The sequence below is a fragment of the Grus americana genome, chromosome Z, assembly GCF_028858705.1.
Source record: "Grus americana isolate bGruAme1 chromosome Z, bGruAme1.mat, whole genome shotgun sequence".
In the NCBI taxonomy this organism is placed as follows: Eukaryota; Metazoa; Chordata; class Aves; order Gruiformes; family Gruidae; genus Grus; species Grus americana.
In genome coordinates this window covers 56,921,959-56,982,906 of record NC_072891.1, presented here as the reverse complement: position 1 = coordinate 56,982,906, position 60,948 = coordinate 56,921,959, and the positions used below count along the sequence as shown (strand labels likewise).

The following is a 60,948-nucleotide window of genomic DNA, read 5'->3' as shown; positions in this document are numbered from 1 at the left end:
TAGGAGAAGATCAGGTTCGAGAATATCTAAAGACCCTGAAGGCACACAAGTCCATGGGACCTGATGAGACGCATACGCAGGTCTTGAGGGAACTGGCAGATGAAGTGGCCAGGCCACTCTCCATATTTGAGAAGTCCTGGCAATCTGACGCAGTTCCCGCTGACTGGAAGAGGGGGAACACAACCCCCATTTTTAAGAAGGGAAAAAAGGAAGACCTGGGGAACTACAGGCCGTTCAGTCTCACCTCTGTGCCTGGCAAGATTATGGAGCAGACCCTCCTGGAGACTATGCTCAGGCACATGGAAATAAGGAGGTGATTGGTGACAGCCAACATGGCTTCACTAAGGGCAAATCGTGCCTGACAAATTAGGTGGCCTTCTATGATGGGGTTACAGGGTTGGTGGACAAGGGAAGAGCAACTGACATCATCTACTTGGACTTGTGCAAAGCATTTGACACTGTCCCACATGACATCCTTCTCTCTAAATTGGAGAGACACAGATTCAATGGATGGACCACTCGGTGGATAAGGAATTGGCTGGATGGTCGCACTCAGAGTTGTGGTCAACGGCTCACTGTCCAAGTGGAGAACAGTGACGAGTGGTGTTCCTCAGTGGCTGGTATTGGGACTGGCACTGCTCAACATCTTTGTCAGCGACATGGACAGTGGGATTGAGCGCACCCTCAGCAAGTTTGCCGACGACACCAAGCTGCGTGGTGTGGTTGACACGCTGGAGGGAAGGGATGCCATCCAGAGGGACCTTGACAGGCTGGAGAGATGGGCCTGGGCAAACCGCATGAAGTTCAACAAGGCCAAGTGCAAGGTCCTGCATGTGGGTCGGCACAATCCCAAGCATGACTACAGGCTGGGCAAGGAATGGATTGAAAGCAGCCCTGAGGAGAAGGACTTGGGGGTATTGATTGATGAGAAACTCACCATGACCTGGTAATGTGTGCTTGCAGCCCAGAAAGCCAACCATGTCCTGGGCTGCATCAAAAGACGTGTGACCAGCAGGTCAAGGGAGGTGATCCTGCCCCTCTACTCTGCTCCTGTGAGACCCCACCTGGAGTACTGCGTCCAGCTCTGGGGGCCCCAGTACAGGAGAGACATGGAGCTGTGGGAGAGTCCAGAGGAGGGCCACGAAGCTGCTCAGAGGGCTGGAGCACCTCTCCTATGAGGACTGGCTGAGAGAGTTGGGGTTGTTCAGCCTGGAGAAAAGAAGGCTCCGGGGAGATCTAATTGCGGCCTTCCAGTATCTGAAGGGGGCCTACAGGAAAGCTGGTGAGCGACTGTTTATCAGGGAGTGTAGTGACAGGACAAGGGGAAATGGGTTTAAGCTGAAGGAGGGTCAATTTAGATGAGATGTTAGAAAGACATTGTTTACTGTTAGAGTGGTGAGGTACTGGAACAGGTTGCCCAGAGAGGTTGTGGCAGCCCCATCCCTGGACGTGTCTAAGACCAGGTCGGATGAGGCTTTGGGCAATGTGGTCTAGTGGAGGGTGTCCCTGCCCACAGCAGGGGGGTTGGAACTCAATGATCTTTAAGGTCCCTTCCCACCCAAACCATTCTATGATTCTATATGGTGGTGTTGGGTCAACGGTTGGACTTAAGCTTAGAGGTCTTTTCCAACCTTAAAGATTCTATGATTCTATGAATTAACAGATGAGGAAAGACAATGCAGAAACAGTTATGCAACAGAGTTTGGAAAAAAGCTCTAAAGAATTACTTTTCCGAATGTCAATTTGTTACCCATCATTTAGAAGAAATCTTTACAAGTCATTTGCCACTGTTCCATTTACATTGATAAGCTCTGAAGCTGGTGAAACATCCGTTTCAAGCATTCAACACTCATTCAACTTTTAGCTTTTCTAGGAAGAAAGAAATCCCAAAGGCTTTACTTTACATTTTAAACAGAGATATTTTATTCAAAGCTTTTCAGACATCAGATTAATGCAGAAAGAGACAGAAAAACTTTCCAGATTGACAAAATCACAATTGTTTTCCATACAAATGTAGACTAGACTCCCAAAAGACTTGGTTTTGTTCCTACAAGTTGTAAACACGCAAAACAATCCACATTAAAACAGCTATTTGTTAAAAAATTATGTAAGAAAATTTAATCTTAACACCACAACTAACACATTTAACACAAATCCTCCTGCTAATTAAGAAATCTAAATAAAGGGAAAGAGTACCCAATAAGGAGTTTTACTGCATCCTTCATCCTCTGAGTTCTTACATGATTTGCTGGGCTACGTTCTTTTTGTGTGTAGGTTTTTTTTTTATTTCATTTGGTTTTGTTGGTTGTATTTTAACAAAGCTGTTCTTTTCTATAAAAAAGTTTTATAGCCTTGATTGCTCTGCAGGAAGAAAAGTTTCCAGTACAAAAGAGTTCGTAGTATCGAAAACGCATTTCCCTTTCCCAAAAGCACCTAAATACAAAGAGGTCGACAGCAACTGGCTAGTCTAGAGTGGTGTTATCTAAGAAAACTAGATCCCCAAAACACACTGGAATATTTCTATTCCAGCAAGGTTTCAGTAAAAAAAGACTGGCATATAAATCTGGGGGGCAGTGACATCATTTTTCGATCAGTACACTGTTCAGAGTCAACAATTCACATCCTGCGAGAAAGTTACACATACTTCTTTTACAAAACTTCCTTTTCAGTAGCAAAGGAAATTAAGGCCATCAGACTCGCAGCTTAAAAATTCACATACAGAAAATACAAAAATAAGTTGTGCTTCTGAGAAGGGCCTGTTCTGTAGGCAAGGATTACCATGATTTGAAGAACCTGGCTGACTGGAAGTTTACATGGTCACACAGCTTCTGTTAGAGGTCTTTGGGACTGTCTGTTATGAATAGAAAGAAAGAGAGTCATCTTAAAACCAGGAGTAAAAGATTCAACAACTCAAAATAATATACTGTACATTTTTAATATATTAAATTATTAGCCTGGCATAGTCTAAGCAAGAGTCAGCATGCAAAGCGGTATAACCTGTTATCCCCTGTAAGTAAAGAATGCTAGATATCCTTACCTATGAGAGGTAATGGAGGACAGGTACCAGAAAAACACAACCTCAGTAATTACTGTATTTGAATCTCAGGTCAGAAAGCATCAAGTTTAGACAGGTAATGAATACTGCAGGAAGCATATACAAGTGCCTTGAGAGTTTTCGTCTAAAGAAATCTAATCTCTGTGTAACATTTTTGTAAGTAAAGCTACTGAGACACATACTTTAGCTGAACTACACGATCCCAGAAACCACAGGAGCAGCTGGATGCACTTCAGTGCTTTTGTGTAACTGCAATAAAAACCTCACTCTATTAAATGCCATAAAGCTATGATTCAGTTATAGGCCAAAAACCAAGGTTGTGAAAATCTACCATTTCCAACACAGCCAAATGTCTCCATTTTTTGTCGGTTTACATATGCATACTTAACTACTGTTCTATATTACCTCTTCTAACTGACTTTAAGATGTGTGGACAATCAAGTATGTTATATTTCAGTATTTTCCCTTGTATTTCAAAACATTTTATATTGCCACTGCAAGTTCACACTTTTCCACTGCCTTCAGAGTTGCATTTCTTCAGCATGCAAGAGATTCTCTCTGACAGTACATTTAAATCTCTCATTTCCTCTATCAGAGAAAATGAGAGATTTAAGTTCTCAAAACTTTAGGTGTACCTGCTTAAGACAAACTTTACCATAAACAATTGTCCTAGGGAAAATCTTATTATGAAGAGTTAAAAACAAATCCCCAAATCTTTAAGCTTTAAAACCGTGTTTTAAGCAAAAATCTACTTCTTTCCATCAAGGGAATACGTGAAGTAATTTTTTTTTATACTGGTTTTAGTAACACAGCTTCATGCTTTCATTAAATTACTGATTAAACGAAACAAAAAAAAAGAAAACATACCCAAACAGGTATGATATTTTTTAAAAAATTCATGACTTACACATCCATTTTTTCAATCTACATAACCTTGTTAACCTAAGATACCTGCTGGTGGTGAAGGTCTTCTTCCTCCACAACTTCAGCTGCTTCTTCCTCAACTTGCTCCCCTTCATGTACAGTTGTTTTAAAGACAGTGCTTCTCTGAGCAACCTCCTGCAACACAGTTTTATTTTTAAGACTTGACTCTTCTAAAGTTCTGGTGCTGATCTATTCAGATTTTGAGAAATGGAGTTCCAGCTGTTGGGAAAGGTACTCATTTTGTCCATGTACTTTTAATATACTACTGTGCCTATCTAGCATAACACCTTAGTTTTAAACATCTTAATGATTAAAAACAATCTTTCTAGCAAGACACTCAAGTTCTTCCAAAGTTTGCTTTTTTAATATATTTAAATATTTTCTTCCAATTCCAAGATGCCACAGCGACTGTCCTACCCAAAGTTTTAACTCCCACGTTAGAATCAATGCCTTACTGCTTAAAGTGAGTTTCACTGTAACATTCCCCCACCTCCATAAATTAGTTTTCTTTAAAACTCTGTGTTTAAAAGACAAATCACTGAAGATCTCTCTTTCTTTTCAAAGCATATTCTAAGGCATTGCCCAATTCCTGGCATGCGGGCAGTGTGTGAACAAGTTATCTTTCTACTACTAATACTCAATATAGGTGAAAAAATTCACATGCTTCAATAGATTACATTCATAAATTGCAGTTAAGACAGACAAGTACGGTATTCTTGGTTGCACAGCAAAAAGAGAAAAAACCCACATGCATTCACATGTAAATTCCTAACAATGACTTTACTTGCCTCTTTACAGGGGATGGTACCACAAAAGGACAAGTTCAAACATATCTGAGATACTTTACCTCTCCGTGAGAATTTTTCAGTACAACTTTCACATCTTCACCAGTGCCCCAAGAATTCTGGTTCTTCCAGATGAGGTCAGTGGGAGGGCTAGCAGTTACTCCAGCATTTGCAGCCCAGATCTGTTAAGGGTCACACACAAGCATTATTATTTACACATTACTTATTGAGTTAATGTGTTCCATTTAAGTGACACTGGTGAATCGCCTCCAGTTAAGAAAATACATGTCTCTGCCTACCTCCCTCCAAAATTTCTTATAATAAAATATTCCTACATTTTTTAATGCAGAGACTTTTGAATATGCAAATGTACCTGTTTACAGTCAAAATTATAGACTTTCCATACAGAAAGTAAGTTTCTGAAAGTGTGGCTCTGTATCAATTCCTTGGAAGAAGCTGGACAACTCATGCCCCAGTGCAAATAATAGGTGATTGTTTTCTGAACATTACATAGAAAGGACAAAACTAAAAACCTTGCATTTTACTGACACACACAAGTTAGCCTAAAGCCCCTTTCAACTGAACAGCTGAAGCTTGACAACTTACTGTAACAGTTTGGCCTGCCTTTAGTATATATCTTGAGGTATATCTGAAACTAGCAGAAGTGTTTCCTTTTTTCCGGATCATCTCCCAGCCTCCCATAGGTTGATCCTAATAAAAAAGGAGGGAAAAAAATTTCCAGCAATAGTAATTTTCTGTAACACATGTAAGATATTTTACATATAAGGCCGTGAGGCACATAACATTTTCAGTAAAATCATTTATTATCACTTAATCTTCAGCATGCAATTAAAATAATTTTAGTTACATTTGTCTCACCTCTCATTTCAGGTTAAAGCTTAATGCACCCTGCTCTTCAGTCCTCATATTATATTAACTAATGTTTAAAATTTGCATCAGTTTTGGTCCAGAAAAATACATAAATAAATATTAAAATCCCTTACAAATGTATAATACATTTTTGAAACACAGAAGGACAAGCAGGCTTCTTAGAAAAGAAGACATTCCTGTCAGTCTTCTTAAAATGTGTTTCTACATATGCACACTTCCCACTACGTACTCCTTTGCAAGACCTACATTATTTTTTCTTTCAATTTTTTGCCTACCAACTACTTGAAAAGCACTAGCAAATCTAACAGAAAAGCATACAGAAGTCATGATTACAGAATGACTATTTCAAAGCGAGAGCAGATCCTTAAATTCTTCCACCAACAGTTTCCAAACATTAAACACTTGCCACTGAAGTCTGAAAACAGACAGCTAAGATCATCTAAAATAAACGGTCTTATTTATCTTAATCATGCTGACATTCAGTTGGTCATTGCAACAAAACATACCATACTTAAAGAGGATTTTTTTATATATATATAACTTATCAGAACACTTGTGAAAATTCCTCAAGTACAGCTTATTACACTGCGCTACAGACAGTTGCTCAAATCTAGACCCCTGGCAAAGTGCTAGCACCATGAACCATCTGTGGCTACTGGTAACAGAACTCATGGTCCTTCCATGGAAAAATGAATGTGTACCTAAATTAAAGGAGGGGGGAAAACCCATGTGGTACACAACATGTAGGTGGGGGAAATTGAGTTTGAGTTTAAAAAAAAAAAACTCAAAAAGGAAAAAAATGACAGGTCCTGACTCACCAGAAGTAGTCTTTGATTTGTCTGAATTTAGTCATCTAAATCCTTAGCTGTCTAGACAAGGTTTTGTCCCTTCAGTAAATGAAGTAGGCACTCTCAGCCAACACCTCAGGCAAGTAATTAAGATACATATATATCACCACCTGGAGGAGTCTGTCAGTCTCTTGATTAGAGGTGACCGAGACGCTTGGAACCAGACCAATCTTTGTCATCTAAAACATCAAGATGAGCTGCCTTTTAGTGGATCTGATGACATCAGACAAAGCCTATGTGTCACTGAAAGCAAAGAATGCAGCTAACATTTCCACACACAGCTGATGCACAGAGCACAGAAGGAGGCAAGATTTACTTAGACTTTTCTGAAATCAAGGCTGCAAGAAATTAGGTCTTGTAATTCTGGTGTCCTAATGAGATAATGTCCAATTCTCTCTTCTCCCAGATAAAGGATTTAAGACATTATAGTTCCCACTCTCCAGCCCTTCCTGTGATGACTTGCAGAACTGCATATAGCATAGGATTTTTTTTCTTAAGCAGAAATTACAAGTAATGGAGGGGAGGGAGAGACAGGGGCAGGGGGGAAGTGTACTGAATATAACAGCATCATTCTGAGGGGAACATAAGGAAAAGTTTTGATTATTACTCAAATGGAGTACCCTTTGATAAACAGGTATGTGTGTTCCCCCAATACAAGTTCCAACCTATTCCCAGAATGAAATAATCTGAGTAGCCACAATAATGGTCGCTTTGGCATGGGAACTGAGGGCTCTTAAAAACTGTGGATGCAGCCAAGGAAGAAGGAAAACTGATTTAGAGAAGCTATACACAAATACAAAGGACGCAAGCAGTTAATTACATTTAGACATTTATTTTGCATCAGTATGTATTTCTTTTGGGGCTTTTTAAGGAAAGTTCTTAAAAGGCCTCTCAGCCTAATGTCTGCACTATTTCCTATCAGTGACAACGTTATCATTGCAGATCATTTTGCAAGGCAGAACTCTTAAGAGAGTGATGTAACACTTTGGTGGCCAGTGGGCAATTTAGCAATAAAATAATTGCTATGAAAAGCATTAAAAATCATTAGGAAGAAATAATCAATCCAGAATACTGTATTAAAGCTGATTTTCTGACACACTACTTTCTTAGTGCCATCTCTTATACAGTGAGCTTTAGCTCCAGGGTCAACATGAAGCCTGAGGGCAAAAAAAGTGCTGAGGATACCTCTTCCTCTACTTCTGCCTCTAATAAGTCCATTGTAAAGTCGTGACATGTGCCTTTTCAAACCTGGTCCGAGGTGTTCTTCAAGCGAATGAATTTTCCATCAACGTCTATCTCCTCAATAGAGACACTTCCAGTGGAAGAAGCTGAGTGGAAAATGCTAACACTACTGCTGGCTTCAGATTCCTCCACATCAATCCTCCTCCTCTTCCCTCTGGTTGTATGCACATTATGGCTTGATGAAGCCCGTGAAACTGTCACTCGGGAAGATGGGTTTGGAGAAAGTCTCAACCTACATTGAAGAAAGGAAGAAATATGCATACACCACACTTTAGTTTTACTTTTTCCACCTTTTTTTATAACTCTCTTCCTCCCCATAGAATTATACAGGAAAAAGGTACAGGAATATAGTAAACAAAGTATGTTACATGGAAAAAGTGAAGCCTTAGGCACTTTTTGAAGAATTGAATAAAATGTTGTCAAACAGCTGTTTAATGCTTTTGGAGCACAGAATACTGATAGACATTAAGATCATAAAGGCAGCTCTATGCATTTGTTAAAGACTGCAGTAGATGGAACAAGTAAAGAAACAACTCTTAGCAGGCCTTACGCCATTGTATTGTAGGAAGTTTATGCAAAAAACCCAGTGGCACAAGAGCTTTTGCTGTTTCATCCCTACACCTGAGAGGAATCAACCTGGACTAGTAGGATGTCATTCAGAAAACAATGAAGTAACAAGCTACTTTAAATGACAGCTGTCACTTATCAAGCAAAAATTCTCAGTACTGTTGAGCTTTGTGGTCAGATGTAGAAAATGCAGCTAGCTGATAAGCTGGGCAATCATAATAGCTATTACTTTATCAAAATTATTCAATACTTAAAGAAATCTGGCTAACCCTGTAATTAACTCTGTCCTGGTTTCGGCAGGGATAAAGTTATTTTTCTTCCTAGCAGCTGGTATGGTGCTGTGTTTCAGATTTAGGATGAGAATAATGTTGATAACACACTGATGGTTTTAGTTGTTGCCAAGCAGTCCAGAACTTTTTAGCTTCTCATACTGCCCTGCTAACAATAAGGGGGGTGCACAAGAAGCTGGGAGGGGACACAGCCAGGACAGCTCACCCAAACTGGCCAAAGGAATATTCCATACCATATGATGTCATGTTCCATGTTAACTGTGGGGTGGGCTGGGAGGCAGGTCAGCTTAGAGTCTTGTGGAGCATTGACTTCAGGTGGTGAGAAGTTGTTCTGTTCACCACTGGTTTTGTTTGTTTCATTATTTTCCCTTTTTTTGTCCTATTAAGTTGTCTTTATCTCAACCCATGAGTCTTTTTTCCTTTTCCTTTTTCAATTCTCTCCCCCATCCCACTGGGAGGGGGGAAGAGAGTGAACAGCTGTGTGGTTGTTTTAGCTGCCTGCCGGGTTAGACCACAACACTCTGAAAAATAGTAACCACGTACACCAAAGACCTACAAATGACAATTCATTACCTCCTCATTGCTGAATCCTAATAGAAGGATGGTGTTTGTTCCCTTGAGAGCTATTGGTCTGATACTCAAGCAGCTTGGTCTCATGGAGTCTAAGTGTCAGACAGGGGGGAGCAAAAACAGAGAGTGCCTTGGAAACTGTAGTAAAGCACCTAATGCATGCATTCCCAGTAAGAACTGCTTTTTAACACAGAATGAGAAAAGTCAGGGAAGCACACAGATACCAGCATTTGTTGCTACATTCTTTCATACCTCTTCTCTTCACCCTCCAGCAATTTCCGGTATGCATCGATTTCCATATCAAGTGCCAGTTTAACATCCAGAAGTTGTTCATAGTCATTCAGCTGCTCCTGCATCTGCTTTCTTATCTCTACCATTTCCTTCTCTTTCTCAGCCAGTATTTTGCGACAGTTTTCCCGTTCCTTGGCCAAGCTGTCCTCAAGCTCTTGCACTCTACCTTGCCATGTTCTAGTCTAGAAAGCATTGAAAATATCAGTGGTGCAAAGGAAAGCTCACCCAAACCTTCATGCACTCTGCTGTTCAGGCAACATCGAATTAAAAACATTAAGCATCCTACCCCCTTTCTGAATTCAAACTCCCCCACATACAACTTCCTGTTGTCCACCTCATCTACTACAAACACACCACCTTATGTTCCAATGAAACTCACAACATACTTTGAGACACAACTACCTGCTCCATTTTTCTGAGATCTGAAGATATGTTACTACACCTGAATTTATTCAGTCAGGAAAAATTGAGCTTAAGAGTCAAACTGTTTAAGATGTGTTGGACAGGACACAAAATCAATGTGCAGCTCACGGTACTTCAGATACTGCAGTAACTGCTCTTCAGCTTTCAGATGTCTACTTGCGGCTTCAGTTTACTGCTGCCAATTCTGAATTCTGGCAGGAAGTTCCTCTAAAGGAAGTAGGGGTTGTTGTCAGTGAAAGCCTGTCTGCCAGTTATCAAAGCCTTCAAGGTTTGCTGGAAGTACATTTGTAAGTGTTCCATGAAGAAAGCTAATTTGTGACATACTTTAAAAACCACATCAAGCCAGTAGAACTTAATATTGTACACACAGAATGGAATGTTTATCAAAGAAAGGCCAAATGATGACAGCTTTAAGGTTTACTTTCCATGACCACGCTTTCTTCTGTTTGATACTCTTGAGATTTATTTTTTTTTTAATTAAAGGACAGACAGAGGAACTAATGCCCCACAATCACCTTGTCTGGTTAAGTCACTAAGTTTGCTATGCAGGCCCTCTACTTAGACATCATCATAGTCTAGAGACAATGAAAACAGGCAGTCTAAAAGGGTGGTGCAGAAGACCAGTGTAACTGGTTGTCAATGTTAAGAGCCAGAAAAGGAATTTAATAAAAGAAATTGAGTGTCACATGGAAGATCCCAGTAGAAACTACTACAGAGGTCAGTGTTGGTAACTCAAACCAGACCAGCATCAGTGATAAGACAGGTGTCTTCTTACAAGAGGACAAAGCTAAAGTTAGTGCTAGCAAATGGAAAACAAAAACTACTGGGTTGACATCACTAGCAAAAAAACCCCACAGCAGCAAAATGTTTTTTCTAGTGCACAATCAAACTGACAGAAGTTGATTTTGATAGCCCTAAAGTTAACAACCAACACCTCTGCAAATTCAGAAGCAAGTTCTCTGAACCTAGCTGTCACGCCCAAGTAAGCAACAGAATACAGGTTATTAACAAAAGAAAGAAGGGAAAAACACCATCAGAAACGCCTGTTGACTGAAGGACCAAAAGAAAGACGATGGTAATCTAAAGGCAGAAATAAGATCTAACTAGGCAAAACTCTCAATCCAATTCTTGTGTAGCCTCATGCACATTCATTACATCACCTGACCTTCTCCAGAACTTAACTGGCATATAGAACAGGAAAAGTGGCAAGACTCATACTAGTACCTGCCACGTTACTTGGAAAATTATGAAAAAACATCCCATGCATTTACATTCTTCACTTGAAATACCCAGAATTTTGAAGTCCTACAAGAGTCTACTGTACAGGATAAATACTATTCAGAATGTATCATAGAAAGGATCAAAGCCAAATATTACTAATATTTATATTTTTTAAAAAAATATTTATTTTGTTGCATTTTCAACTGATTGGTAAGTTACAAAAGCCCACTTCAAAACCAACTCCTAACATTTCTAATTTTCACTCTAGATTTTCCACTGCAGTGCACATGATACTACTCCCATCAAATAAGCTAGTACTGAACATATGGCTTGTCACAGGTTGTGTCATACTTCTTCAGGTGTGATCTATATGCTCTGTGATCTAAGTATAATTAGTTTCTGCTCAAGACCCTCCTCTACAAATGCTCAAGTACAGTTATTTGATGTAATTTCTCAGCCTCCTACTTTATCTTAATTCTGGTAAGGTTTTTTTTTTTTTTAAAGTTCTAGATGCAAACTGGATCTAGGATGAAAAGAGACACCAAACAGAGACTGCATATTCCAGCTTTGAATGATACGTTGTGCAATCCTATGCTGGGCTGTCTAATTACTAGAGAACAGAACTAAATTGCTTAGAACGTCAAAAAGTTTTAATACAGAGCTCTTGTCTAAAATTGTCCCATCTATCCACAAAAGTTCCCACATAAGACAGTTAACTGTATCACCTCTCAAATACTCACTCTGTAGCAGGATACTGCACAAAAAATTCAACTTTGTTGAAAGGAGACATTAAGAACAGAAGACCAATTCAAGTCATGATGTTGAACATACTTAAGAGTTAAGGGAAAGGAAGTCTTAATATAAAAAACAACAATTGTAATTAGCAAGACCGAAGAGTCACAAACAGCTTGTTACCTCTTCCTGAAGGCTGCTGAGATGGGAAGACAGATTATCAATTCGTATGCGACTTTCCTTCAGTTCTTCTCTTACTGAGTTGGCTGAAGAACTGCTCATCTCATAGGACAGTCTAGCATTGTCAAGCTGCAGTAGATCAAGATACCGGTTTCAAAGTAAGTTTTAATAGAAGAAAACTGAGTCACTAAAAACCACACAGAAGACTAAGCCACAAAGTTCCTCTCCGTAGCTCTAACAATGAAACATCTCTTTCTTTAGGAGTTAAATATACTGGCTCAATTACCATGCTGGATTGCCCTACCTGAAATCACAATCCTCTGAATATTTATTCTAGGATTAAAAACTCTTTCAGATGTAACAAACTGGACCACTAAGTTCAGTTTTCATGCTGGCCAGTGTTTTGTTTTAAATATTTAATTACTGTAGCACTGGTTTTGATTATGCTTAAATAGAAGAAGCTAAACTGAAAATATCAATTCCCTAAAAACAAGCAAACTTATGATAAATTTTAGCCAACATAAGCAAATCAGTAATGTGCCTTCAGATTACAGTACCAGTGCCAGGAGTCACTAATGCTTCATTCTATCACGACTTTAAGCTCAAATTTTAAACTAGCTGCATCACTCCTGCTCAACTCCACCACATCCACTTGAGCAGCACCACACTTATTATTGAACTTGTAGTTGCAGATGAAATGGAATCTAAAAAAAAAACTTTAAAAATAAAAGAGTCCAAAAATACAGAAACAGTATACCTGAAGAGAGGGAACAAGGAAGCCTCAATTATGAAAGGATTTTTAGATTAAAAAATTATTAAAACAAATATTTTTGGCTAGATCTTATTTTAAGTGAGTTTTTCGAGGTTGAAGTCCTGAAGATAAGTACACTGTTAAGACTGTAAATATTGAAGGACTGAAAACTATGCTAATAAATTCAGTTTGTATCAACTGTACTGCTGTAACATCCCACGTTGTTTTTAAAAAATACTAACTGCAGCAAGTGTAGCCACAGAAACCAGGTGCAGTTAAGACATCAGGATCCCTCCTGACAGAAATGCTGAATCATAGCAGAGGAAGGAAATTCTGAAATATAACTGATTTCAGCTTGAGTACACTTCCTCTCTAGAGAAGTGAAAAGCAGAAATCATTTGGTGTAGTAAGACTTCCACATGTTTTGTACACGGTCAGAGGACTCAGGATGCTCTCTGCTCAGCAAGCCCTATCATGAAATGAGTTTTATACAAACTATGGGACACCTTATTGATCCTCAAGACTATGTTACAGTTGATACATAATACATGAACTTTCCTTGAATTTATAGCAAGCCCAGTACTAATCACTTTTTCCCCACTGTTCACCTTCACACAGTGCTTCCTACTCTTATATTATTGTACTTTTTGAGGATTAAACCTGCTTACAAAATGAGACCTGAAAATGCAAATTGACTTTCAAAAACATGGCAGTTTTAAACCATGTTCCATAATAAAATCCTCTGAAATACAAGTAATTAGGGTATCTTTCCATTAAATAAAAGTAAAATATATCAGACAACTGTATGAAAAGTTGTTCTCACTTTGGCATTGTAAGTCTGTTCAAGCTCCTTTTTGTACAGCTTCACTTGTCCATCATGCTGCTCTCTTATTTCATGAAGGGCTTGTGCCAGTTTATGTTCATATTCAATTTGATGCCCAGAATCAACTTCAACTAAGCAAGTTTCTTGTTTCCTTCTTGTTTCATTGATTTCCTGAGAAAAACAGAAAAATAAAATAACATTCAGTAAATGAGACAAAACAAGTTTCAGGAGACTATCCATTGCATGGACAGCAATGCAGATTTTAGCTAGCCTTGTGGATCAGTATTAGATTAGTTTGACACTGAAACTTTCAGTAGACACACAGGGCCATGTCCTCAGTCTGATCTGCATAGTACCTCATCTTGCAATAGCCAGTCATTGAAATAAGAGCTAGGATACCATCAGCATGTCAAGTCACATTTCCTTCTGAGAGTTGTCTGCATTTTCAACAATTGGACCTAAATATGATTAATTTTAGAAATGCATCCCCCTTTTCTTTAGGTATCTACTATGCTTGCACAAAACAAAAGTACTGTGAAATAAAATGGTTACTTTCACAAACCAGCATTTTTCCCATTTATTTGTATGCTTGCCCATGGTCTCTGGAAAAAAGGATTCCAACATGAACAAAGCTGAAAATACAACTAGCAAGGAAATGTGCACATGGAACAAGATGGTATGGTTAAGTACATTTGTTACTGCTCTAAAGTTTCTCCTGGAAAGCCTCAAGTACTACAAGTGAAATGGAGGGTAGCAAGAAAAACACTCTAAAAGACAAATATTCATCAACTTCTGTTTCCATTATTTAAAAGTATCCTAGAAAGTTATGAAATTAAAAAACAGTACAAGTCCATAGCATCTGTTTGAGCATCCCTCTCCACTTTATTTCTCATAAAGGGATTACGCAAGATATTAACCTTTCTCATTACTATGAAAAGATGTGTACATTGCAATACCATGGGCACAATTTAAACACGAAACAACATGATACATGAAGCTATTTTATCACATTTCTCCTAGAAAAAAAGTTGGAAATCTTCCAGCTAGAATAGAGGTAAATCCTGCTTGAAGTTGGAGTTCAGATCAGATGACTTCCTGAGGTCCCTCCCAAGCTAAGTTATTTTAGTATTCTAGAATGACCCCTCAGCTGTCATCTTCCCTTTAAAAATGTGAATTTTTGAAATGAAAGCATTTACCTCCTCATACATATTTTTACGGAATTCCAAGTCCTCAATGAGACTCTGACAACGGTTTTCAAGATCCACCTTCCGTAAGGTTTCATTTGCAAGCTGTTCCTTGGCAGCAGCACAAGAAATTTCAAGCTTTAAGAAATAAAAGAATCAACACAATAGTTATGTAGCAGTACTCACATAACACAAAGACCTCAGCTACCTGGAAGTACAGCTAACTACATGTTATGGTTGAACTTGTCAATCAAATTCAGTATTTACACCACTAATGTTCCCCCCCCCGGCCTTTTGCAATTGCTTGCACAAGTGAGTTCTAGATATTTCACATTGCTAAGTAGCATTTTAAAGCTAGTTACCAGTTTTCCTTACAAAACTTTAGGGTTTTTCTACATGACAAATACCAGTTTCCTGGTCTCCTCAAGTCATTCTCTTGAGGTGGTGTTGCTTAAGATCACATATCATGTGTTTTAAAGGGTTAACAAAACTAGCACAAGACTTCTTTTCCTCTTTGTTCTATCAGATGCCCAGAAGATGGAGAACCGCAGGCAGAATCAAAAGGAGGGCAGAGAGAATCACAAACTGTTACTTGTCAGTTATTTGTTATCTGTATTTGTGAAGTCAGTCTCTCCTCAAACAGTTCTACAATTTGGCAAGTTTATTTTGACTCTTGCCCTGCTTTGTTCAATGTAAGTACCATCCCTTGCAATGTCAGAGTCTGTAATTTTAAAAGCACACTATTCCACCATTCATGTTATTGATAAACTGGACAATACTGGACACAGACATCTACTCATTCCTGCTTTCAACACTGACAGTTTGTTCTAGTTGTGACTATATGACAGGTTTGCATCCAATTTTTGGCTACAAAGTTGTATTTTTACCAGAATGACAGCTCTTAGTATGGATGTATTATTTATAAAAACACCTTATCTGCTGACAGAAGCTTGACAGTTAAATATTTCTTCTTCTCACCTGTGCAATTTGATCTTTTAAATCCTTAATTTGTCCCTCCAGACTTTTCTTATCACCAAGGGCTGTAGCCAGTGCAGCTTCTTTAGAATTGAGGGCTGCTTCAAATTCTCGAAGTCTGGCTTGAGCTCCATTAAGATCAGATTCCTTTTTTGCATACCTGGAATAAATCAGAGAAAGTGCTAAGAATGTCTAGAAACGCCCCCAAAGTAGACTGCTGACTAATAAAACAAGGTGCAATCTGAATCTTAAACTTGAGACACTCATCAAAAGCATTTTGTCTTGGCTTAATTTAATTTAAATCAACTCCTTAGTTCTGATTTCTCATCTGATACAATAATAGCTTGATATTTTGCTTGGGCTATACAAATATAAATATATGGTGAAACTCAGAGTGTCAACCAAGTATGAGAAGCATACACAGAAAGGGGAAACTACGTGTTTATTAAAGGCACCTCTTATTTTCTCTTTAGCTAGCCACTGTAAACGTGTTCTACTTTCACCACAATCTTAACAGAAGGAAGTTCTTCCATCAGAAGGTTATTTCCATAGAGTAGAAACAAGTAAATTACGTTCATTGCCTTTTATCCATGCAGGAACTTGTGCAGATCCACTGTCTGGGCTGCAAATAGCCTATTTCCAATTAACAGATGAACTTGTCAATGAAAATTGACGTTCACTATCTATAAGCCAGTCCTCCATAAGCAGAAGCTGTAGCATAGTGAACTGCTTTGCAGCATACTTCTAATCACATATAATAGCAAAGTTCCACAGATCTGAGGAAAGACACTCAAATCCTGTCTATACAATAATCTGTGCCATCACTGAAACTACAGAGATAAATGTGTCTTTTTTTATGAAAGCAAACACACAAGTTTTTCAATTTACCATTCAAATTAGTTTTCGTGTCTACACAAGTGGTCAGTTTCTAGGTGTTTATTTCCTAAAATGGCATATGCAAACAAAGAAGTCAAGAAAAGTAATGCCACATAAACGCAAACTCGCACTCTTCAGTCTAAATTAATTATTCACAAATAATGCTACAACAGGTTACTATCAAAAACAGGGGAAAGGAAAACCATACTCAGGAATCAAAACGACTGTTGACCTTTAAATGGCACAAGCAGCTGTTTAAATGTGTAACACAAGTTTTTCCACCTTGAAGTTGATTCTTTTTCCTCTTTGGAATGCCCACATTTCCCTAGTAAGGGCAGTAGCATATACAAATTCTAGATGTTTATAATAAAACTATTAACATTTTACAGGAATGAACAGATTCAGACTCAATAAGACAACAGCTAGCACATTCTTCAGTTTTCACACTGCTCTTTGCAGAAGTGAAAAAAATCAGAAATCACAACACTATACTGAGAAGACTTAAAACTGGGTAAGATTCTTAAGAACAAGATTCAAAATTGTTAAACCATTAATACATTCACTATTTTTTAAATCACTGTACTACTTATAGGAAACAGCAGCAAGGCTTCTCAGAAAAAAACCCAAACCCTAACGTAAAATCAACACACAATTTTAAAAGGACAGATTCTCAAATTTAAAAGCTGCTCTTCCAAGATTACATGCAAGCACATGCAACCAACACCGTGCTCAAGAGAGATATGTGCACAAAGGCTTGCAAAGAGAATCTGTAAAAATAAAATTAATGTGTGGATGTTTTAGCACTATAACCACAAGATGGCAGGCTTTACATAACAGACTTAGCACTAGCTAATCGCGCTCCTGTTGAGTAACACCACACTTAGCAAAGTCATACACTGCAAGAGCCTGTGACACAGACTCTTCTATACTCAACTAATTTTACTTTTTTTCTTTTCTGCTGCCCAGTGTTATCCAGTCCCTCCACGGCATTTTACATACCACTTCTCAGATCCAACAGTTCAGAGCAGTTGGGTCCACAGCTCAGACAAAAGCACAGAATTTAGGTTTTGGCCACGTGGGCTCCTGCTTCCAGGTCTCTGCATTATTCACTGGAGACCTCTGTCCTGTCCTTCCCCTCCCACCCAGGCCTGTTAAGATCTTTAGCACAAAAGAAAGCTACACAGCAGAGGAAGAAAGAGAGGTTGATACTAAGCTATTACTTTTGTTTATTCAACAGCCTAATCCCAGTGCAGAAACTAATTTCAGAACACAAATGAGAAGGAAGACCAATTGACGATACAAAGCAGAACAGCCAGAGAAATAATCTCTAAAATATTAAAAATGCATAAAACTAGTTCCTTGCCACAACTACTTTTACTATAAATGCTTACACTCTATAAACACTTGATGATAATCAATGACCGATACCTTCAATAAACCACGTATTTTCCTTCAAAGGTACTTTTAATCACACTGTCTCCTCTTACAGGAGAGCAGATGTACTTCAACATTGGAAAACTGCCACAGTGAAATCTCAGTCTGCCAAAGACAAATGTAAACAAGGAGTTTCCTAAATGAACTAGCATTAACACCAGCTCATGCTTCCCAAACAGCACAATTACTTCACATGACAAATCAGAAAACAGACAAGTCCAGCTCCGGATTTTGACCTTCTGTTCACTTAAATAAGTCCCCATAATGAACATTCACCTCACCAATGGAAATTTATCCTGAAACTCAACCCATAAGCAGACTGAGTAACACAACAGTAAGCCTGACTTGCTGAACTGCTCTTGTTCAACATTACTAGGTAACACAGCTGTGTTAAACTTCACAATGTAAACCACTGTTGCATCAATTGCTTGAGTTACATAGCAAGATTTTTCCTCCACCACGTAGTCTCTACCGTTCTCCCTGGTCTGCAGCTATTGCAAATGAGAACATGATACAGTTCCACCCAAAAGCAGAAACTTAATCCAGTCTGTAACACACTACAGGATGGAGCAGTTGAGAGCTCTACTCTTGTATCTGCCACTTAAATGATGATGTTTCGAAATGCCTAAGGATCATGACTTCCATTACTTTGCCTGCATTGTCTATTTAGCTCTTTTCTCAAGGAACATGAAATATGCAGTAATCTGAAGTCCCAGCCAAGGCCATGCTGCTCTTGTAGAAAGGGCACTCTACCTAAAATTAACAGCTAGGAGTTTGGTGCCAATTCCATCATGACACACTTTGATACTTTAGCTGAGAATCCAGCTATTTGCAAGCAACTACCTGGTTTCGCCTTCATTATCCATGGGCATATCCAGTAGTTGGAAATCCATCTGCACAGACTCTTTTTTCCCCTATGTAACATTAAAGCTTACATGCCCGGAATGCCTTTAGTCCTCCACTCACAGACAGATCTTCACTGAAGCCCTAATTCCTCACCTCGCCACTGTCAACTTAAATCTAATGATAACCTGATACCCTTATTTGAAAGGGCTGTCTGCATAGTAGTCTAGTTTCCAGCCACGGCTATCCTGCTATAAATGGTGATGAAGGCACACTGTACTCTTGTGAATCCCCGCCATTCTCCTGCACCACTCTCTCAGTCCAACAGTACCTGCACTACAGCATGAACAGGATCGCAACTGTTTTTTTCCAGCCAGATCAGTTTCTCAATTCAGTTCATGGTGCAGTCACACAATACAGAAAATGGGTGGTTATGGGTTTTATTTAAGTGAAAATCAAAATTAACACTTGAATGCATTAACTCTGCTATTTTTTTCCCCCCAACACTAATCCATTGACAAACTTTGTGGTCCCAAGACTAAAGTTAAAAAGGTATCTAACTACCAAAAAAAAAAAAAAGCCCAAACAGAAGTGTCTCTCTTTTGCTAAGGGAAAACTACAGCAGTAACAGAAATCAAGTTTGAGGTAAACACAAACAAGGAGGAAAATAAACAAATTGAATCGAGTCAAATGTGTAAGAAGCAAAATCTAGTGGCACAAATCAATTCATTGCAAGAGTGGAGATCTTGGTGCTGTGCCATAAAGCTTGCAGTCTTGAGGCTATCTGATTACAGATCTAGCTTTTGTAACATCTGAATATCCAGCAAAATGAATTGTAGTTATTAAGTAAATCCTACTTATCTATTCGTGTATTTTCGTATTACGAAGTTAACACCTTTCAGAAAGGACATTTAGAAAGCCTAGACTCCCAACAGCCACTACACAAACTGCCATCACTCTGCACTTTTCATCCTGAAGCAGCTTAAGCATTAAGGACAGAGTCATCTGCCTGCACGGGGGGGTGGGGGGGAAGGAGGGTGGTGGTGAAGGGTCATCCTGACTCAAGCCCCGGAGTCCTCCAATCTCAATGTGAGGGTGAACTCGGGCGAAGTTTCGAGGGTGCCGCCAACACCGCTTCAGCCGGAAGGCTTGCTCTCCGGAGCGACAGGCGCACGGCTACGGCTTTCTAGCAGCCGGGGGTCCAGCCACCGCCGTCCCCACGGGCGCAGCTGGGGGGGGGGGGCGCGGCAGGCGCGCCGGCGCACGACGGCGCTCCGAAGGCCGGGGCCGAGCCCGCCCCAACGCTTCCCGCCGGGGCGGAGCGGTTCAGCGCTGCCCCTAGCTCATTCATTCAAAGCCCAGGCGGCGTACGCCGGCGGGCGCGAACGGCTGCCACGGCGTGGACCGCTCAGTCCAGCCGCCGGCCCAGCCCACCCGTACCCTCCCTCACACATACGTGTCCCCCCACCACCCGCGTCCCCGCTCACCCGCCCAGCAGCTGCTCGTGCTCGGCGCGGATCTTGCCCAGCTCGATCTGCAGCTTGGCCCGCTCCCGCGCCGTGTCGTCCAGCGCTCGGCGGGCGTCTGCCAGCTCGGCCTCGTAGATTGCCTTCAGGCCGGTGACCTCGCGGCCGCGCACCTCCTCCCGCTCGGTGAACTGCAGCTGCAGGGCGCTGTTCTCCGTCTCCAGACTCCGCACCTTATCGATGTAGACGGCCAGGCGGTCGTTCAGCCGCCGCAGCTCCTCCTTCTCCTGCAGCCGGGAGATGCGCGTGGGGCTCGGCGCCCTGGCGGTCGCGGAGCCCCGGCTCTGTATCTCCAGCTGCGGGACGGTCGGCGTAGTGGCCGCCATGGCGAAGCGGCGGGAGCAAGAAGCACGATTCACGAACGAATGTGAAGTGGGCAGAAGGGAGACCGTGCGGGAGGCGCAGCGGCAGTAACAGGAGAACTAAGACGACACCGGGGGGGGGGGGGGGGGGGAGGAAACGACGACGAGCAGCGAGCCAGCAGCCACCGCCTCCCCTGTAACACCGACTCCACCCCCGCCGCACCTGCAGGCTCCGCGCCACGATCCAATATGGCCGGCGCCCCCCAGCCCCGCCCACGCCCCAAACGCTCTCCCGCCGTCCCCCATGTGACCAATCGCCGACCAATCGCGATCCGAGTCGAGCCAGGCGCCGGGCTACGCGGCCGGCTGGAGCCTGAACTTCAAAGCCCACCACCACTTCTAACTATCTGCCGGCGCGCAAGGGACGGAGGGAGGCCTCGCCCCGCCCCCCCTCCCCTCCCCGCCGCGCAGCTGAGGGGGCGCGCGCGCGGTGGTGCTGTCCTTTGTTGCCGCCTCCGGCTTCGGACAAAGGGAGCCGGACCCCGGCTCGGTGAGGGAGGCGTGAGCCCCTTCCTCCGCGCCCGGTGGCTCCCCGCAGGGTGGGGGAGTGGCACCTGTCGCGCTGTCCCCGCGGGCGTCCCTTCACCGCCCCTCCAGTACGAGACGGGTTCCCCAAAGCCGTCGGCCTGCACCCCCTCGCCCCCCAGGCCTCTGCCCCTCGCCTCGCCGGCCTGCTAGCGACTGCTGGGTCCGGGGGAGAGGCTCTGATTTGGCAATGCAGCTTCTGCCTATGAGAAAATACGTGTTATTGCTGTGCCAGGCATTTGCTATCCTAAATACACTCTTTCCTCATCCGTAGGCTGTACACTGTAATTTGAAAAAGATGCTTGACTCCTGATCCTGTGAGTGCTTGAGCGCCCAGTTTTAAGTTGCCTCAGATGAGTAGTCCCATCCCAGTATTAAAAATGCAATTATTTGGATGCAGCTCAAGCCAGGTTTCAGTGTTAGCATTTGAATATTCCTTACCTGATGTTAGTCTGGCTCTTGAAGGTGTATTGCAAGTCAGATGTTGTGTCCTTAATTACGAGTTGAATGTGAATTCTTCAGGAAAAGCATGAATCCTTCAGTGCTTCAAGTGCAACGGATGAAACCGCCACATTCATCTGCGTGGAACAGAACCTGCTGAAGGTCTGGTTTATGGCTTTTAAATCAGCACTATCCCTTCAGAAGCGATTAAGTAGGCTGCATCTTTGGGATGTCAGTTTACATTAGGACCACTCGGCATTGTCAGCTGGATGCTAGAAAGCAGAAACTGGAAAGAGGAATACAGTGAACAGTTTGAAGTCTCAATTGTAAACCCAACTGTCCTCACAGAAATTCCTGTAGAGAAGGCTTGTAAGTAGGAAAACCCTAAGATTTTCCCCTACTTACATTTTCAAAGTCTTTTAGTAAGGTTCCTTCTAGAATGAGCCATGATGAGATTCCAGAAACCCAGTAGTTTTCCACCAGACATGAGATCGCCCCTATGGGAGCTCAGTGCCCCTTCTCATTTCTTGGATGTTCATTCTCAGTTCACTTAGCTTAGCAAAACATTTTTTGCAAATTTCCACTGTTAAGAGGCATCCCCTCAAAGGGAAAAAAAAGTATTCCTGTTGCAGGGGTGTATATAACAACAGGTAATTTAGCTGTAACGGGGAATTCCTGCTTTTTCCCACATGGTGCCTCTGTTGACACAATTACGTTTCCCCTTTTTCCTTCTCCGCCTCTTACTACAATTTGTTCTTTTCCAGCCCTTTGGCAAAACCAGCAAAGCTGGCAGGGGTGTGGAAATCTCCATAGCACCTGGTAAAACATAAAATTGTCAGCAAAGTAGGATTATAGCCCAAGGTTGTTTTACTCTGCAGCTGGCACTAGACTGAAAGGATCTGTATTCACAGGCAGTACAAGAGACAAATAAAGTTTGGGAGATTTTATTGTATAAACTGGGCCCTCTGCAGGTGTTTAGTGCTGACTTTGATTCTGCCTACTTCCAGGATTTAATTTAGTGCTAGATCTTAAATCATTGAGTTTTCATTTCATTATAAAAATATATATTATTATTTTCCCCCCACCCCACAGTATTTGTTTTGCAGTTAGTGTGCCAGAAGCAAAACATTTATTTTGCCAAAAGACTTATGGGTGGGATGCGTTTCATTTCACCTCCCAAATTAAAAAGATGTATTTAAAATCCAAACTATTTATAAAGAGGTCTTTCTTTCTCTTTAGAAGCCTCAAGTTTTAACTTTTTGTTGTTGAAACTATTGCGTTTTAGCTTCCTAGCCTACCATATGAGATGAAATTAGATGGGGCTTTCTTAGCAGACTAGGCTGGCTAATACTGTAAAAATTAGATGGAAACACATATTGTAGTTGTAGGGGCTGGCCAGATCAGTTTGCTTATTATAGTCAGTAAAACACAAATGTTTCTCTTGCCAATACCATGCTTACTTCCACCAGTCTTGCTTACATCTGAGATTTCTTGTCGCTACTTGCATGACTGAATCCGTCTAGGCTGAAAAAAAGAAGTAAGAAAAGAATAAACCTTCAAACGATGCCTCAGCTGATGTCAGACACTTGTGAAACTGAGTATCAACATTGTTCCTCTTTGCTTTTGGCAGCTTGGGCCTGATACAGCCAGCATATGTGATATACTTCCTTTGTAAAGAGCCTCTAAGCTCCATTATTAAATCAGCCAAAGAGGTTACTGCTCAGAGGCACAAGGCAGCCCATGAAGAACTTAGCACTGACATTCCCATGCTTCCCAAGGGAACCAGGAGTGTTTTCTGTACTTCAGGAACCAAAACAAAACAAAGGAATGTGATGTTTACCCATGTGGCCGACAACTTGACTCAAAATATTTTCAGCTTATTAAGTATGACTCTGATAAACTTTACTGCTCTTAGAGCTGATCTCTGAAATACATCACAAGTACTTCAAAACAACTTCAAAATACCACTGCAGCTGCAATTTAATAACTTTACAGTCAGCATAAATTGTATATATTGGGCATGTGCACATCTTATAGACACAGCAGGCTATGCTACATTTAGACTCTCTGCCCCTAAATGTGGAAAGTATTTCACTGACTGAGACATTTTTAAAGAAAACCCTTCCAACATGCACCATTTAACAGCAAAAGTTTTCTTTATACACTGATTTACATAAACAAACTTCTAGAATCTGGAAAAGTTTGTGGGAAATTAGCGCAGATTTTGTAATTTGTAGTAAATGAGCCATTTTTATTGCTGCCAAATTTGTATTGCTAAAACAGATTTTTGTATATATATAAACATTTGTATTTATACCATACTTACTTTTAAAGTGGACAAGAATCATGGTGAATGCATTCTGCAAATGTGCCAGTACTCTGAGGGTACATCAGGGATTCAAATATGACTCTTCGAAAGAAAAAATGAACAAATAACTTGTGTGTCACCTAATCTGAGCATTTATCAGAAAACACTGTTTGTTTGTTTCCACTTGGGGAATGCCTGCTGAAGAAGAGTCAGAGTAAATGCTGTGGTCTGTGCTTTTAAGAAGCAAAACAAAGCAACCAAAAATGAATACAAATGTTTTTCTGTAACAGCAGGATTTACAGAGAAAATAGTTACAGTCCTGCAATATGTAGCAGGGCTGTTGTTCCTGTCAGCTACATCCAGTGTTAAACAAGTGAAACTTTACTCAGTATTTTCATACTGTCAGAGCATAAAACAAGCTTGTACATACAGAAGACTATACCAGGGCCTGATCCAAAGTCCAATTAAGTTTACACTTCAGTGCTGAGAAAACTCCCTTTCAGGATATTAATTTTTTTTTCTGTGTTATCATATATACATCATAAATAGTACAGAATGTAATTCTGGCAAGTCAACCAAAATGTTTTTTTTTTCCTTGCTTATCCAGTGCTGACTAGAGACCAGCTCCGAGGACAAAGTGGCTGGGAAACAGAATGTTATTTTCCCCTTGAGATGTTGCCATGGCAGGATGGGGGAGCACGGGGATGTCTGCACCTGCTTAGAAAGATAGCAAAATCTGGAGGCTCCTCACATGAGCAGATAGGATACCAGTAATAAGTCTCCTTTTTTTTTGGCTTCAGTAATGCAAAAATGATGCCAGTTAGAGAACTGTAAGTGCTGCATGGTCCATATGTTTCTAATTGCTGCTCTGGATAATAATAACTCATGTATGACTACATTACTCTCAATAGGTTTTACTCACATAAAACTTCAAGTCTTGACTAAAAAATACTTTTAAAATACTAATTTTACACTGTATCTCATCAGGATTGAAACAGAGCTATCAGTATTGCCTGCACACAAATGAAAAGAAAAAATTCTGCAATTTTTTTTTTTAAATTACTGTTTAAGGTACAATGGAAACTTGATTTTTCATTTCTGCTGTATCCTTCACACTGAAAATTTTTTTAAGAAAACTTTTATTTAGTGTTCTGTGGGATCTCTTCCACCAGGAGAAGCCAAAATAGGATTAATAACCATGTTGGGGATGCAGCCGTGCTGCATATATGTGCATGCCTATGACAGGCTGCAAGATGGATGAGAGCAGGGCGAGGAGAAGGGAACTTAGCCTGGAGAAGTAGCGCAGGAAAGACAGAAGCAAAAAGAACCATCGCAAGAACTGCAGTGCTCCTTGGCATTATTGAAACCACTGCCATTCAGTTTGCCTTGCTTAAGCAGATCCTAAACCATGCAGGGATGCATGTTTAAAGGAATGCACATATGGGTGGGTGGGTGATTTTGGCTGAGGTAATGTCCAGGGAATACTACCCACACTGCTGAGGTACTCACAGGGGACATGTAGTGATATGACTGTTAGTCGTCGTTAAAGTCACTTCCCACAGTGATTTCAAAACCACAAAGGCAAGAGAAAGAAATGCAGATGGTAAAGAAGAAGCAAGCATTGATAATTATATGGCCTCACATGAAGATCTAATTAAGCTTGCTTTAAAAAGGACTGTGCAAGACTAGAAACATTGCATTTCTGCAGAGCAGGCTGTAAACAGTATTACAAATACAGAATCTCCTTGCTAAGAATACAATTGTTAGCACAGATGCTTTATGGGAAGTACTCCCTTTATAAGGATATGGTTAGAGAATACATCAATTGTTGTCAATTTCTGTGACTTTGTCATTAGTTTTATAAAACTGTGGGGTTTTTTTCCAAAGACTAATTATAGGAATTCCTCTGATTAATCACAACTCAAAGTTTTAGTTTAAAGATTCTTGTCTCCTTAGAGGTAGACAGAAAAAATTGTTGAACGTGTGAGTCAGTGCAAAGTTAAACATCTTAATGAAAATTAAACACTTGCTCTAAACCTAAACTAGTGTCTGAGAGGTAATAATAGGCAGTGAGTTTCCCAGTTTCTCTGCATTAAGGTGAGCCCTCATGTAGTTGACCTGTTTTATGTCTCTGAGCAAGTTCAGTACAGAATTTCAAAAAAAATGGATTTTAACAGCCTTTTTGTCTCCTACATATGCTGCTCTCTTCATCAGTCAGAGCTCCTTTCCTCAAGAGAATAAACGCCTGGAAAAGCCATGGGAGAAATATCTGACTATATTTGACACCATGAATCACCTGCTCACCAGGATGGCTTCTCCATGCTACCTGAACAACAGTGCTAGCTGACAGAAAAAACACAAGAAAACCCAGATACTACAACCCATGTGCAGTGGTGATGGGATGGATCAAGAAGAGTGACTCTGATGAACAGTATTAAGATTTCTTTGCTCCCACCAGAAACATAGCTCTGGACTCCCTAACAATAGAGTTATGATAGAGTGCTTCTATCATAGATAGACCTTCAGTGAAAATACTGAAATCTTGGAATATGGACAGTCTGTCTGGTCCTATTGTAGTTGCTGTGGATGACAGTGCAAATACAATAAGCATGCAGCAGATTTCAGGTGCAGAGATACCCTTATATTTAGTGTTATACCAATAGCCTCTTTTATGTGGCTGGGAGGATAAGGAGTGCCAGTGTTTGTTCTAAGGGCATTACAGGCGTTGGAAATACCAGTTTTCACACTATACATTTGAGGACATAGAAGCATATGAAAGCCATATAAATCTCTAAAATAAATTAGCAAGGTAGTAATTATGATTTTAAAGTTTGGTGTCTAGGTTGTAGAGTTATTATTTAGAAGTCTTGTTCATAAAGAACTCATATAAACTGTACTATGTTTCAGAGTTAGGAACTGTGAGTACCTCAACATGTCAAGGGATTTCTAATATAGAATATTGGCATAAGGAAGATACAGTAAACAGCAAGATAATGTCAAAGCAATTAAGGCTAGTCTTCCTAAGCATTTTGCATTTTTCTATAAGGAAAAAAATCCAACACAAAAACTTGATATTCACTGAAAATAAAATTGGACAGTAAGTTCTTTCTTCCCCAGAGCCCAATTCTGCTTCAGTTGAAATCAGTATATTCAACAGCAGCAGGATCTGTCCAATCAACAGGATAACAAAGAGGTGGCATTGGTACATCACAATCTTATCCCAGAAATGTTTTAGGATTTGCTTTATTAGTGTTTGTGTGATTAGTGTGTTGATAAAATCTCAATTTGGTTAGTCTTATTAGCTGCACTAACATTATAATTAAAATATGGAAGAAAGATCACCATCTGTGTTCACTTCACTTACAAGGCCATAAAAATGTAGGTCTGAGAGTTAGTTGGTTTGACCCTCTATTAGAACTTGGTATTAGGCAAAAGTCTAATAAAATATTGTAAGTCATAGGACAGCAAATCATGATGTTAAAACTGTCTTATGCTCAGATAATCACATATTTAAGATACACTAGAAAATACAATTTTCAATATTTCATCTTAAGTCCTGTATTTTTAGCATACATGCAAGTGCAGAGAAGTACTGTGTATTTCTGATCTGATATTGAGGGAGATAAATATAGCATTTTGAGATACACACATAAACTTATATCGAACGACAGCAATACTGTTCCTCTGCTAGTTATGATTTCTTGCACAGGTGTAATTGCAGTTAGCAGAATCCAGAATCAATATAATTTCTTAGCTGTTTAATATTGTCTGATAGTGTACTCTCTATAATGGAAATTTAATATGTGTTTTCTATACTTCTGAAAATTCAGGAAGACAGGGAGGCTTGCTTCAGACTCCTCAAGTTAATAGTGATAACTTCTTCCATTTTTAAGTGTTGCTTTAGCTATATCTGTTGAATTGTTCCCAACCTTGCTTGGCAGAGGAAAAAATTGCAATCTTCAAAACTGTCATAGCAGCGTCTTTTCACAGCCCAGCTATTTGTAGCCCTGAGTTATAAGACAGAAGGTGTTATGGATGACAAGAAAACTATTCAACCACTCAAATAACCATTAAAAAAATACACATTTTGAAAGCAAAAGAAAAGATTCACCAAAACTTTAGAAGGAAGTTGCATCATGTTTGTGGCTACTGAGTTTCTAGTTCTGGGACTATATCAGACTGTAACTACAAGTGAGTATAGAAGAATTTCAGCTCTGCAAGTTTAAGAGGGTTTTATTTTTTTTACTATGGCTTTATTTAATTTTGGCATGCTGCTTCTTACTTTCTGAAAGCAGTGCAGATAAAAATATTCCAAGATTTTACTATTTTATTACTCATTCTTCTTTAAAAGTCAAATGTTGAGTCTAGTAAGCAGGCTTTGTCAGTACTTGAAGTATTGTTTAATTTCACCTGGCTCATAGTGGTAATTAATAGGCAGAGCTATATTCTAATAAAAACCTCAAACTGCATGCAGATTCTAACCCTCTGGATGAGGGCTGGTGGAAAAGTGATGCAGGAGACTGTGCATCTTGCATCAGTCAGCTAAGCTGTACGTAGAGGTCTGAAGGGCGAAGACTGCGCACATCCACGAGCAGAGGGCCTGGAGTGCAGGAGTGCTGTTGCTGACATACCAAATCCAAACTCAGCACTCCAGAAAACCCTTTAATTCACAGAGTTGTGGGTTCTAAATGGTGCAGAGGTGTTGTGCCTCACTGGGGTATGAAGCTGTTCGCAATGGATTTTATTACCTGTACTGAAGCAGAGGTAAGAGGCAATCTTCCCAGAAGTGCAGGAGCAAAGCCCACATAGGTGTTCTCACTCTGAAATCATTACTGTGAGCCAGCCGATTGCTGGTAGAGATTTCAGCAGTCACTGAACCCCTGTGTACATCTATCACCACATGCATACAAAGAATCATACTTTAAAAAATGTGTTGAAATAAATAGCTACTATTATATATGAGTGTATATAATTTTTTTGTGGCTGAGAAGGTTAGTATTGAGGTATATGTAGGTAATACACCCTTCTGGTCAAGAATTTGCTATAAACTAAGAATTACTTTATGAATTGAAGGGGCATAGAAGTAGAATTTGAATTAGGTGCAGAAATTACTAGCAGGTTCTTTTAAATTACCAGTAACATCATTATAAACATTATTTTTTTTGTGTCCCAGCAGAAAGTAAGAGGGCACAAGGAGTCTCTTACCAGCCGTGTCTTCCTGATGAACCTTCCTAGAACCACATGCCCTTCTTTGTTTGCATTGGTACGTACAGGACAAATTATTCCAAAAGAAGGACCTCTACTAGGATGCAGAACTTTATGTGCAGATCCTCTGTACGTCAGTAAAAATGATCTGACCCTATAATTTTATTAATAGCTGCCTGTCACAGAATAATGATGCTCATAAAACACCCTTCTTGAGGTTTTCCCTTCATTGACATCCACACTAAATGATGCAAGAGTGCCTAAAGCTAACTACAGAAAATGAAGAATAATTTCCATTTGGCTTCAGTGACTGAAATCATGTTTTTTTCTTGCCTCTAGTATCCAGCAAGCAAGTTCTCTGAAAAATCAGCTCACTATCCCAGCATGAACAAGTAATTAAGATGAAATAAACCCAGAATCCACAATACAAATCTGATCTTCCTATGCATATGAGTATCTCTCTCTCAGGGGCCATATCCTGCTGTAAGGCAGAGCTCCCAGCTTGTCCACAGGCAATCGGCTTGACTCGCAGCCATGCTGGCTGAAGAAGGTCAGATCTGAAGCCGCAAGGATTAAACAGTAAGGTTTGTACAGCCATGCCTAAAGGTAGTCAGGCAGCAGCTGTTAACAAGAATGAAGAATCAACTGGACATTGTCCCGTGCCAACTCAGGGATGACAATACATATGGTGGGTGTAGGAGGGGAAGGCATCTTCATGCAGCTCTGCTTCCAGCCATAGTCATACAGTATCCTCTGTGGACAACTCCCAGTACCTAGACAGAGCTAGCTAGGTGTTGTCTCTTAAAAGAGCAGTTAGCTCTTGATGATAATGCTCTGGGTGGGATTTCCAAGGTAATGGCTCTCTGGAACCTCTGCTTTGTTCGCAGGAGAAGCAGCTGTCTACCACTCCCCTCAGATGCTAAATTAACAAAGGACTGACTGAAGACAGGATTATTTGTTCTGTAATGGGAATCCTTTTTTTTTCACTAGCAACAGTTTTCAAGGAGCCCTATATGTATGCTTGCAGATTTATGCTCCTGTATTTTGTTTTCTGTCAAATAAGACTCTGAATTTATGACTGTCGTGATCTCTGTGTGTGACTGATTGGGAATTTGGACCTTAGTGGTCCCAAATGTGTAGGCACCATTTGCACTAATTTCCCCAAATCAGTTTCATTTTTGCACACTGAGCGTACATGTGGTTCTTAGTTGCATGTAAAAGCCCTGCAGGTACCACTACAGTGTTTCCTGTTTAACAGTTAGAAATTACATTTAGAATTACATTACCTTTAGAAGTTTCTCTAAGCAGGTCAGGGAGGTAATCAATGTTTTATTTAAGTCACATCTTCCTAAGTTTCAGGTACTCTATTAATCTTCTCCTGGACAATATTTTTACTTGGCTCATTGCAAAATTGTTTTACACTCATCATTGGCTGCCTTGCACATGAAGAATTTTTTGAATCCTAAAGCTCAGTTCCTCATGGTTTAAGAGATTTGGATATTAATTCCAAATGGCATCTCACAAAGGGCCAAATTCCATCCAGGGATAGATGACTGCTCATCAACACCAACTTTAATGGGATCTACTCTGCCCAGCAGATGACAGGATTTTACAAAAGGCTCTTATTTGATTCTGCACCCATTTGCAAAAGTAAATACTGTATACTTCTCTTGAAGCATTATTGAAAAGGCAAACAATGTTAACCACTGCAAGGAGGGCAAGAGTACTTAAAAAGAACTTCAGTTAATATTCTTACTGATAAAAAAAAAAACCTTTTTAGAATTAGTAGACAGAAATCTTATCTCATGAATAAAAAGTGCTATGCTTTGTAGTAGCCTGTGAGTGGAAAAAACAGCTTTTGATAACAAAGCCTTTTTTAAAAATAATGTACTTCCTACAGGTTCTTATAAAGAAAGTAGCATAATACAAATAAGGTAGTTGCTAAGATGTTGATACTCTGGCTGCAAAATTACACTCCTATGCCTTTCTAGAACTACATTTGCAAATTCTAAGAATCTGTTCATCTTCCAACCTTCTTGAAGGCTCGAATAGTTGCTCAACTGGTTCAAAAAGTTCAGAGACATCTGAATAATTCTTTCAGGCCTTGTGCCAAAAATTGCTTCAACATCTTGCAGAGATAACTTAGTTCTGAAAATATGCATACAACTAAACAATAGTGAACCTGCAAGTTATCCTCTCCAAAGTTCTGGACTAGAGACCCAGAGCAACAAAATCTGTTGCTTTCTCCCCTGCCTTTCTTTTCAGGATGTAGCTTGTTTCTTCTTGCCTGTGATATCCACTAAATATGCCACTGCAAAACACCACCTCCTCTTCTGTATATCAATATCTAAGAATATTATGCTGGAGAAATATGGTGTATAGTACCAACCAAGAGGGAATAAAGAAGGGAGTTATTTTTTATTCAGCATGTGGGATAAAATTCATACTTTGAATCAAGTGCCAAGCATCAGAAAGGGACTATTCTAAACACAGATGCCTTAAAAATCTAATTAATTGTTACCTTTTTTTTAAAAAAAAAAATCTTTAAACTTGAAAGCACCATCTGCTTTCTTTTTGGACAGAAAACTCATTATTTCTTCCAACTCTCTTAGTAATTCTTGCATAATTAGCTGACTAAGCTTTAAAGGTTAAAAACCATAGCTCTGTAGCCAAATATAGTAAAACTGCTTTCAAAGAACGGGCATGGAATCACAAAGCAATACTAATGCTTTTTTATTATTAATACCTTTATTATTATTATTATTATTATTATTATTATTAGTAGTAGTAGTAGTAGTAGTAAATAGGATTACTGTTGATCTCTGATAAGCACATACAACCTGCACAAACAACCCCACAGCCAGCTCTCTTTGAGAAAAAGCTGTTTCCATGCCTGTCCTTTGCTTGGAAATGCTTGGGGCAGGAGTGACACTTAGAGGACAGATATGACACAAGTTGTCAGTATTTTTTTAAATTAGGTTTGACTATATTTATTTTACGTTGGTTGTTTTTTTTTTTCCTGTTGATGTTGAGCCAAGGTCATGGTGAGTGCCCCTATTTGGATTTTAGCGAGCTCCACTTTAAAACAGGGCTTACTGAGTTTGGCTCCAGCTCCTGCTGCTAGCACTTCCTTATCAGATTTTAGACAACAAAGTGCTGTTTCCTCAATTATTCTTTGGGCAAGCTTGGTCTCCCAGCACACATCAGATCCAGATTTCCTCCTAGCTGCCTCACATTCTTGATTCAGAGATGTTATCCAGCGTCTGGAGAGGATTTTTTCCGGGATGCAACTGCTCGCTTTGGACTCATCCCCACATCTTCAACTTGAAACTAAAGAGACACTGAACCTCTTTCCTATATGTCTTTTCAGTTTAACAAAATACAACCAATTTCTTTCAGATCTCCTGAATGACCTCTGGCAGCTTTCAAATACTCTTAGCCCTGTGACCCTAAACATTTTTCCTTTTCTTCAGCAAGGGGGATTAAGCTCACTTCCAGGTGAGGCTGAGCTCCACTTCCTTGGAGATCCAACTCTCTCTTTGAAATACTCTACAATAAACAGGGTAGAAACTATTGCTCTGATTGATTTGAAACATTTAAAGATGTCCCAGTGGCCTGCATTCTGTCTGTGACGTCTGATCACCTTTAGAGACAATTGGAGCAAACACTTGGTTGTACTTGTGTGAGGAAGAGGAAGGACAGCCAGCCACTGCGCTGCATGAATAGCAATATTCTGGAGAGTGTCATAAGCATGCAGGAACGCAGAACAGCCATAGAAGTGGTTCAGGTAACATACAGGTGACATTTTCTCACATATTGCTCTTGAAGCCCTGTTCTCCTCCCCCCAGTAGCAGTGAAATCTCTGAAAGAAAATTACTTTTCCAAACACAACCCTATGTATAAGGAGGATCAAACACAAAATTACAAAAAAACTCCTCAGATTTTTTTTTCTGAAAATAGCTTTCTCAAAGACCCTCAGTACAACTTCACAAATGCCAACAACATTTTTAAGTCTAAAGTTCTTCTGAATAAGAACAGAAAGCATAGTAGTAAACCATTGTTTATTAATCTAATTTTGTTTCACTGGAAATGTTTTTCTCTCAAAAGGAGTAGTGCAGCCTTGTTTCCTGTGATATGACCTGGTAAATACAGAGCAAGAAAGATCTTTCTCAGGCCACTTGTACATATTCCCTTGCAAACTCTGGCTTGCAGACTATAGATAGTTTACAAGCTTTTGAAGGAGGTTCATTAAGTCACACTGCATGGTGTTCTCAATTAAAAGGCTAAAAGTATTGTGTATTGAACTGTTAACATCTAACCCTTTTATCTTGATCTAAAAAGTCAAGGCATATGCATCTACTTTTACTCATTTTTAGGAGTTTCTGAACCATGGTGAATACATGGTAGTTTTGAAATTGGATGTAATTACCTCTTCAGGGAAGGATTTTCTGCTTTTGCTCATTTAAATTAATTTCCTCCTAAAATTAAAATATTTGCAAGCTGTTCCTCATACGAATTGAGAGCAGCCCTGAGGAGAAGGACTTGGGAGTGTTGGCTGGTGAAAAGCTCAACGTGAGCTGACGATGCACAGTTGCAGCCCAGAAAGCCAACCGTATCCTGGGCTGCATGAAAGGAAGCGTGACCAGCAGGTCGAGGGAGATGATTCTGCCCCTCCACTCCACTCTCATGAGACCCCACCTGGAGTACTGTGTCCAGCTCTGGGGACCCCAACATGGACCTGTTGGAGCAAGTCCAGGGGAGGGCCGCGAAGCTGATCAGAGGGCTGGAGCACCTCTCCTATGAGGACAGGCTGAGAGAGTTGGACTTGTTCACCCTGGAGAAGAGAAGGCTCCAGGGAGACTTTATAGCAGCTTTCCAGTACCTAAAGGGGGCCTACAGGAAAAAAAAGGAAAAATTTAAGGGACTGTTTACAATGGCATGTAGAGATAGGACAAGGGGTAATGGCTTTAAAATGAAAAAGGGTAGATTTAGATTAGATATAAGGAAAAAAATCTTTACCGTGAGAGCAGTGAGGCACTGGAACAAGTTGTCCAGAGAAGTTGTGGATGCCCCACCCCTGGAAGTGTTAAAGGCCAGTTTGGATGGGGCTTTGGGCAACCTGGTCTAGTGGAAGGTGTCCCTGCCCATGGCAGAGGGGTTGGAACTACATGATCTTTAAGATCCCTTCCAACCCAAACCATGCTATCATTCTATGATTATATATCAAGTTATTCTTACAGAGATGGTTTAGCAGTATTATTACTTCCATTTCACATCTGGAAGGCTTAAGATTCCCTAGACAAAACTGGCAGCTTCCAAAAGCTCCAGAAAGGCCAAAGGAGTGTTTTGTGCCATTGTGTATGCAGTTCTGGGCCCCACAATTTAAGAACAATGTGAAGGTCCATGAATTCATCCAGAGGAGGGCAACAAAGCTGGTGGAAGGGCTGGAAGGCATGTCCTGTGACAAGCGGCTGAGGAGTCCGGGTTTGTCTAGTTTGGAGACTAGAGCGGGGCAACCTTGTTGCTCTCTACAGCTTCCTGAGGAGGGGAAGTGGAGGGGGAGGTACTGATCTCTTCTCCCTGGGATCCAGCGGCAGGACCCGTGGGAATGGTTCAAAGCTGTGTCAAGGGAGGTTCAGACTTGATATTAGGATCAATCTCTTTACCAAGAGGGTGGTCAAACGCTGCAACAGGTCCCTAGAGAGGTGGTCCATGCCCTGTGCCTGTCAGTGCCTTAAAAAGAGGCATTTGGGCAATGGTCATAACATGCTTTAACTTTTGGTCAGCCCTGGAGTGTTCAGGCAGTTGGATTAGAAGATCGTAGGTCCCTGGAACTAAACTATTCTATTCTATTCTATTCTATTCTATTCTATTCTATTCTATTCTATTCTATTCTAATTTCCCACTTTTTTAAGGGCTTGCTGGAGGAACCTATTGATTTAACTCTTAGAAATTTCTTGGGCAGGGACTATGATTTCTTAGATATCAGCAAAGTGATATATTAATTGCATGAACAACCTCTTTTGTATGTGCTTTAATCTCATCTGTTTAATTCCTGACATAATTTTTAAGGTGAACTCACTCTTAGAATTACTTTAAAGCTTGTGTCATACACACACCTCTATTCTCTATGGGGTTGCTGTACAGAGAAAATTGCGGCAGGCTTATGTCTCCCTTCATTTCTCTGCTAACGATTCCCATGCTTTGGGGCTGCTGGGAAAAAATAAACAAAACTGCTGGAGCAAGGAAGGAAGGGAGGGAGGGAAGAAAATGGTTTGCTGAGATGCCACGCTACTTGGCATGCTGCTTATCCCGTATATGCTTTTGTATCTATCTATATGAAACCCACGGGGGCCTTAACACTGCCAGAGATAACTGCTGAGCACGGGAAATTCTTGAGAGTGGAGGCAAACTGCCAGGAGAGGGAGAGTAACACAAGAAAAAAATAATCTATTCAGTTACCTGACTACAAAGGGTAGGGAATCCTAACCTCCCTCTTTTCCTGCTTGCTTGGCACCCTCTTCGTTCAATCAGTCTGAAAAGTGCAAAGGCGATTACAGCTTTACAGCTGTAGTGCTCAGATATTTGTCTGCTCTATACTTTTTTGGCTAAACTGGGACCATACAAGCCTCCAACTGCATCAGAAATTGAAGGAACCCAAGAACATTTTCAACTTGTAAACCTCAGAGGAAAGACACTGAGATGTTAAACTGTGGTACTGGGTACTGCTGACAGTTTCTCTGGGAAATTTCACCCAAGTGTATTCAGTATTTTCTTACTCCCAGTTATAAGTATTTTGACAAAAGAGTAATTTTAATTAATCCTTAAAAAAAAAAAAAAGTGACACTGCTATTTTCCTTCCACATGTACACATTGTGATTTCTTTAGACATAGTCATCCCAAATGGAAAACACTGAAATAGAGCTCTATGCAATAAATAATTCATTGCAAAATGACAACCCAATCACATAAAAGGTTCGATTTACCTCCAAAGATTTTGTTAAAATTAACAAATGACTTTATTGAAACATCAGTCTTTTGAGAAGTACTGTAGATGTTCTTGCATAGAAACTAATCTTGAATGCCTTTCATTGGGGAAAATCTGGATAATATAAGAAATTAAACAGTTTGCAGAAAACAGCTCAGAGGAATAGCATTAAAAATCAAAACCAAATAAAAACAGAACAAGAGAACATGTTACATGTTTTCAGAGCAGGGAAATAGACTCACTTAGCATTAATAGCAATGATGCATTAGCTCATTGTTATTGCCTTCTATAGAAAAGATTGTATAAAACATAATTTTTATCAATGGTGACAGAAGTTCTGCAGGGAGAAACAACAAGGTGCAAGATATATTCTATATATTTTCCTAAGTAAATATAAATGCAACTTTTTTAGATTTGACATCATTTAAGGAAAAATAGCACTTTTTGGAGACCAGTATTTCTATGTACGCAAAACTAACTGGATAGTAATTATGTAGAAATCTTTAAAGCCCTACTTTTCATGCGTTTCCATGGCAATTTTGTATTTCTATTAATAAGTATCTACAGCTTTGAAGGCAGCTTCTGTCCATTGGATTAAACAGAGTTAATCCGTTACACAACAGAATATGAAGATAGAGTAACTTGGAACAAAATAAATTTTTCAAGAGAGTAACCTAAAACAAAGCTTTAGTATATCATATTTTGAAAGACAATAATAAAGTATCTAGACAAACATTATATCACATAAGGCAAAAGTCAAACAGGCATCCAGGGTACTAAAACCACTTTCTGGAAAACTTAAAAAAATACTCCAACCCTTGCAAAATTAAAGATTTTTTTTTCTTTAGATTTCCCACTTGGCACCCTCCAGCCTGACAATTTGGTATTTACACAATGAGGACCTCACGAGAGAATCACAAGACAAAACTGAATGACACCTCTTCTTAGATGTATGCATCTGGTTTGGGCTGGCAGCTCTAAAGGGAAGGCATTTGGATGGCTGGAACCAACTGCTGTCATTTGTTGAGTTTATTTTATACTTTCATTTACTTCAGCTTATTCTTCACTTAGATCTTCAGCACATTTTGTCTGATGACCTGTGAGAATCTTTCTGCATTTGTCTCCTTTTCTTTTAAAAGGTGTTAGGGATCAGAAATTCTTCCTTCAGAAAATCTGATTTCACTGAGGAGGCTTGGGACTAATTTGTCACTGCTACAGAGGAGTTAAGAGTGTTTTATTTATGTTTCAGTTAGGCAGAGAAATAGCAGTACTGTTTGAACAGTTAAAAAAAAAAAAAAAGATAAGGTGGGTCACAATAGTATCTCCAGAAGGACAAGAAAAAATGAATAGGGTCACTTCCAGCAGATGAAGGAGGAATAGAAGAAAGCCATCAGGACTTTACAAGAAGGAGACAAGGAGACGACATAAGATTGGGCTGCTACCTATCTGCTGTACATCTACATTACATTCACAAACCCTGGTCCTCATGGGGGACTTCAATCACCTTGATATCTGTTGGAGGGGAAACAGCAGTGCATAAGCAATCCAGGAAGTTCCTGGGATATGTTGATGATAACTTCCTCTTCCAAGTGATAGAGGAGCCAATGAGGAGAGGTGCCATGCTGGACCTTGTTCTCACCAACAAGGAGGGCCTGGTAGGGGATATGAAGGTCAAGGGCAGCCTTGGCTGCAGTGACCATGAAATGGTGGAAGTCGAGATCCTCAGGGCAGCGAGGAGGGTGCACAGCAAGCTCACTACTCTGGACTTCAGGAGAGCACAGTTTGGCCTCTACAGGGATCTGCTTGGTAAAGTACCATGGGACAAAGCCCTGGAGGGAAGAGAGGGCCAAGACAGCTGGTTAGTATTCAAGAATCACCTCCTCCAAGCTCAGGAGCGATGCATCCCAACAAAGATGAAGTCAGGCAAAAACGCCCAGAAGCCTGCACGGATGAACAAGGAGCTCCTGGGCAAATTCAAACTCAAAGCCTACAGAGGCTAGAAGCAAGGGCAGGTAGCCTGGGAGGAATACAGAGAAACTGTCCGAGCAGCCAGGGATCAGGTTAGGAAAGCCACAGCCCTGATAGAATTAAATATGGCCAGGGAGGTCAAGGACAACAAGAAAAGCTTCCATTGGTATGTCAGTGATTTTTAAAAGGAAGATGAAGGAAAATGTGGGCCCCCTCCGGAATGAAATGCGAGACCAGGTTACCCAGGATATGGAGAAGGCTGAGGTACTCAACAGATTTTTTGCCTCAGTCTTCACCAGCAAGGGCTCTAGCCACACCGGCGAGGTCACAGAAGGCACAGGCAGGGACTGGGAGAATGCAGAACTGCCCACTGTAGGAGAAGATCAGGTTTGGGAATATCTAAGGAACTTGGAGGCGCACAAGTCCATGGGACCTGATGAGATGCATCTGCGGATCCTGAAGAAACTGGTGGATGAAGTGGCCAGGCCACTCTCCATCGTATTTGAGAAGTCCTGGCAGTCCAGTGAAGTTCCCACTGCCTGGAAAAGGGGAAACACAACCCCCATTTTTAAGAAGGGAAAAAAAGAAGACCTGGGGAACTACAGGCCGTTCAGTCTCACCTCTGTGCCTGTCAAGATCATGAAGCACATCCTCCTGGAAACTATGCTCCAACTCATGGGAAATAAGGAGGTGATTGGTGACAGCCAACACGGCTTCACTAAGGGCAAATTGTGCCTGAGAAATTTGGTGGCATTCTGTGATGGGGTTACAGCATTGGTAGATAAGGGAAGAGTGACAGATGTCATCTACTTGGACTTGTGCAAAGCATTTGACACTGTCCCACATGACATCCTTCTCTCTAAATTGGAGAGACATAGACTTGGTGGATGGGCCACTCAGTGGATAAGGAATTGGCTGGATAGTCACACTCGAAATGTTGCAGTCAACGGCTCACTGTCCAAGTGGACACTAGTGACGAGTGGTGTTCCTCAGGGGCTGGTATTGGGACTGGCACTGTTCAACATCTTTGTCAGCGACATGGACAGTGGGATCGAGTGCACCCTCAGCAAGTTTGCTGACGATCCCAAGCTGCGTAGTGTGGTTGACACACTGGAGGGAAGGGATGCCATCCAGAGGGACCTTGACAGGCTGGAGAGGTGGGCCCGTGTGAATCGCATGAAGTTCAACAAGGCCAAGTGCAAGGTCCTGCACATGGGCTGGTGCAATCCCAAGCACGACTACAGGCTGGGCAGAGAATGGAGTGAGAGCAGCCCTGAGAAAAAGGACTTGGGAGTGTTGATTGATGAAAAGCTCAACGTCACCTGGTAACGTGCGCTTGCAGCCCAGAAAGCCAACCGTGTCCTGGGCTGCATCAAAAGACATGTGACCAGCAGGTCAAGGGAGGTGATCCTGCCCCTCTACTCTGCTCTTGTGAAACCCCACCTGGAGTACTGCATCCAGCTCTGGGGGCCCCAGTACAAGACAGACATGGAGCTGTGGAAGAGAGTCCAGAGGAGGGCCACGAAGCTGATCAGAGGGATGCAGCACCTCTCCTGTGCGGACAGGCTGAGAGAGTTGGGGTTGTTCACCCTGGAGAAGAGAAGGCTCCAGGGAGACTTTATAGCAGCCTTCCAGTGCCTAAAGGGGGCCTACAGGAAAGCTGGTGAGGGACTGTTTATCAGGGAGTGTAGTCATAGGACAAGGGGTAATGGGTTTAAGCTGAAGCAGGGTAGATTTAGATGAGATTTTAGGAACAAATTCTTCACTGTGAGGGTGGTGAGGCACTGCAACAGGTCTCCCAGAGAGGTTGTGGATGCCCCCTCCCTGGAAGGGCTCAAGGCCCAGTTGGATGAGGCTTTGGGCAACGTGGTCTAGTGGAGGATGTCCCTGCTCATGGCAAGGGGGTTGGAACTAGATGATCTTTGAGGTCCCTTCCAACATTTATGATTCTACGATACACAGACATTGTGCTTTTCCACCAAAATCTTGATTACAAAATATTTTGTGCTTGCATATTCTTTATCAAAGACAGTAGGTCAACATTAAGGCAAAGTTGTTGTTTTACTTTTCTCTATAATGAAAATAGTTTGGAGCAATTTCATATGCTATTTAAATGTTTCATACTATACTGTTCCAGCTTGTTTCTAAGAGGAAGAAGCAGGTCGAGTTTTCTGCATGCAAAAGCAATCACAGTTGCCAGTATCTAGAAACATGGGAATGTATGAGGATATCAGCAACTAACATTTCCCAAGGCATTTATTTTTTCTTGGGGGTTTTTCTTTCATCTCCATGGCAAAATGTTTCCTGGTGCACCAAGAACAAGCTGTCTTCCAGAGCCCCAGTATGTAATTCAGCAAGTTCTGCATGACGAATTAAGGCATTCCAGGGGTTGAAGGCTGTCAATGCAAAACTCATCAGTGGTAACTAAAGAAGAAATATAAAATAATTACTGTAAATAGCTGTACTATCATTTGAAAAAAAAAAGACCTGATAGAACAAATGAAAAATTCTGGGGGCAAATTAAAAAAACTACAACTTCTGGGGAAAAATGAGAATACCTTTCAAAGGCATGATGTTTTAAACAAGAATGCTGATATACTGAATCACAAATGAGCTTTCAAGGGGAAAAAAAAAATCTTTGTAGGGAAGTTTTCAAGCTAAGAAAGATTTTTCTGCATTTATTTAATGACAGAAAAATGTTGGTTTGCTTTTGTTAATAACTGAAAACTGCTCAAGGAAAAAAATTACCTTAAAGGTAGTATCTAGAATACCTAACTTGTGTATAGAATCTTGTTACAACTTCAGATATATGTTTCTCATTTTCATCAGTATTTAGCTCCAGATCCTTGTGATTCTAGAAATATGTTTGGCTAGGCCGTATTGTACGTATCAGAGTTGAGTGTTCCTTCCTCCTACCACAGCACTGAATAAGTAGCATCTATCAGTATTGCAGAGAACTTAAAATACTTCCTTCCTAAATATTGCCAAGCTCTGTTTTTCAAGGACTTCCTAGGGCCTGACAGATCATGAGTGAGACAGGATGCAGTAAGTCCAAATTACCAAGAATTCACAGCTGCTCCAAAGATTGCCACTGTGCAACACGCTCTCCAGCTGCCCGCCGAATACAAGAGGTGGTCCTAGGAAATTACAATCATCACCTCTGCCAGGTGCTTGAATCCCTTAAACTATGATGCAAAGGCTGGATATTACCAGAATCACTGAAGTACCACACCACTTCAGAAATAGACTTGTATCTTTGATGTGCTGCTGACCAGTAAGAATTAGGGACAGGGGTGGGCTACCAAGTAAGCCCATATTCACTGAAGCAATGAATACAATTCTGCTCCATACATTGCAAAAAACTAAGCTTTAAAAAAGTGCCTCTGGCAGACTTTTCTGTGTCAAAACTGCAGCAGCAGAGGATGGTGTAAGTTAAGGGGATAAGTAATAACGGTTGTCATAGTGAAGTTTTATGACAGATTGAAAAAAAAAAAAGAAACCTCTTCTGAAAAACTTGTAATTTTCTTTATTACCCAGCCTACTCCTCCACACCTCTACTCTGACAAAATACGAGGAATTTAACCTCTTTGTAACAGCAACTGTCATAATTAATGTAGTCATCTCCTTTTCATTCACTTCTCCCATCATCTTTATACCTTGTTATTGCCGTTTTTCACTTCCTCTCACTCTTTGGCTCCTTGTAGATCTTTCAGAAATCAGAGTCCTTAATAAACCTATCTGTAGAATGAATAACCCTGCATGTGCCAACTATCTGCCTCTACCCATTTCTCCTACACAAAGGAATCAGTGTCATACTTTTTTTTTAATTATGATCAAAATAAAGAAAAACAGAATAGAAGTTTTAGACAGAAATAAACTTCAGGATAAAATGTCCTACTAGCACTATGAAGATGCTACAGAGAGAATAGCAAACCATTCCTGTCTGGCTTGATGTTTGGAACTGGATTCAATCAATACGAGTTGCTTCACATACCCAGCAGCACCTTGGGGAATATGGGACCACCATTAAACTGCATACAGGACAAAACCCCTTTCTGATCTCACTATCACTTCCTTTAAATTCAAATTATTCTTCATGTCTTCTTTTCAAGGCATCACAGGAAGCTCTGGGTCATTCCATCCATGCTCGAGAATTTTGGCAAATAGCAGTTAATAAACCTGGAGGACATAAAAACATTTTAATGAGGTCATCTACTTGGAAGGGGAATTTGTAATTGTAATTATACTTAAAGTGGTCCTTTCATGATCCACTATAAAACTGAATCATTAATAAATTAATTTTCCCTGTGATACCAAAGAGCATTGTTTTCTTATTTGAATTTGGGACAGAAGGAAGAAAACCATCTTTGGCTACAAACAAGCTTTGTGTTTTCAAGCCAGAGCACACTTCCCTCATTTTCACTACTTCAGGCATGACAGAGACAGCTTATTACGCTGCTATAGCTTAAGGGATGGAGGGTGGTATTTGTCCCGGTAGTACGCAGTCTACATTTGCAGTAAAGATGATGCCTCAATCACATCTGCCCACCAGAAAAACTTAACACAACCCCCAACCCTTATATTTGTATTTTTGTCTGGAAAACACCAACTACAAAAATCTACACAGCCAGGCATGTCTGTTCCCCAGCAGAACATAGCCCAGACAATCCAGTTTGGTTACAAGCCACAGTCAACAAGCACCAGAGAGCTGCTCTCTCTGAAAGTATCAGCTCAGGACAGACTAAACAGATTCAACCTAAGGCTTGCCAACACAAGCCCCAAACTCTGTCACACACGGACTCATGATGCAGCTGCTGCTGAGCTGCCACCACCACACACCAGCAAAGGCAGATGCATCCCACAGAAGAGGGCAGGGGCCGGTGCCAGGCTGTACAGGATCAGCCCTGCGACTCCACTAACAAACCAAAGCTCAACTGCAGCCACTACACTGCTACACAAAAGATGGTGCTGCTTAATGCAATCTTTTTGATACCAAAGGTGAAGAAAAAGAAATTGCTGGTGTAATATTAATGAAGACTAGTTGCTCATTGTTTTGAACAGGCTTCCTTTTGAAAGGACTGTGTTGAAAACCAAAGAAAATAGGAAAGAGAGAAAAAAAATGAAGATAAGCAAAGGCCATTAGTCAGAAACTGGAAGAAAGGAACGGTCACTCTATCATCTTCCTTTTGTTAAAGAGAAGACTTTACACATTGTTTTAGTACCCCTTACCTCAGAAATCAACATTAAAAATATTAACATTTAAAAAATACACAGTGCTCATTAGCAACAAGTTACATACAATAAAAAATTAAAATTTGCTGATTCTATCCAGAAAAGACACTCCCAAGCAGTTCCCAAAACTACAATCAAATGGTACAGTCCCAAACTAATTAATCTGTTTCCATGACTTATCAGTTCAGTACTCTGACCATCACAGATCTGTTAGGAAAGTTAATGAACAAATCAGACCCTTTTGTTTTTTTCAGCAAGAGCAACTACTACCAGCAACAACATGCTTCACATCTGATGAGTAACCTAAAAATAGGGAGCTCTGGCACATGAACAGAAAAATGCAGAAAAGTCAAACCTCTAATTAAATTTAGTAAAGTATATAATGGAATGTGCTTTATGTTTAAGAACTCTACCTTCAAATACTGTAGTCCTTTAAACACCAGCTCTTGACAGTACTGAATTGTTCAATATTGTAACTTCATTATGCATTTTAGTGATATGCTTTGCTTCTGAAAGCCAAGGACTCCAGGTGAACAAAATTTATGTACAGAAGTTTGTTGTTGGGTTTGAAAGTGTATTCATTAATACTTCAGAAACACTTCATACTGGAAAATAGTGTCTAGTCACAGAAAGCACAACTTATTAGTGATAAAATATTTTAAACATCATACATATCAGTGTCACACATGTTCTTCAGTCCTATTAAAAACATTCAACATAAAAGCTGTCTTCGACTGAACTTACAAACTACACAACAGTTTTCTGCATCAAGTAAAAAAAATATCATCTTTTCCATACTATTGTTTTCTTAAGAATCAGCACAGAAAAACTTCAGAACTTCTGCAAGCTGCACATTACTTTATACTACTGCACACGAGAAGCATGGAAACAAGAATTGCAAGGTTAAGGATTCATACCTGCATGTAGAGTCTATGGACCCTTGAGAGGAACATGGATTAGTAAAATCTTATTAGTCAGAAAGCACTCAGTTATATTTGTTTTCAAACAAAAAAGATCTGTGTAAGTTGTGGGTGTCCAATCATGGAAAAGTCTAGACAGAACAGGTAGGAAGCTCAAGCCACTATTATAATAAAAAGCATTAAAATGCTGCAGAAATTTAAAACAATAAAGCTCAACAGAGCTTATTTACAAGGTTGTCACCCAAAGGTCATCAACCATTAAAATTGTTTATTTCACAAACCAATCTGTCTTTACAGGTCTTACTCCTATCAACACTGTTATTCTTGTCAACACACTGCCATATTAAGAACACACGATCTTTTATATCAAGACTACACTGTTTTCTGTTCAACTGTAATGAAAAGCATTGCTCACTTGATGACTTTGTTAGCTTCAGGAAATTAAATATGATGTATTTGGTTAAAAAACAGCCTTAATTCCTAAACCTATCATGTGGCTAAAAAAAGTTCCTAAGGAACAAATATGATGATGCAGAGCTGTTATCTAGAAAAATCTTACCAGTTTTGGAGGACTCAGCAAACATAATAGGATAATTAACATCTTTTATGCTGTTAAATTTAGCTAAAAATTATGTCGTATTCTTCAGCATCAAATATTTCCATGTTTCTGCAGCTTATGAAAACAAGAAGCCATAGGATTATAAGAAAGGCTCATTTAATATGTTTTAGAGAGACTTTATTACCAAGAACTAGAAGATCTCCAAACTAGAAGATCTCCAAATCATGAGGATTATCAATTTCAATAATATCTTCAGGTTCCATCTTTGCTTCATGATGCCCCTCCTGTAGATCATCTAGGGAAGCCAGAGCCTCATTCGTATCACTAGCAAAAGTCTCACGAGATGCATCATCATATTCTTGCAGGTTAAGCCCTTTAATGGCTTTTTTCATCTTCTTCCCTAGAACTTGTAGTCTTCTCTTCTTAGCAGCTTTTTTGTTTTCATACTCCTTTTGGTTTTCCAGATAGAATATTTCCTTGAAAGAAAATAAGAAAAAGTCTGACATATTCATTTTACTAGTGTTTTCTAAAGAAAACAAAAAGTAGTAATTTTTTTATTAAAATACCATTCAATAGTATTTAACTAAGATACACATCATTGATAGAAGTAGGAGGCCAGAATGCACTTAAGTGCCCCATATATAATTTTATTACATAATTTCTCAGCAATCTCAAAGTGTAAATAAGTATCACTAAGTTTTCATTTCAAGTTTGCTGATGATACAGGACTGGGAGGAATGGGTAGCAGACCAGAGGGTTGTTCTGCCATACTGAGGCACCTGTAGAGAAAATACCAAAGGTTCTATAATAACTTGAGAAAACTTTCCACCACAATTCAAATTTGACTCCAGGTCTCATGATCTTTACTGTCAAACATTTGTGAACCCCATTAACATCTTCTCTACTGCAAAATATGACTGTTAAAAATTTCCTCCATATTTCAAGGGGGAAAATATCATGTAGCAGAGCTAAATGCTGTTACATACCTTTCTTACCCTGTTTTTTAAAATACATAAACTGCATACAGAAAACAATGCTTTTCTTCTCCCCGAAATCTGCAAGTCAAGCACTAAGGATATGCAAATCTGTGAGAGCTGTATATATGAGAACCTCCATGACAGGATTACTCATATTCTTCCTACAGGTTTGTGTGACAAATGATGCCTCATACCATCAATCAAGTTTGCTGAGTGAAAACTGCTGCTTAATTAAATGCTTGCCAGTATCAGCAAGAGAAGAATGAGACACACAACTACAAGGGTATGGAAGAAGGGTAGAAGACCATTTTGTTTTTGGAAGAGAAGAGCAAATTTTTTTCTTTTGTAATGGGGTAAAGTGATCAAATTTGCAACTTTTTGTGACCACTGTAAGCTATGAGAGTATTTTGGGGTTTTTTAACATAAACCAGACAATCACAGTTTATGTTGATCTGTTTCTCAGTTCCCAATACAAGATGCTAGGATGGTTTACAGAGTGAGCTGTAGCCACCTACAAGCAATATAAATGAGTCTTTTAGCAAAGACTTTAAAGTGGCAAATACCATTAAAAAAATCCCACCAAGCTGGTTTAATTAGATGAAGAAAATACCATCTCACTCTATTTCATACTCTAAAAGGGAAGTCAATAATATTTACAAGCTGACAAAACTAATTTGGTGAACACCACAGATGAGGCCAATAAGCAATTCAGACTAGGTTCAGACCAGTATCTGACTTAATGGGAAATACTGCCTGGTGCTACAGCTGGAGCTAAAAAGGACAAAAATATTCTATTAGAACACCATTCAATACATGCACAATGATGCAGAGCTCCAAAGGGAAAAATACCACTGCAGAGAATTTGTATATACCTTACAGCAATGTTAAGGAAAATGTTTACCTCTTCAGACTTTACAGCCTACATCATCCTCAACAGGTTTTTGTGACTGGCAATACATAAAAGGTGTTCTCTCTGCCTAGTGTGAATGCCAATTCATCAATTTTTCATGTTTTTTATTTTTCTTATATTTTGAACATGAAAAGGTCATTTCTTTGGAATATAAACTTGCCAGAAGTTATGAGAGAGATTCAGTCGTAACATTGGTTATCTTGAACAATCATTTGCACTCTCAACAACTTTACCTTGATTTGTTCTTCTTTGATGCTAGGTGTGTTCTTCAGCAGGTTTAAATAAACGCCCCCTGGTGTTCTTCTCCTAGTGCCGTTCTTAATAGGGAAAGGGTAAATTAGCAATAGCAAGCTTAATACATAAGTGTTGATATAAAAATAGCATCTAAGTACTTTGTATTGAGACAGAATAAAAAAAATTAAGTTCCGCTGTGTTAGGTATTACATAAAACCAACACTGACTGCATTTTATTTGCGATTGAACTAGTTGCAAAAAGGTCAAAAAACAGCTTGCTGCATTTGGACAAATAAACTATGAGGTTACAAAAAGTTTGCTTTAGAACATAATACCAAACTGTTCAACTACATACTAACATTCCTAACGTGTAAGCCCAGTAAAATGTCAAAAATTAATTTCATAAAATTACATAATCTTGGGTTTTTTTAATTGTGCTCAGCAATTCTACAACTTATCTGCATATCTGCAGGATTTTGCATTTCTGCCTAAGGCATACGAAACACAACATTGTACTTTAAAGTTTCTCCCCATAACATACTAGTTCCATGCTTCAACAGTTTTTAGTTTAACAGCAGTGGTGCAATGTGTCATACTGAAGCATGAATGGACTCAGCTTTGAAACCTCTGTAAATTATAAGCTGTAATTATCATACTATTATTCAACTACCATTCATAGTATGTAAAGTTGAACTGTTACTCCGGTGGTCTGATATTGTATTAAATGTGACATATTTCTGCTAACTGACAAAGTAAAATACAATCCAAAAGTTCTAAGGAGAGAGAACACCAATTTTTAAGTAAGCTCTTGAAACAGCAGATACCACATACTTTTATCATCCTATGGCACAAAATCCCAACCAAGAATAATAATATGATCTGCCTTTCAAATGGCATACTCTGATCTGCAGCCAAAGAAACCTGTGCCACCAGGAGTTCTGTCCTTTCATCTCCTTGGTAAACACTTGTTAATAAGTACTTTAATCTTTCAAGACAATACATTGCTTCTAAAACACATTGCTAACTAGAAAGTTGTTGTGTTTGGTTTTTTTTGTTTTGGGGAAGTGGTGGTGTTTTTTCTTTGTTTTGTTCTTCCCCCCCTTCTCTCTACTTCCAATGACAGAACTTAAAAGATGTAAGTTATAAACAAATGTCTGAAAGTACTTACTAGTTCCCTCTCACTTTTTATTCTTCTGAACTTTTGCAGTGAGGCTCATTATTTAATAAAAACAAAAACATACTGAGAAATTAGTAACATAACCATTAAGAATAGGATTTTTACCATGATTTTTAACAGAAACCAGTACGCAGTTTTGCTCTACTGATACACAAGCCAATAGTTCTCTAATAAAGCAGATTCCCTTTTGAAAGTTACTCTCCAAATGTGACATTAGAAATGCTTGCTATTGAGTATGTTGACCTCTGATGGCATGCTGATTAACCCAGTAGATATGTCAGTGCTGTCAAACATCCACCTGACTTACTGAAGCAACATGCCACAGGCTTCATCTGGATCCTAACATTACAAACTTTTATTCAAGCTTCAGAATACTTCACTCTAAAGACTGTCAGGGAAAGATCCCAAGGGGAGGCAGCATAACCCATACAATGTTATCACTGCAAATCAGATACTAATCTCAGTACAAAGAGTTGGGCAATTTCCAGGTTCATTCGTCTCACTGTTTACTCAAATCCTACTGGAAGGTTACATTGCTATTTATTAAGTGAGTTTCAGGGGGAGAGAAGGCCATGAAACTCTGTCCAACATGAAAGCCGTGCAATAGTACTACGTAAATACTCTACAAGTAAAAAGGGGTGTGTGTGTGTCCCACAATATCACATTTTTCTTACCACTATGAACAGTCCACCATTTTGTTCCACTTCAGCTGTTTCCATAAGCAGTTCGATAGCTTTTCTTTTCCCAATTATTTTCACTACTCGGGCAATTAAATCTTTCTTTGGCTCGCAAAGCCTAGGAAGAGAGAGAAAAAGGCACATTTACACATTTATTATGAGTATAATTTCTTGAGCAAAATTGACCATGGAACTTCCATAATGAATAATTCTTTCTGTGGGACATAAAACTGTGCTAAAATAAAAGAGTCCATACATTTAAATGTGTTTCAATGGATTCTTGAATCAGTTTTCAAATCACTGAGCTTCTCAGGGACAGTTTTTAAGCATGCATTTTTAAAATTTTTTTCAATGAAAATGCATTGAGTGATTATTTTTCTTCTATTGATGTGTGAAAGATTAACCCAAACAAGCAACTGCAAAGACCTATATAAATATCTGAAATTACAGTATAAAAGTCTGCTGTGCATTTAACAAGTAAACCCAAAGCACCTGTTACAGTTAAATTAACAATTAACTGAAGACAACTCAGTGTAAAAGTTCCCCTGTATCATGTACCATTCTGACAAACCTACATAATAAAAAAGAAATCAGCCTGTTGACTAATCTATAACAACTTATAAAATGCCAACAAGAAAAAATATTGTAAAATTACTGTGTTAAATTGTATTCTTTTGAAGCAACAATGTCCTCATACAGAAAATTTCATTGTCAGTCTACAGGGAGAGGCTTACATAGCACCAATTCACTGTGACAAAGTATGTACTCCCATTGGAAAACATTGTAAGCCCACAAATCAACACGACTTGTCCAGAGCAAGAGTTCATACACTAAATTCTCATTTTTTTAATGACAAAGCTGCTCATTAAGCACAGTCAGTGGTTTGACACTTTGGGGACCAATAGACCACCAGCATTACTAAAATTTCTTAAAGACCACTGTCTAGCCTAATTGTTTCAAGCGACATTATTATGCTATAAAGTTGCATACATTACAATGACTGCATAACAGAAGGTGTTTGACCACAGATGTGAAGAACTATTTAGAACGACCAGGCTAGCTTCAACTGCTTCAATTCTATGACTGAAGTTACCTGAAACTAATTGTCCCACTCATGAAAAGGATTACCCCACTTGCTTAACTTTACACACTGTGTTTAATCCCACTGAGATCAATGAATGATAAGGCAGCAGAAGGTAGATGCTTTCTTAAATATTTATAGGATTGAGTTCTAAATTGTGAATTATTGGAAGAGATGGAAGTGTTTCTCAAAGATGCAGAGAACTTTAAGATCACCAGGATTCCTTAGAGGGCTGGTTAAATAGACCTTCCCTTAATAGCAGTGGCAGCTTAAACAGTCAAATTCCCACCTAGTGTTCATTCTGACCCTGCACAATCCTCCTGTATGCATGCTTTACCAAGCAGCTGTGCACCACAACAGGAACTGAACAAGGTAAAGGGCAAAAAATGGCACAAGATGGTCAGAAAAACTCTTTGATTTCAGGTCACTGCGTGGGCCAGCACAACAAAAGGCTCTGAATCCAGGCACAGATGGCACAGCACGGATCAAAGAGCAGTGCTGTGATGTGTATAACCACAATCCTATTGATGCAGTTCAGCACTACTGAGGTGCTGCCCTATTTTGATGAAGCTCAATATAACAAATAAAAGTTTATTACACGGGACATGCTCAAAGTTTTCATTCACAAATGAGAAGTTACCAAGAACCAACAACAGCATTAATAATTGTCTAATTACTATATTTCAGCATCTGGTAATACTTATCACATACAACAAATCAACAATGATCAATAAACCCAGGTTTTATTTAAGCTAACCATCAGTAAATCTTGTAATTCTTGTTCCCTATTTAACATCATTTTAATCCCTTGCACCACCAAAAAAGGATTGTGGCAGTTTTAAGTCATTCTAAGTAAAAATGACTGCACTCGTGTGCCTTCCCTCACACATTAAGTCCAGCGCTGCCCTTGCCAGCTCCAAGGAAATTGTGCAGCAAATTGGTTCAGGAAACAAATCTGTCTGCAAACTAAGTCTTTAAAAAAAAGCAACAGGCTTTTGGACAGGTGAGTTTTCTGACTCAGTTCAGTGTACAATAAATAAATAGAAGGATTGTGAAAAGAATTGGATGGTGGAAAGTGTGCATATGAGTGGAGCGTGGTGACCCCAACACTGACTTCCATGAATGAGCACAGAACTCAGCTCAATTAGCTCAGTTTCACAACAGAGAGAGGCAAAGCTTGACTTCAGTGCTGGTGTGTAACCTTGGCACAGACCTCAGTTACAACAGCAGCAAAATGTTTTCTTGAGACAAGCATGTTCCACATAAAGAATACATGTATTTCAGAAGCTGTGCTCTCCAAAACACTACAGAGTCTGAGTCATCCACAGTTTCAAAGATTTATAACTTAGCCAGATTTTCATGGTGACCACAGCAGGTGTTCATTGATGTCCAACTATGCATCTTTACTCAAGGAATATTTCCTAAAAAAACCACTACTAAATCTGTACCATAAGCAACAGTATTCTTCCTTGCCATTGTTCTCAAATGACAAACCATTTTGATGGATCTTTAAAAAACATAAAAAATGTAGCAGACAGTATTACTGGATACTTCTACAAGATACCAGGCATAATGCTGCATCCTAATCCCAGGATTTTGGAAATACACACAAGGCACTCATGCTTTTTCTAATATGGTACATATTACATATTCAGCAGTAAGAAAGATCTCCCTCTCCCCTTCTTTTCCATCAACAGTTCACCAGTACCTAAGGAAGTGAAGATATACTGTTATTAAACTCACCGATAAGCAATTTCATCTGCCACTTTTTCCTCTGAATCTTCTTCTGTTACCTCATACCTTCCTTTGTATTTCATTTCTTGTCTTTCACCCAGTCTATCTTTTACAGGCCGCTTCCGTTTGAGAAAACTTTGCCCATTTTCTTCTTCTGCTGGCAATGTTTTCTTGTCATCATGCATGTATTCATCCAGTTCTTTATCTAATGTCTCTGCCTCCTTTTGCTGAGCTTCCTTCATCAGCTTTTTAGCCAATAAATAATTGTAAGTCTCAGACTGCCTGCTTCTGTCAATACTACCATCCATGCCTAGAATCCCAAGTTCAGCAGCCACTGCATCCTGATTCTGCTCCTGGAGCACAACACCCCAAATGTTGTTGACCTTCTTGCCACCTGGAGCAGTTTGGTTTTGGTGGCTCTGGCTAAACTGAAAAGGCTCAGACTTAGCAGGAGGAAAGTTGAAACATTTCTGTCGTTTTCGTTTCCACAGACAGCTGTCATCATCAGATTCAGAAAAGCTTTCATCACTTGAGTCCACACTTTTGGTTGTTCGATAAGGAACACTTGGTGCACATGATGAAATGCTGCTCTGGAACAGTCTGCCTGAATCACTGCCATCATGTGATTTCTGAAATGAAAAAGTAAATGTCAGTTAATGTAACTGCTCCTGTAAATTCAAAGATCTATCAAGTCATGCCAAAGATTTGATTAGGTAGTAAACTTAATTCTGACTCATGTGACTCTGAGTAGTCCTCTATGAGCATCTTTTGGACTACAGTTGACAGGAGCATCCTATGAAACTTCTGGATTTTGAATGCTTGTATATGAAAGACAGCATGGCTGCTATAGAGAACATATATCAGGAATTGCTAATCTACTTAATGTAATCTTTGTTGAATGAAATCAAAATTATTATGAGACTGGAAAAGCTATTGAAATTCCCAAATCGAACAAAGATACAACATGCAAAGCAGTTCTAAGAAAGATTAAAAAAACCAAACCACCACAGCAACTTACCAGAAGTTTTTTTTAACGGCATAGAAATTATTATTCTCTCTGGAGTCTGCAAGGAGTCAAGACTAGTCATCTGCAACCACAATAGTGTTCCCAGAGACTCAAGTGAGATGAAAAAGTGACCGAAAAAAACCAAAATCAAACCCATAAAACTTGGATGCTGCTCAGACTTTGAGAAGCTAACAATGTACTCTGATTCTGTTAGGAGGTGTACTGTGATTCAATCAGAACAGCACATGACCAGCTGGGGACTGTGGTACCTTACAGAAGAACTGGGGTTTTCTTCCTTCAAATCAACAAGATACCACTGACTCACTATGGCTTCTTATTAATTAGCTCAAAAACCCTAAAGGTTTCAACATACCTTACAAAAAAAGTCCCATTGCTATAAAATCTTTCAAGAAGTGCTGTCTCCCTATACACCAGATAAACTAAAATATGAAAGCCACACCTGCTCAAATCTGCATAAGATGCAAAAGCACTATGGGTAACATAACTCAGAATTCTTTTTCTCAATTGCTGGAAACTTTTGGTCATGTTGTCTGTGCTAATCTGTGGTAAGCATTTTCCTTGCTCATAATTCCAGTTTTTCCCTAACTGATTTCCTATCACAAAGTTATATGGCATCCAGTGAACTTTAAAAATAAGATCTCTTCCTTCCGTTTCAGGTGAAATAAAAGTTCCTTCTTTAACCTTAGAGCCTTCACTAACATTATGGCATCATTTCTTCTTCCTTCTATTAGAAAACAGAAGTCTTCAACTTATTTTATGTTATGAAATATGAACCTTTAATTTAAAATGTATTCCATAATGCAAAACACTAACAACTCCATAAATTAAAAAAATCCATGGCTGTAATAATTTGTTTTGTGCTCGACATCCCAGAACTATATTGCAAATAAATAATGAAATAAAATAAAAATCCTTACACATACAGTGTCATACACTGATTTATCTTATTTTGAAATCTTTTCCTGCCCACACAACCATAAACGCCTCACACTTCATTAACATGCCATCAATGTGAAAGCAATATGAGACACTTGGAAATAAATAACATCTCTTAAGCAATTCACAGATACAAAAGAGTTGTAAAGTCAGGGGAAAGCAGTAATCGCCAAATATTGCTTTCACGCGTTTTTACAACGGCTTGTTGCTATTGTTCTTGAGGCGACCAACGATACCGGTGAGCACTCTCCCTTGCTCACCGAACCCAGTGCCCAGCAACAACAAAAGCCTCCCCCGCCCCGCGACACCATGCAGTTTTCCCAAATGGACACGGCCTGGGAGGAACAAGCCGGTTCCCGGTCCCAAGGCACGGGACAGGCTGTCACTCCCGGGGAAGGGCCCCCGACCCAGCCACCCGGGCCGCACCGGGTCCCACTCCCCCCCGCCGGCATCGAGCACCGCCCCAGCTCGACTGCCCTCGCTCCCCAGCGACCTGACCAGCACTTCCTGCCCTCCGGCCGGGAGCGGGGTACTGCGGGCGGCGGCGGCAGGGCCCCTGCGGCCCTTTCGCTGCTCTCTCCCGGCTAGGTCTTCTGCGGCCCGCCGCCAGGGGTGGCGCGGCTCCGACTGGAGCCCGGGCCTCGCTGGCTGCCACCTTCTCTTTCTCACCTGTTGCGGGTCCCCGGGGGAGCCAGCGCCGGGCATGTCAGTATCCGAGTCAGAGAGCTCGCCGTCTTCCACATCGCCCTCCATACTCCTCACCTCCAGCGCCATCTCGCCGGAGCGCGGCTAATCACTGGGAGGGGAGGAGCGGGGCAGGCGCAGCCGCGGAGCGCGGCGACCCCCTCTCACCAATAGGGAGAGCGGGCGGCTCTGACGTAGAGCGTGGTACGTGTCGGGAACGCCGGCGAACGGGCGGGAAGGGACGGGGACGATGGGGGAAGTCCGTTGCGTTTCGCCGCCATCTTATCTGTGCCGGGGTGGGCGGTGCTGTTGCGACCGGGCTTCGTGCCGCCGTGCCGGTGGCTTATCTTGGTGCTGCAGTCGTGGAAATAGCCGGTGCTGCACAAAAAAAAAGTTTAGATGAAAATCCGTCCCGGTTGGCTTTACTGCGGTGCCCGGGGCGACTGGCAGGGCAGTGCGCACCCGTCGCCTCAGCGGCCGCGGGGCCGTTCAGCGCCCTGGGCACCAACCGTGGCGTGCGGCTCCTCAACCCAAAGGCGCAACAACAGCAATAACGAGCTGTTGCGTTAGCGAGTTAGTAAGATGGCCCCTTTTGATCTCTACAGCGAATTCTTGTGATACTCCTTAACAAATACTGGAAGAAAAGCATTTCCTACTTAGTGTCACTCAAAAACCCTTAGAAGACCGGAGAGACGTATGTTTCCTCCTAGTCAGGAGGGACTAAGTGACCTCCCAGGGTCCATTTCAACCTAAATGACTTTGTAGTCCTATGTGTTAATTTATGTATGACTCAAGCCATCATTTATGCACTGTAAAGCTAAAATGTCACTCTCCAAGGGTGTATTAATCTGTCTATAACAGGACAGTGAATATTAGGAAATTGTTTAAGGGATTGATAGTTTGAAACTGAGCTTTTTTTTGTTTACCACAACAGTCCAATCCAGTTCAAATCAGGCAGGCAAACTGTTAAGACAGTAAAAGGACTAAGGACTCCCCCTCTGCCGTCTCCCCCCCCCCCCCAAAAAAAAAAACCCCAAACCCACCCAATTAGAATAAAGCACGAGATAGAAAAGTACTGCCCTAATTTCTAGGGCTGTTCAGAATCTGTGTTAAGCAACTAAAAGAAGTCTGATCATGGAGTTTAAACTCTCTCCTTACTTGGTGTGAGCAATGACACATAAATGCAATGGTATTTGGTGACAAGAATAGTGCACGTGTGAGTAAGTGATGAATGAATATAAACATCTCTGGACTGATGGACCAAATGTTCAGTATCCTCAGCTGGTATAAACAGACGCAGATTAGATAATTTCCTCTGAGGACAGGTCTGCAGCTGTAGAAATTCAAATACACCACACATTTTACAGTATTACATCTCTGCTCATGGAGACAATGAAATGTTATGCTCACTTCTATCAATAAAAAATACTTTATTGTCACTTCTTCACAAATGTTGATGGATACTGATTCTTCAATAAAGGGAAAGAAATGCTGCTGCATTTTTTCTAAGAACAGATGTTTTTCCCAGGTGGTGTGCTACATAAATGGAAAGTGTTAAGAGATTGCTGGTAGGCATCCTTCAAACTGAACTTGAGAAAATGAGCGTTTACTTCAATGACAGGCTGTGATGGTTAATGTTCAACAACGTCCCATTTGGCTATGTCAATTAGGAGTTCAAGGAAGTCCTCCTGGTGTTTTAGCTCTGATTAATGCCAGATAGATCAATTTAGCTTATGCCTTACCTCAGCAATTCATATATTTCGTTCTGTCATTAATATATACACAGTCCCTCAGATGTGTACACAAAGCAGTGGGGCAGGGTGCAGTGCCGCATAGAAACACTTACTGTGTCTTGGTGGAATTTGAAAACCTTGAGTTAGGCACTGAGGCTCCTTACACAGTGGAGAGCTAAGCAGGAATCTGTTCATTAACACACAAAGCAGCGAGCTGCCCAGATCTATCTAATGACAACAGCCAAACCAAGGGAATGGACTTTACTGTTACCTGACATCCCAGACTACTGTTAGGTCTATTGTTATTGGCACCATGCAGAAAAGCAATGGTTCAACCCTGCAAAATAAGATGTGTTACTTACCTAGAAATACAATCTTCTGCAAGACTTAAGAAGCCGTTGACAGTTCCTGCCTGTATATATATCGTACCCTCTGCCCTTGGTTTGAAGTATGAGAAAATAGGAGGCTGTTACTGAATAAATAAAAAATGATACACATTGTGCCATACTGTTCTAAATCTAGATTAAGTTCAGATTAATGTTAGTTAAAGTACTAAGTAGCTGGCAGTGTGGGATAGGATGTTTTCTAGAGCTTCAGAGAATCTTCACAGAATTTTGATGCAGGAAACAGAATACAGTGGTTACTGCCTGATGGATAGAAAGTTAGTATGATGCCCCTTTTTGATGTAGGAGAAAATTCTTGCAAGTTAGAAAATAATTGTAATTAACAGTAATATGTACTTCTCCATCAACAGCAGTACAATATCTGTGCATATGTGCATATGACAAATTATGCCTAAAATATGAAATGAGCTCAATGTGACTATATCAAATATCTGTGAAACACAAGGATTATGCACAAGGGTCCAGTCACACAACACACAACACATGATGTGGGTCCCTGTCATGGATGAAAGGTGTTTGACATGGTTATGATTAGTCAATTCAGAATTTATTAATAGTATGAGGTAAATCAAAGGTTAAATTTTAGCAGCACTTAATGATTGACTAATTTTAAAGATTTACAAGTAATTCAGAAAAATATATTATGATCAAAACAGCAACTTAACTACAGATTTGAAGATGACAAGGTTCCCACTAACTTACTATAAGGTATCTTAAATAAAACTGTATAGATACATAGATATAAACATATAAACATAAATGAGACAAGCAGATACAGACAAGCAAACAGAAATATTTGGGTCCAGCAATGTATGCCACCCACACTCATAAAGGCAAATGTGCATTTGAACATGTATATAAGTAAAGAAGTGGATAAAGGGAGCTAGTTTATAGTTAGGATTTCCCTCTTTGAGTTTAAATACTCACAAAGCATCAGCATTCCTCAACAGATGATAGTTCAGGCTCGAGAAGGATGGAAGCTACCTAATAGTTAAAGTTTCCCTTTTTGAGGTTAGAGTAAATACTTACAAAGCATCAGCATTCCTCAGCAGGCAGTAGTTGAGACTGGAGAAGGCTGACTTCGCCGTGGCAGATGATTCTTGTGAAGTTTGTGCCTGAGAAGTGTCTCAGTTCAGGTGGGGGTACTGGTCACAGCCCACTGCAATCCAGGAGAGCTCCAAAGAGTCTCACTTAGAATCGCTATTTATAGAGCATGAGATAATTGACTTTTGTCAGGTACTTTTCCCCTCCAGCCCAGCTTGGATGATGAAATATTCTGGCACTTACCACCAGCTGCGCAGACTCAGAACCTTTCTGGTATGCCCCACGTTTTGGGTCAGGGCTTAGGAACAGGTGCACCAGGTTGTCAGGAGGTGATCGATTATCACTATTGTTCCCAAGCAATGAGGGAACAAGAATGTCACGGTTCAAGCACAGATGTACCAGGCTGTTCTTGCTACAAAGCGAGTAAGAACCAGGCACATTAAGGGAGCACCTTGACATTCTGATCTGCTGCTCAGGCATGTGGCTCAAAAAAAAGGGACAAATTGCGCCAAGTGGCTCAAGAGAGGGGAGCTTGCACTGCCACAGTCACACAACACATGCTGTGTGAATTGTATCACAAAACATCTGACTTACAGAATCAGAGAATCATAGAATCATAGAATCATAGAATGATTGGGGTTGGAAGTGACCTCAAAGATCATCTAGTTCCAACCCCCTTGCCATGAGCAGGGACATCTTCCACTAGACCACGTTGCCCAAAGCCTCATCCAACTGGGCCTTGAGCCCTTCCAGGGAGGGGGCATCCACAACCTCTCTGGGAGACCTGTTGCAGTGCCTCACCACCCTCACAGTGAAGAATTTGTTCCTAAAATCTCATCTAAATCTACCCTGCTTCAGCTTAAACCCATTACCCCTTGTCCTATGACTACACTCCCTGATAAACAGTCCCTCACCAGCTTTCCTGTAGGCCCCCTTTAGGCACTGGAAGGCTGCTATAAAGTCTCCCTGGAGCCTTCTCTTCTCCAGGGTGAACAACCCCAACTCTCTCAGCCTGTCCGCACAGGAGAGGTGCTGCATCCCTCTGATCAGCTTCGTGGCCCTCCTCTGGACTCTCTTCCACAGCTCCATGTCTGTCTTGTACTGGGGCCCCCAGAGCTGGATGCAGTACTCCAGGTGGGGTTTCACAAGAGCAGAGTAGAGGGGCAGGATCACCTCCCTTGACCTGCTGGTCACATGTCTTTTGATGCAGCCCAGGACACGGTTGGCTTTCTGGGCTGCAAGCGCACGTTACCAGGTGACGTTGAGCTTTTCATCAATCAACACTCCCAAGTCCTTTTTCTCAGGGCTGCTCTCACTCCATTCTCTGCCCAGCCTGTAGTCGTGCTTGGGATTGCACCAGCCCATGTGCAGGACCTTGCACTTGGCCTTGTTGAACTTCATGCGATTCACACGGGCCCACCTCTCCAGCCTGTCAAGGTCCCTCTGGATGGCATCCCTTCCCTCCAGTGTGTCAACCACACTACGCAGCTTGGGATCGTCAGCAAACTTGCTGAGGGTGCACTCGATCCCACTGTCCATGTCGCTGACAAAGATGTTGAACAGTGCCAGTCCCAATACCAGCCCCTGAGGAACACCACTCGTCACTAGTGTCCACTTGGACAGTGAGCCGTTGACTGCAACATTTCGAGTGTGACTATCCAGCCAATTCCTTATCCACTGAGTGGCCCATCCACCAAGTCTATGTCTCTCCAATTTAGAGAGAAGGATGTCATGTGGGACAGTGTCAAATGCTTTGCACAAGTCCAAGTAGATGACATCTGTCACTCTTCCCTTATCTACCAATGCTGTAACCCCATCACAGAATGCCACCAAATTTCTCAGGCACAATTTGCCCTTAGTGAAGCCGTGTTGGCTGTCACCAATCACCTCCTTATTTCCCATGAGTTGGAGCATAGTTTCCAGGAGGATGTGCTTCATGATCTTGACAGGCACAGAGGTGAGACTGAACGGCCTGTAGTTCCCCAGGTCTTCTTTTTTTCCCTTCTTAAAAATGGGGGTTGTGTTTCCCCTTTTCCAGGCAGTGGGAACTTCACTGGACTGCCAGGACTTCTCAAATACGATGGAGAGTGGCCTGGCCACTTCATCCACCAGTTTCTTCAGGATCCGCAGATGCATCTCATCAGGTCCCATGGACTTGTGTGCCTCCAAGTTCCTTAGATATTCCCAAACCATATTTAATTCTATCAGGGCTGTGGCTTTCCTAACCTGATCCCTGGCTGCTCAGACAGTTTCTCTGTATTTCTCCCAGGCTACCTGCCCTTGCTTCTAGCCTCTGTAGGCTTTGAGTTTGAATTTGCCCAGGAGCTCCTTGTTCATCTGTGCACATACCCATCTCACAACACACAATGTGCTAATTGTGTCATAAAAGTTGTGCAAATCTCCAAAATTGCAAACTGGAGAAGCATTTCCATGCCTTCGCTTAGACAGCATTAGAGTTTTTGTGGTAGGTGACACAAGAATTACAATCAGGAAAATGATTCAGCTGATATCTGGCTGAGCCAGAAAAGTGGTTATCCTTTAGCCAGGTCAGTCCCCTGGGTCTCTTTAACCCACAGTGACAGTGCAGGCACAAATAACTGAGAGAAAAGAGAAGCAGTTAGGTCTACCTCTTTTGGCAGCATGTGCCTTCATCCTGCAGGTAATGTCAGAAAAGATGATGGAGTAGACCAATTATTAAAGTGCTCAAGCTGTTATTTCCTGCAGAAAAAATATCTGCATTGAATTCCAACCACAGAGACTTCAAAACATTTTTATTCCTACCTTTCTTCTTGAGCACACAACACTTGGATGGAGCTTTTCAGTCTTCAGAGCTCTTGTTTTGGCTCCAGACAACATCCCTTTCCGAGGGATCCAAGACAACCCCATCATGGAGACTTCTGGCATTTTAAGTGGTATTTTTTGTTGTGTAGCATTTTTGTCTAAAACTGTGTGTTGTACAGCATTTTTCTCTAAAACTAGAAAATTTTCTGAGCAGGTATGAACTGTTCATTTTGCCTAACATCAGGGTAAAGATTATCATTAAAAGTGTGGTCAGGAACAGTTAGGGCAGGAAGACTGAAAAACCCTTAAATGCATGCACTTTCTATCCCTAACTTTGGCTGACAAGAGAATATAGATTTCTCAGATTTGAAAACTTAAAAACTTCAGGATATGTTGTTATTCTCGTCAATATTCTCCAAATGGTAGAGAGCTGTGCAAGTGTGAACTCAGTAAAATTCAGCACTAAGGTGCTGAGACCTTGCCATTCCTTGCCCTTCAAAAATATACTGCATGCAGGAATGTAAAATCTGAAATGAAGGAAACCTTGGTTCAGTGCATCTGTTTAATAGCAGACAATGTCTTTGGCTGTTCTCTGAGGCAGCTAGCAAAC

General features: G+C 40.5%; 2 protein-coding genes across 4 annotated transcripts; both read right to left on the bottom strand.

Moving 5' to 3' along the window:
* Nucleotides 1–1,687: 1,687 nt before the first annotated feature.
* Nucleotides 1,688–20,984, bottom strand: LMNB1 (lamin B1). The gene is made up of 11 exons (XM_054810633.1): nucleotides 20,393–20,984; nucleotides 15,756–15,912; nucleotides 14,790–14,915; nucleotides 13,594–13,764; nucleotides 12,023–12,148; nucleotides 9,425–9,645; nucleotides 7,752–7,977; nucleotides 5,371–5,475; nucleotides 4,827–4,946; nucleotides 4,007–4,114; nucleotides 1,688–2,851 (listed from the first exon to the last, which is right to left on the bottom strand). The coding sequence occupies exons 1-11, from the start codon at nucleotides 20,755–20,757 to the stop codon at nucleotides 2,810–2,812; spliced, it is 1,767 nt and encodes a 588-aa protein (XP_054666608.1). The 5' UTR covers nucleotides 20,758–20,984; the 3' UTR covers nucleotides 1,688–2,809.
* An 18,775-nt stretch (nucleotides 20,985–39,759) lies between these two features.
* On the bottom strand, nucleotides 39,760–54,521 carry PHAX (phosphorylated adaptor for RNA export). Of its 3 annotated transcripts, XR_008574726.1 has the most exons (7): nucleotides 54,362–54,521; nucleotides 51,739–52,358; nucleotides 48,912–49,032; nucleotides 47,060–47,143; nucleotides 45,124–45,415; nucleotides 43,874–44,079; nucleotides 39,760–42,407 (listed from the first exon to the last, which is right to left on the bottom strand). XR_008574726.1 is itself a non-coding variant. In XM_054810635.1 (6 exons), the coding sequence occupies exons 1-5, from the start codon at nucleotides 54,464–54,466 to the stop codon at nucleotides 45,146–45,148; spliced, it is 1,200 nt and encodes a 399-aa protein (XP_054666610.1). In that variant the 5' UTR covers nucleotides 54,467–54,521; the 3' UTR covers nucleotides 39,760–42,407; nucleotides 45,124–45,145. The 3 variants fall into 3 exon arrangements, 2 of the variants coding, with proteins under 2 accessions (XP_054666610.1, XP_054666609.1); XM_054810635.1 differs by lacking the exon at nucleotides 43,874–44,079; XM_054810634.1 differs by lacking the exons at nucleotides 39,760–42,407; nucleotides 43,874–44,079 and having other exon boundaries at nucleotides 44,632–45,415; nucleotides 54,362–54,520.
* Nucleotides 54,522–60,948: the final 6,427 nt, after the last annotated feature.

Excerpts from the sequence above, each read along its gene's own strand:
- LMNB1 (XM_054810633.1), bottom strand. The coding sequence starts at position 20,757 with ATGGCGGCCACTACGCCGACCGTCCCGCAGCTGGAGATACAGAGCCGG. Across the intron at positions 5,476-7,751 it reads TGAAGAACACCTCGGACCAG|GATCAACCTATGGGAGGCTG; the intron begins GTTTGAAAAGGC and ends CTTTTTTATTAG. Across the intron at positions 2,852-4,006 it reads AAGACCTTCACCACCAGCAG|ACAGTCCCAAAGACCTCTAA; the intron begins GTATCTTAGGTT and ends TATTCATAACAG.
- PHAX (XM_054810635.1), bottom strand. The coding sequence starts at position 54,466 with ATGGCGCTGGAGGTGAGGAGTATGGAGGGCGATGTGGAAGACGGCGAG. Across the intron at positions 52,359-54,361 it reads CCCCCGGGGACCCGCAACAG|AAATCACATGATGGCAGTGA; the intron begins GTGAGAAAGAGA and ends TTTTCATTTCAG. Across the intron at positions 45,416-47,059 it reads TCAAAGAAGAACAAATCAAG|GAAATATTCTATCTGGAAAA; the intron begins GTAAAGTTGTTG and ends TTTTCTTTCAAG.